The sequence below is a fragment of the Antechinus flavipes genome, chromosome 5, assembly GCF_016432865.1.
Source record: "Antechinus flavipes isolate AdamAnt ecotype Samford, QLD, Australia chromosome 5, AdamAnt_v2, whole genome shotgun sequence".
Classification (NCBI taxonomy): domain Eukaryota; kingdom Metazoa; phylum Chordata; class Mammalia; order Dasyuromorphia; family Dasyuridae; genus Antechinus; species Antechinus flavipes.
This window is the reverse complement of record NC_067402.1, coordinates 53539149-53600683: the sequence shown is the minus strand read 5'-3', so window position 1 is coordinate 53600683 and position 61535 is coordinate 53539149. Positions and strand designations below refer to the sequence as shown.

Here is a 61535-nt window from a genome sequence, read left to right as displayed (position 1 = left end):
CTTGGATCATTATATTGCTGAGAATAGCTAATATTCACAGTTTTTCATTGTACAATATACTATTATGGGTACAGAATTCTATTGCTTCTGTTCATTTCACTTTGCATAAAATCATCTAGATTTTTCTGAAATCATCTTGCTTAAAAAAATTTCTTGTAGCTAAATAATATTCCATTACAAGCATATACTACAGCTTATTTAGCCTTTCTCCAATTGATAGACATGCCTATTTCCAATTCTTAGCCACCACAAAAAGAACTGCTATAAATGTTTTTGTACAAATAGATTCCTCTTCCCTTTTTTAGATGTCTTTGGGATATAAATCTAGCAGTGGTTACTACTGGGTCAAAGGCCATGCACAGTTTGATTGACCTACAATTCCAAATAGTTCTCCCAAATGATTGCAATCCATTTACAACTTTACCAAGAATTCATTAGTGTCTCACTTTTCCAACATCCACCGTTTTCCTTTTTTTGTCCTATTAGCCAAACTGATAGATATAAAGTGGCACTTCAGAATTGTTCCAATTTGTATTTCTCTAATCAACAGTGATTTAGAGTATTTTTTCATATGACTATAGCTAGCTTTGATTGCTTTGTCTAAAAGCTGTTGCTCATATCCTTTGACACATATTGGGGAATGATTTATACTTTTATAAATATGACTTGGTTCACTACATATATGAGAAATGAAGAGAGACTTGTTGCAATCTCCTTCCCCCTGCCCCAGTTTTTGGTTTTCTTTATAATTTTGTTTATGCAAAACCTTTTTAATTTTATGTAATCACAATTATCTATTTTACCTTTTGTTATGTTATCCATATCTTCTTTGGTGCTAAATTTGGTGCTAAAATTTGACAGATAAACTATTCCATGTTCTCTCAATTTACTTATGGTATCACCCTTTAGGTGTTAATAACATCCTCATGTTGACCTTATCTTCATATACACTGAGAAATTTTTATCTATACTTAGTTACTGCTATATTGTTTTCCAGTTTTCCAAGCACTTTTTTTTTTTTTTACCAAATAATGAGTTTTTGTTCCAAAATCTTGGATTTGGAGGTTTATTTTATAGTAAATGAGGACTTCTTAACTTTTTCACTGATGAACCTGAGAAATTTTTATGTGACTTTGGGTATACAGGTTTATAAAATAGGTATACAAATCAACCATTTACTGATAATAAATCATAATTTTATGACCCCCCCCCCCACATTCAGTCATGCAACCCATATAGGCTCTCAACCTACAATTTAAGAAGCTTTGTAATTAGATTACTATGATCATTTACTATAATGTGATTTGTACGTAATCCATTCCACTGATCCTCTGGTCTATTTCTTAGCCAATAAGATTATTTTGTTAATTTGTTCATTATAATATAGTTTGAGATCTGATTTAACTAGATCACTTTCTTTCTATTTTTTTCATTGATTCCTTGATATCCTTGAGCTTTTGTTCTTCCAGATGAATTTTATTATTTTTTCTAGCTCAATAAAATAATTTTTGGTAGTTTGATATGGCATTGAATAAATAAAATAGAATTGTCATTTTTATTATATTGGCTCAGCATACCCATGAGCAATTAATATTTTTCCATTTATTTAGATCTGACTTTATTTGTGTGAAAAGGTTTTTTAATAATTGTGTTCATATAGTTTTGTTTCCTCTTGACTATTCTAATCCCTTTAGTTTCTGTTTCTTCTCTTAATGTTATAACTAACATTTTTTGTACAATATTAAATAACAGAGTGACAATGGGCATTTTTGCTTCACCCATGATTGTATTGGAAAGATTTAGTTAATCCTCATTACCAACAATTCTTGCAGATAGTTTTAGATAAATATTACTTATCATTTTAAGAAAAGCTCCATTTATTCTTATCTTCCTCGTGTTTTTAATAGGAATATATGCTGTCTTTTATCAAAGCTTTTTCTGCATCTTTTGAGATAATTATATAATTTCCATTAGTTTTGTTATTGCTATGGTCAATTATATTGATAGTTTTCCTAATATTGAACTAGCCCTGAATTCCTGGTATAAATAGCACCTGATAGATCCTTGTGATATATTGGGATAATAATCTCTTTGCTAGTATTTTATTTTATTTAAAATTTTGTATCAATATTAATTAAAGAAATTCATCTGTAATTTTCTTTTTCTGTTTTGGCTTCTCTTGAATAGGTATCAACACAATATAAAGAAATTTAGTAGGAATCCAATTTTTTAAAAAAATATTTTACATAATGTTGTTATTGTTCTTTAAATGTCTGACAAATTTTGCTTATGAATCCATTCAGTCCTGGAGATTTTTTCCTTAGGAAGTTCATTAATGTTCAATTCTTTTTTTTTTCTAAGATTGGGTTACTTAAGTAGCTATTCATCCATTTCATTTAGATTGTCAAATTCATTAACAAATAATTGGGCAAAACAGTTCCTAACAATTGTCTCAATTTCTTCTTCATTGGTGTCAAAATCATCCCTTTCATTTTTTATACAAGTATTTTGGTTTTATTCCTTCCTTTTTTTAAATCAAATTAACCAGTGGTTTATCTTTTGGGTTTTTTTTGTTTGTTTGTTTGTTTTTTCATAAAACCAGTTTCTTTATTAGTTCAATAGTTTTCTTACTTTCAAATTTACTAATCTCTCTTTTGATTTTCAGGATTTCTTAATTAGTAGCTTAATTAGGGATTTGTTCTTTTTTTTTAGCTTTTTTAGTTGCATTCCCAATTCAGTGTTTTTGTCTATTTTATCGATGCAAACAATTAGAGATATACAATTCCTCAAGTACATTTAGTATTAACATGACTTCATTGTCTGTGGTATCTTTCAGCAAGATATAGTTCTTTTCTTATCTTTTTTAGTTAGATTTTTTTTTTTGCTTTTGCTTTGTCTGAGATAATTCTTAATCCTGCTTTCTTTGCTTCAGTTGAATCAAAACAATTCTGCTCCAGCTCTTTACCTTTGTAAAGAAGTTTTTCCTGTAAAGTGTTTCCTGTAAAGAACATTTCCATTTTATAAGTGAATTTATCCCATTCACATTTATAGTTGTGATAACTGTACATTTCCCTCCATGCTATTTTCCCCCTCATTTATGCCTCCCATTCTTTTACCATCACCTATCATCTATTCCACTATAGTATCTCTTTCATGCCTCTTTTAAGTGGGATAATTTATCCCTTTCAATCTCTGCCCCCTTTTTCTTCTGGCATAATTTTCTTTCTTACTCCTCTAGTTTGCTTTTTTATGATCATGCCATAAAAGGCACTTTCTGTTTATATATCCTCTTTCTAACTGTTCTTATAGTAATAAAGTTGTTTAGATTTGCAAATATTATCTTGTCACACAGAAATACAAACCATTTAACCTTATTGAATTTCTTATGATTTCTCTTTCTTGTTTTTTTTTTTTGTTTTTTTTTTTACCTTTTTATGTTTCCTTTAAGTCTTGTATGTGGAAGTCAATTTTTTTCTTTTGAGTGCTGGTCTTTTAATTAGGAATTGAAAAATTTTTATTTCATTAAATATCTATTTTTCCCCCTGAAAGATTATATTCAATTGTTCTGGATAGGTGATTCTTTTTTTTAAATAACTTTTTATTGATACAACTCATGCCAGGGTAATTTTTTGCAGATGGCAAGCATTCCTTTACATGTTGAATAGGTTATAGTATATCCTAGATACAATATATGTGTGTAGAAACAAACACTTTTCTTGTTGCACAGGGAGAATTAGATTCAGAAGGTATAAATAACCCAGGAAGAAAAACAAAAATGCAAGTAGTTTATATTCATTTCCCCATGTTCTTTCTTTGGGTGTAGCTGCTTCTGTCCATCTTTGATCAATTGAAACTGAATTACTCTCTTTATCAAAGAGATGCACTTCCATCAGAATACATCCTCAAACAGTATCGTTGTTGAGGTATATAATGATCTCCTGGTTCTGCTCGTTTCACTTAGCATCAGTTCATGTAAGTCTCACCAGTCTCTCTGTATTCATCCTGCTGGTCATTCCTTACAGAACAATAATATTCCATAATGTTCATATACCACAATTTACCCAGCCATTCTCCAATTGATGGGCATCCATTCATTTTCCAGTTTCTAGCCACTACAAACAGGGCTGCCACAAACATTTTGGCACATACAGGTCCCTGCTGGATCAAAGGGTATGCACAGTTTGATAACTTTTTGAGCATAGTTCCAAATTGCTCTCCAGAATGGCTGGATGTGTTCATAATTCCACCAACAATGTATCAGTGTCCCTGTTTTCCCACATCCCCTCCAACATTCCACATTATCTTTCCCTCTCACTCTAGCCAATCTGACAGGTATGTAGTGGTATCTCAGAGTTGTCTTAATTTGCATTTCTCTAATTAAAATGATTTGGAGCATATTTTCATATGTCTATAAATAGTTTCAATTTCATCTGGGAATTGTCTATTCATATCCTTTGACCATTTATCAATTGGAAAATGGTTTGATTTCTTATAAATTAGAGTCAATTCTCTATATATTTTGGAAATGAGGCCTTTATCAGAACCTTTGATTGTAAAAATGTTTTCCCAGTTTATTGTTTCCCTTCTAATCTTGTCTGAATTTGTTTTGTTTGTACAAAAACTTTTCAATTTGATATAATCAAAATTTTCTATTTTGTGGTCAATAGTGATCTCTAGTTCTTCTTTGGTCATAATAGGTGACTCTTGATTGTAGTCCTAACTTCTTTGCTTTCTGGAATATTATATTCCAAGTCCTCCAGTTCTTTAATGTGGAAGCTGCCAAGTCCTGTGTGATCCTGGCTGTGGCTCTATGATATTTAAATTGTTCTCTTTCTGGCTGCTTGCAGTACTTTTTCCTTAATCTGTGAACTCTGAAATTTGACTATTATGTTACTAGAAGTTTTCATTTTGGGATCTCTTTCAGGTAGTAATTGACAGATTCATTCCATTTCTATTTTGCTCTCTGGTTCTACTATATCAGGACAAATTTTTTTGATAAATTTTTGAAAGAGATTGTCAAGCTATTGTAATTTTGGTTTTGGGGAATTTTTTTTTTTTTTATCATGGCTTCTCTTCAGTGACCAAGAAGTGTATAAGAATTATTTCAACTCAGAGAAAGATGACCTTAATGAGCGGCAGTCCATCATCAATGGAAATTATTTTGGCTGAAGAAACTCTTCCTTCAGGCCTAATCTACTGTCCATTACTTCATGGGTCAGGGAATCCAATGATTCCTGCAAGGTTTGACTCCCAACAACAGAATCCAGGAATATTCTGGACTGCAGCTATTACAGCTGACAGTCCTATGCTCACTGTTTATGTAAACTAGACAGCCATTATCTCATCAATTCCATTAAACTAACACCTTGTTTCAAAAGTATACTTCTGAAAAGTTCTGCCCTCTACAAAGTAGTCCAGTAATTCTTCTATTATCTCTTTTCTAGACCTATTTTCTAGGACAGTTGTTTTTTTCAATGAAAAATTCACATTTTCTTCTTTTTTTGCTTTTTATGGTTTTAGTTTTATCATATCTTAATGCCTCATAGAGTCATTAAACTTTGATTTGCTTAATTTTAATTTTTAAGGAATTATTTTCTTCACTTAGTTTTTGTACTTTCTTTCCCACTTGACCAATTCTATTTTTAGGAAGTTATTTTTCTCAGTAAATTTTTGTATGTTTTTCCATGCTCTTGACTGCTTCTTGACTGCATCACTCTGATTTCTTTTTTCTTCTTCTTTTCTAATTTGCTTTTAAAAATCCTCTTTAAAATCTTTCTGGAATTCTTTTTAGGCCTGAGACCAAATTACAATTTGCTTTGGGGCTTTACATTTTGACACTATTGTCTTCCTCTAAGTTTATACCTTGATGCTTCCCATCACTATAGTAACTTTCTATAGCAAGCTCATTTTTGTTTTCTGCTCATTTTTTCTGCCTTGATGGTCCTTCACTGTCCCAAGCTTTTTGTGCTGGGGCTTTCACTTAGCTGCTTGTTTTCTTTGGAGGGGAGACATTCCTTCTGGCTTGTACTGGGGAGGTGGGCACCTCTGTTGGTCTCTTGCAATATGAGGGTTAGTTGATGGCCTGCTCCAGGGTTGGGTCTTGCTGCTGGATTGCTATGGAAACCAGATGTCTCTGGTGGTAGGCCCCGGTGGCCAGCCCAAGTCAGGGCTTCATGGCCAGCCAGCACCGGGGGCAAGGCCTTCTGATGGCTTGTGCTGGGGTAGGGTCACTAGGGTGGGGCACAAATTGCTCACTCACTTACAAGGCTGCTGGCTTGCAGGAGGGCAGAGGGTCAGTAGTGGACTGTCCCAGACTTGGAGCCTTGCTGCAGGCCCTGTGCTGTGAGGCTGGCTCCTGTACCTGGCTCCCCTCCGCCCCGGGGAGACAATCCTGCCTGACTGATAAACTGCTTCTCTGATCCTAGACCAATTCTGAGGTAGTTTTTTAGTTGTTTGCAGGGGAATTTTGGGAGGGCTTCAGAGGGTTCCTTTCTCCCTTTGCCATCTTTGCATCAAAAGTCCAACTCTGGGTATTTTTAATGGCTGTTCCCCATCTTTTGAAATGCTCTCTTTCCTCATCTCTCCCTCTTGGGTGTCTTGACTTCCCTCAAGTCTCAGATGAAGTCCAACCTTCTGTGTGGAGCCTCTCCCAGTTCTCTCTAATCTTAATCACTTCCCTCTGAGATCTTCCCTAACTTTTGCTACATATAAAACTTGTTCATGTATAATTGTTTTCATGTTATCTCTTCCATTGTACTCAGCTCCTCAAGGACAGGGGCTGTGGGATTTTTCTTTCCATTTGTTTCCTTTTTGCCTTTTTTTGTATTCCCAGTGTTTTGTACAGTACCTGACACACAGTAGGCATGTAACAAATGCTTAACTGACTGGCAACAAAAATAATAATATAAAATAGTCTGTTCAAAGAAGACACAAACAGGGCAATTTTGTTGCTACCTTCTTAAATATAGTGGGTAGCTTGTGAAAACAAATTATTCTTAACATACATTTATAGCAATAGTCAATAAACATTTATTAAGCACCTACTCATAGGCCAGGTAGTAAGTGATAGCACTGGGAATAAAAATAGATAGAAAGAAAAAAAGAGAAGGAAAAAGCATTTTTAGATTTCCAAATCATTTGACTTATGTCTTTTATTTTATCCTTGAAAATTAGGTGCCGTTGTTATCCTCATTTTACAAATAAGGAAACTGAGGCAGAGAGTGGCCAAGTGATTCGTCCAAGAGCACACAACTAGTTAGTGTCTGAGAAAGGATTCAAAATGAAGGGAGAAGTCTTACTCAGACATAAACTTCAGATTATGTGACAAAAAAAGTAATCATAAAAATCATTTGGAAATTATTTTTTAAACTATCAAAAAGAAGGGGTATGGAGTAATAAATAGACTGAAGAACTCAGAGTCACAAAAATCTGAGCTCATGTCCCACCTCTGACACATATTGGCTGTGCAATCCTGAGGAAGTGACCTAACCTCTCAGTGACCCAGACAACTCCCTAAAATTGCAGAGTGGGGAACAGGTACCAGTCTGCATTAATAGGAAAAACTGCTCCTGTGAATCTCTCTCCAATGGTCAAAACTAATCCAAAATAGCAAAACAAAACCTATCAAAAAGAAAACCACCAGGAAAAAAGTAGAAAAGGGGAGCAGGCAGAGATAAGTAAACTCAATGTATTTATCACAGTGTCTGGTACATAATAGGCACTTAATAAATATTTACTGATTAATATGAGAATTTAACTACTTGTCAAAGACTTCTCTACTTGACAATTGCTGGAAAACTAGGAAAGTAGCTTCGCAGAAACCAAGTTTTGATCAACATTTTACAGTATAAACCACAATAATTCAAAATGGATAGATAACATGAATACTAAAAATCATACCAATTTTAAAAGTTAAAAGAATCAGAAAATGTATCTTTACCTGCAGAGCTCTTATTTAGGCATTGTTGTTTATCGTTCATTTTTGAAGAAGATTGAAGACATTACTTGCACATGAGCTGTATTTAAGTGAGGCAGACTTGCACAAATCATCTCTTCCAAAGTAATCAAAGTCCAGTGACTAGTATGTGTCTGAGGCTAGATTTAATTCAGGTCCTCCTGACCCCAGGCCCAGCACTCTCGACTACACCACCTAATAGCCCACAGCTCAGGTATCTGTATGTGTATGTATATGTATATATCTTTGTGGATATATACATGAGTGTAGGTATGATCCTTACCCCTCTCTTTGTATCTGTTCTTTTCCCATTTTCTTATTACAGCTAACTCTGTGGCCTTCCATTCTCTTTAGAACTCCTACATGATTGATACAAATGGATTCGATAGAGAAACCATAATAAATGTATTGATCCAAAATGAAATAAGTGAAACATGAAGCAGACACAGTGCAAAATGTTTGCTTAAAAATCCAAATATAATTAAAATATTTTAAGATACAACTTTAACACGTGCATTTTTCCCTAATAATTTTTCATTGAAGTAGCACTTCTAGGTTTCATAATCATACATAAATATAATACATGATAGGGAAAAGAAGTTTACAAACAAGAAAAAGCAGTTGACACATCAATGAAGTAGGATCCTATTTCTAGTTCTGCTATAAAAAACAATTCTATTTTTTTTACACAGAAACTAACTTCGACCTTGGGAAGTTTGACTCCATGAAAAGACCGAATAGTTTGGATTGCTACTGACAAAAAAATGTTATTGAAATTCAGGTTCATTATTCTTAATTGACAATCACTACTATGTCTAAAGAAGATGATCAAGGTTATTTCAATTAACCAATTAGTTAAACTTGACCTTTGAAATATAAGCAGAATCCTAATTGATGATGAATTTGCAAATTGATCTATCTTACAGTTAACATTGGCTGTTTGACCTTTAATCAAGACATTTAGATGGGAACAAAACATACCAAGTACATCATAACCACTAGTCAATATATTATAATTATGTTCATGCTTTTTCATTCTTACATTCACTCTTAACAAATTAGCTTTGCTTTGGTAACTGGAGCAAAAGTTTACACAGAAGCTATAAGTGCAATATAAAGTGAATAATACAGCTTTTCATCTAATCTCGAGTTTAAATCCCAATACTTCACTAATATATTTTCTTACATTAATTCAATACTGTAGGAAATAAAATACTTGTATATCTGAACAACCACTCTCTTTTAAATCAAATGGACAGAGTTGACTTCATATAGAATAGAATTTAGTTAGAAATTGATTCCAATTCAATGTAAATTTATTAATTTTTTTTCTATATTCCAGGTACTGGAATTATAAAAAGGTTAACAAAACATTAACTCCTTTTTAATTTGGTGAATGAGAGTAGAAGACGGAAAGAATGTGAATACTGACCCCATGGGCTTTCATCACCTAAGATGATATTTCAAGGTTGGACCCATCTTTGCTGAAACAATAAAACAAAATAAATTCTAAAGGAACTCTATCATGTATGGATCTGCCATCTACATGTCTAGGTTTTAAGGATAGTCCCATTATCATTGTGTTTTTATTTGCTTTCTTCTGCTTAGTATGACTCCATATATAGTTGCGTGTGTCTGAGTAATTGTGTTCTTTTGTATCTATAGCCAGTTGACTATGCCCATGATTGGAGTATCTTAATCTTTATTACCATACGCATTTGTGTATCTCTTTGTACTGAGAGTGTAAGGGACTCTGCTTTTTGTCTTTTTATCACCATGCTCTACCACAATGCTTTTGTCCACAGAAGGCACTTAGTTAATGTAGGTGGGATTAAATGGAATAAGGATGAGTGCAGGAATATGGTCAGAAATGGTTTGAGAAAATAGATTTTGGAAAAGCAACAATAACAACAAAAAATATGTTTGTGTGTTTGTATATACATATATACATTATATATACAATACATATGTTGCATATATGTGTATATAAGTAGCAAAGTTGGGCCACTGAGTCTCCACTCTAAGTCCAAATCTAACATTCTTTCCACTTATACCACATGGCTTTTCAGAATTCTAGATTATAAAAATTTATTCAACATTTTACTATTGAACCTTGCCTTGCCTTTATGATAAAAAGGCATATTCTTCGTATCACTACATCATTACTTATTCAACATTCAAAAGACATTTATTAAGTATCTATTATGTTCAAAGCAGAGAGACAGCTGGTTTCATGGATAAGGGATTGAACTAAAAGTCATGAAGACCTAAAGTTCAAGCCTTACCTCTAACACATATTGAATCATGTGACCCTGGACAAGTCACTTACACTCAAGGCACCAAGGCAATTTTCTACAAAAGATAATTTCTAATTGATTGTCAATGATTTTGTTAAATACAATAAAACAACAACTTATAATAACTTCATTATAGGACTTGCTGTTGGGAAGATAAGTCCATATTAATGAATAATCACATAGTACATCTGTAACATAATGAGTAGATACTTGAAAATAATAAAGCTCTCTTTTTCTAATCCCAAACTGGTAATAAGACTTTTTGAGTAGGTCCTATGAGTAACTGTTTTAAAGAATAAATAAAGCTCCATTTATAAAAGGTATCCACTAGATAGCAAATAATTGAAAGGTTCACATGTTTAAAAAATGTTTCCCTAAGAAGGTTACATATTTCATCTAAATCCTTGTTTACAATTAATGGTACTAGCAAATCCTTATTTCATTTTTTTTACCCAAGCCCCAGGTCTAGTAGGGAATAGGAATGGGAATAATCAGAATGAGGATTTACTACACTATTATTAAAAGATAAGGAACATTTTCTGTTTAAAGGAAAGATGTTTCATTGGTGGTGAAAAACCTCCATATAGTAAAATAGTTGAAATAAAAATAAGAAAAGGTCACTAGAACATTTTTTATAAGACCTAGGACAGGAGTGATCGTCCCCAAAGCAATAATCAAACTAATTCGAACAAACATAAAAGGAAAATCCTGTAAAAAGACTCCTAAGGAACTCACAAGACTTTTGTGTGGTACGACTATGATTCGAAGCAGAGAGATATAGCTAAATATATAAACCGGATATAACCACCTTGACTTAAACACTGAATGGTGCCCAGAAACTCTCAGCATCTCAATGGTGTCAGACCACATGACGAAGCTATTCAGAAAAATCTCTGCACGCTTGTCTTGCCGGGACATAGTCCTCAAGATTCCTGAGCTGAAGGGTGACTCATCAGTTACGGTGGATACAGGTTGATGGTTCTGGGCGAATGTCCTTGGCTTGGGCACAGGAGTATCATTTGCTCGTTGGGGGACTGGCCTGTTTCCCTCAGTTGCCTCAGTCACCGTTCTCACTTGTTGCAAATTAGTTGTATGGGTATGTGAAACTTCATTTTCTGAAATAAATATTTAATTGAGTCAATTAAAAAGTTATACTACTTTTAAGGAGAATTTTAACATATTCTTTATAGACCTAGGACATAGAGCTAGAAATGATTATTAACATATCAATGACATGATTTCAATATATCAAAATAATCAAACATTTCTCAAGGATCCAGTTTGTACAAAGCACTTGGGGAAATGAAAAAGTTACATAAGACATAGACTTTGAATCTCAAGTTACTAAAACAGGAATGCTGCAGTTAGTTCAACAAGCAGATAAAACTCAAAAAAGAATAATTATAATGTACTGCAAAGGTGAAAACATGAAGATCATGAGCAACAAGAGGCCCATAATACCCTGAAAGTTACCCAAATCAGTTTAAAGTAAAATTGGGAAATATTTCCCAAAATAAATAAAAATACAAGAAAACAGAGATAATGGTAATATGTGGTTTTTCTAAATCAAAATGAAACCTGCAAATATCCTTATATATGTTAGTGCCACCATTTTTATTTCAGTTTGGTATCACCGATAGACAAGATTATATAATAAATGCATTATTGAGGTATCATGGGCAGGGGAGAGACCAAGGAGAAGAGTTGCTATTGTAAGGGTAAAGGAAGAGGGTTAATGGAAGGGATGAAAAAAAAATTCTTATGAAAGAGAGAGCATTTAAATTGAGATACAAAGAAGGAATAGGAATCCCAAAAGCAAAGAATTGGAGAAAAAATATTCCAGGGGATACCATGATTAAAGACATAAAAGTAGGAAAAATAAATTAACAAAAAGAGCATAGTTAGCTTTATATTCATTTTGCATGAAAGAGAGCAATAAGTCTAGCTAGAGATAGATTAGAAAAAGGCTTTGAAGGACAGGCAAAAAAGTTTTGAGTTTTACTCAAGAAACAAGAAGGTACTATTGAAATTTATTGAATAGAAAAGGAGTATTTATTGTATCTAGGTAGAAGTATGGAATGACAAAGTTTATTGCCAGAACATATCTGAAAATTATTTAATTAAAGGATTGAAAGAGAGAGGATTGAAATAGAAGGAAGGCCTCCAAATAGTTTTACTTTTCTATTCATTTGCTCAGGAAAACAAGAAGAATCTATGACTGTTAAAAAAAAAAAGGGGGGGGGGGAGGTACTTCAGACTCAGAGTCTTTAGCAAATAACTGAAAAGGAAGGTCCTAAAAATAATTCCAAAGAGGTATACTTTGGAAATTGAAAATTGCACCAGAGTTAGAAGGAATTTGTAACCCTGATTCAGAAAAAGGCTTAGCCCACAGATTTTGTTCTAAATCATCAAGAAGAAATTAAAAAGACAGGCTTAAGATCTATAGGTATTACTTAGCTAGCTGTCTATTCTGTGTTTTAAAATAGCTAATTCCTTGGAGACAATATTCTTCTTTTGAAAATGAAAAGTTTATAATAGTCAAAGTTCTGAAAATTGACAAAATTCTCAGCAAGAGGAGAAAAAAGTTGCTAAGAGCTTTTTCTTTATCCAGATACTGATATTTTGAAGAGCATCCTTCCCCTATGAGAACTGAAATTTAAGTCTTTGGGACCTAAATTGAAAGAAGGATGGAACAGTACATTATCCCATTTATGGGGGAGAGATAGGACCTCAGCTAGTGACTCCAGCTGAATCAAAAAGCATTGTTCCTGTGCTTAAGGAACTCACATTTGAGTGAAGGTTTATGCAGAGTCCTAGGGAACATCTTTTTGTCAATGACCATGACCTGGATGAAGATTCAGCAAAGAAAACTGAGAAGGAGTAAATAATTGATTTATTTCAGAAAATGAAGACAGGCATATGACTTATTTGAGGAGTATTCAGGCAGGTACAAGGCGAACCAGGAGAGAACAATGTCTTAAAAATCTAGAGTAAGAAAAATAAAAGAGAAGAGGATTGTTGGCAGTATCAAAAACTGCAGAGAGGTCAAGAAGGACGAAAATAGAGAAAAAAGCCATTAAATTCTGCAATTAAGAATGGTTGGTAACTTTGGAGAAAATAGTTTCAGTTGAATGATGAGGTTGAAAGACAGACTACATAGAGTTTAAAAGCTAGGAAGGAGCAAGAAAATGGAAGCAACCATTCGAGATAGCCTTTTCAAGATTAGCCATGAAAGGGAGGAAAGATATAGGAAGATGGCTCATGAGGGGGTTTTGAAGATAGAGAAGATAGAGATATTTTTGTGGGCAGCAGGTCTTTAGAGAGAAAATGAAAATTAGTGAGAGAATAGGGCTGACATAAGGGGGTAAACAACTAGGAAAAACAAGATGGAATGGGATCATTTATGTATGTGAAGGGCAAGCAGACGAGCCAGTTCTTCATGTGATATATGGAGCAAAGGAGGAGTAAATGGAGGAAGGCATCTGAGTAATGTGAAATAAGGAGGAAGAGAGAAGAGGAAGTTCTTGGTAAATGGTCTTGATTTTTTCAGTAAGATGTGAAGCAAGATTTTCAGCTGAATGGGTAATGAGGAAGGGTAACCCTGGAAGGTTTGAGGAGGGATAAAAAGATTTGGAAGAACCACTAAGGTGAATGAAATAGTGACTCGACTGAGGGAGCATAAAAGAATTCCCTTATCACAGTGGGAATTTAGGGAAGACTTGTACATAAATTTGTGATAGACGCAATTGAATTAATTTCATGATTTTCTCTTGTTTTATTCAACAGCATGTGAATAGGAATAAAGACATAAAATGGTAATAGTAAACCAGAATTGGGGCTAGGCAGAAAAAGGATAATAAGACAAAAGGATAAGGGACTTGATAGCATATAGTTGAATTGGTTTATCAAAGGAGAATACAGTCAATGCAGTGGTGATGGGGTGCGAAAGAACTAAAAGGCTGAGGGACTAAAATCATGGTGAAGATGTAGAATGGGATTATGGATCATAAATAAGAGGGAAATGTAGAATAACAAAAGATTATGATCAAAAAATTACTTCCAAAGCTCTCAAACATGGAAGTGAAAAACTTGCAGGTAATTGAAAGTTCAAAGATATCTGTGTATGTGTAATACTCTTCTCTAAAAGACAATAGTCTCTGTTGAGGTTTCCTTAGGGTCTCTGGAGGAAGCCTTAGTTTCAGTTCAGTAATCACAAGTGCAGCCAGATGGTAAAGTCTAAATCCTTTATTGTCTTTTTCCAAGTCTTGTCTCCTTTCCTGGGGCCCAGTTAGCTTTCTTAGAGGGCTATCCCTCTCCTTGGTTCCAAGAGCTTGAGCTCCTGCCACCAATCCTTTTTCTTCTCTGCTTCTGCCAGCTTCTTGAGGTCCTCCTGAATGTGTCTTGGTTTCTGTGGGGGAGGCAGGAGGACCACCACCACGTCTCTGGTCTTCCCTAGTTCTGATATAGTTCTGATTCTGGCTGAGTTTGTCTGAGCTTATATGGTCTCTTATCAAAGGTGTGAATCTTATAGAACTATAGTAAGTACTAAGTATGAGTACTGAACTAGAGAACTGTTAAGCACCCTGATAAACAACCATTGTCTCTATCAATTCCACTGACTTAGCACCTTGTAAAAATCCTTTGTTTCAAGTTCAGAGTTCTGGCCCATAACATCTCTTTTTTTTTCTCAAGGAGGTAAGAATCCCAAAAAAGAGGTGATCACGCCTTCCCTGATGATTTAGGAAGGAAGATGAAAACATCAAAGGAAATGGGAAATCAAATCAGAGTAGTGGGTTTCTGAAGGGGCTCACTTAAAACAGGTATACATAAATCCATCAATATGGGAGGAATTACACATAATTTTATAAAATACATAAGCTCATAGTAACACAGGCTAGTAGTGATGTAACAAATAACATGAATCAATGTGAGGATTTATACATGTCCATAAGTCCTAGAAATAGTCCAAAAGGAATCTATTGTCCATTACTTCATGTGCCAGGAATCCAATAATTCCTGCAAGTTTTGAAATCCCACAATAGTCTCATCTTGTGTTAGGGAATCCAATGATTCCTGCTGGTTTTCAAGTCCTGCAACAGTCTTTATCAGCCATGCTCTTTCAGTGTCAGATGTTTCTTAGGTCTTCTTTGCTTTGAGGTTTTTCTCTTTTTCTGTCTCTCTCCAGGTGCTCATTGCCACCCATCTGTTTCCTTCTCCATCTGTAGGAATACAAGCAAACCCTCTCTCCCAGGAAGTTAACCTATCTAATTCTCTTCTATTTACCACTTTCTAAATCTCTCCTTATCATCTGGCAATTACATTGGAGCTGTTCGCACTGGACACTGCCCTCCTGTTGGGTTAATAAAGCCTATATTCTCTCCAATTGTAATCCCTTTTTGCCATCTGATTGTTATTTTCCTGATTGATCACATCAGAGTCCTGAACTTCTAAAGGTGTAAACTCAGCTGCCATCAGGCCCCACCTGTATTTTGTATGATATCTTGGAGCTGGGCCCCACCTCTCATTTCCCTGGATCAATCTACATTCTGAGGCCCAGAGGAAGCCCTTGTGGCATTTTGGACATAGGGTTTTAGGTCTTCTCTCACCCTGTCCTCTCACTTTATCTCTTTGCCTACACTGGGCTCTCAAATGTCCAACTTTTCCACACTGAAAACATTGATGATTTTCTCTACTAGTCCCTTGCCAAGAGGGACCCTGTCTTCCCATGTTCATCATAGCCTGGGCATAAACGACATTTGTTCCCACTGTGGCACAGAATCTTATGATCTCCTTTAAAGGAGCATCTTTGTGTATTCCCCATAAAATTCTTCTGCAAATCTCATTAGCATTTTCCTTAGCCAGATGTCTGGTCATTATTTCTGTAGCTGCATTTTCTCCAATGGTTCTTGTGACAGCTGTTTGCAGACGTCCCACAAAATCCACAAAGGGTTCATTGGGACCTTGCCCTATTTTTGTGAAGGCTTTACCTTCATCTTTCCCTGGGAGGGAGCCCCAAGCTTTTATAGTGGCAGTAGCAATTTGCTCATACACTGTTAAAGGATAATTAATCTGTGCTGAATTCTTTACATACTAACCTTCATCTGCTAGTTGGTCAAAGGTGATTTGTACATTAACTCCTGTTTGCTTATTGCATTGGGCTTAAATCCTACATAATTCATGATACTCTGAAAGCCACAACAAGTTTTGTCCAGGTTCTAAACATGTCCTAGCTATGAATTTCCAATCACAAGGGGTTAAGTTTTCAAAAGCCAGATTCTCTTGTAACATCTCAACATAAGATGATGTAGCCCCATAAAGAGTACAATCCTTTTTCAAATCCTTAATTTTTTCCAGATCAAAAGGAATGTATCTTCTCCTTTGTTGACCTGAAGAGTCAAGCTCTTCAATCACAGGGTATGCATTTATTAAATTAAATAATCCTGTCCTTCATTTTTTGCTTTAACCAGTGCCTTTTGTAATCTTGTCATAGGCTGCTTCATAGATAGTGCTGATTGTGTCACTGCCTCTCCTCCTCCTCCTTCTTCCTCCACTCATGAAGGGTTAATTGAGGGGAGTAGATCATGAGATGGGGAATGCCCTAATGTTTCCTGCTGTGAAGCATCACACTTAGAATTGTACTTAACTCCTTTCTTATCTGATTCTTCATCCTTTTCACCTAGTTTATTTGGATCCTCCCCCTCCTGCTCTTTCTTCTTTTTCCTAAAACCAGTTGTATTAAATTGTATGTATGAAGTATATCTTTGGAAACTGAGTCAAGTCCATTTTTATTGTAGAATTGACATAGTTGCTCTCTTACTAATTTCCACTCCTCTAGATCCAATTCTTTTTCCTTAGAGAACCAAGGAGATATGTACTGTACAGTTTCTAAAAATTCAGTGATCTGCTCCCAAATTATAATCAAACCTTGGCTTTTCATAAGTCTGACAATGCTCTCTGCACATTTTCCTTGAACTTCCTTGAAAAGAAGGCTGTTTTCTCAACATCTCTCCCATTTTAGCTGAAATACTACTTTAACTCTTAACAAAGTTTCCTTCTCTATTTTTGTACTCACCCTAATTTCTGGGTTGAGGAGACTTTTCCACTGAAATCAGGATCATGTCTGCCCCAATGTAATGTTCTTCTTTAAAATGTAACATTCTCTATTGAAGTTTTCTTCAGGTCTCTGGAGGCAGCCTTAGTTTCAATTCAGTAATCACCACACAAGTACAGCCAGGAGTTAAAGTCCAAATCCTTTATTTTCTCTTTCCAAATCTTGTCTCCTTTCCTGGGACCCAGTTAGCTTTCTTAGAGGTTTATCTCTCTCCTTGGTTCTGAGAGCTTAAGCTCCTACCTATCTTCTCTGGCTTCTGAATTTCCCTGACTGAATCCTGGCTGAGGCTCCAAGTGCTTCTAGTGTGCTTGTCCTTCTGGCCCTGAGAACTTCTTGCTTATATGCTATACACTGAGTATAAGCCAATCATTATATCACTAGGAAATCATTATTTGTTGTAGGATTAATCAATGCTAAACTAGATTTAACTATTGTCTCCTCAATTCCATTTAGTACCTTGTTTCAGATTCTAACCACATCTCCTTGTAGGATTAAATCAATCATACTGAACCATGAATTAGATAACTATTGTCTCTATCAATTCCACTGACTTAGTACCTTGTAAGAATCCTTTGTTTCAAGTTCAGAATTCTGGCCCATAACATGTATGTAACTGGAATGGGAAAAAGGAGTAGATAATAGGAAAATGAGTAAGTTGAAAAACTGGGATGTTAGGACATTTGAAGCAATATTCCAATTTGTTTGTTGAAGATCCTTGAGATAAGAGCACAAGTTGGGAAGTACAGAAAAACCATAAACCAAATACCAAATTCATCAAGTTTCTTTGGAGAATGTCCTGATAGTCTATAGATAGTAGCTACAAGAATTTTGATTTGGTAATAAATATGGATCGATTGAATACCCCCTCAAAAAAAAAAAAAAAAACAACTTCCTGAATGATGGAGAAGGAGGGAGAGTTTGAACATAGGAATGAGGAACAAGGAGTATTCCTACATTACCCACCACTACCAATGAGTCAAGGGTATGAGTGCATACTCTTACGATAATGCAATTAGTGCTAGAAAGAGGGGTCAGAAATTCCATGTCATCTAGAAGGAGTCAGTGAGATCACCAAATCAGTGTTTTATACATTTTTCTTTCATTTATTCATTCATTCAATCAATCATTCATGAGAGTTGTTAACTGAGATCTAAAAAGAAAAGTCTATCCAGGAGGAGGGGCCTGAAAGTACACAGATCATATGACTAGATCATAGATTTGGTGCTGAAATTTTAAGCTGAGAAAATTCTTTCATCTGAGGTAACTGAGGCGTGAGAGAGGTGAAGAATTAGAAAAAAATGTAAGCTGCTTCAAGCCAGACAGTATTTTCATTTTTCTTTGTGCCTCCAGTACCTTGCATATATCAAATTAATAAATTCTCAGTGACCTGAATGGAATGAAGTCCAAAATAAAGTCTTTTGAAAACCGTTGCTGGAATGGATTTGAACTCTAGGTATTTAGGTATGCATTTTCAAACATATATCCAGGTAAGGACCAGTCCTTAACAGTAATATGGTCCACAGAATAAGGTAGTAATTCTCATCTAGGAATCGTTTGGACCAGTTTTTTTTTTTTTTTAAATTTTATAGATAAGAAAACTAAAACCAAGAGAGCAGAATCATCTAGTCTCCAAGAGATCCCCTTTGCCTGACTGCCATACCAGGGCTCTCTACCACATCCTGTAATTTATAAATATTTGAATATGAAATTAAGATGAATTTGGCAACCATATACATGTGTTAGTACTAAGATGAATACCTTGAGGAAAAAGACTCCAAGGTTGTCCTTTCTCTATTAATTATGTGATCAAAGGGCAAAGAGCCCTGTATTTTTCTTCTCAACAGAAATTGCTCCATTTTAGAACCAGCCTCAATATAGTACAGTATAGTATAGTATAGTATATAATATAACATAGTTTACATTAAGTAGATCACATCACTTCCTTATATTAGGATTTACCACCTCATCTCCTACTCTGCTGGCAAAGGTTCAAAATTATACTCATAATAAAATAATTTGAATGAAATATATACTGATCCAATCCCCATCTCCATAATCCAAACCACAGAACTAAGAATTTGATAACATGACATCACCAGCATCCTTTTTTTCCACGGTGAGGGAGTGGGCAATAAAATATTGCAAAACTATATTTGATAATTGCATACTCTTTATCTCACCTTGTTACCATGAACTTAGTAACAGTTTACAAATTGCCATAACACCTACCAATATTCACTTCCTTCTTCAATATCTAATGGCTGAAATTTGTAGGGAGTCCACTTGGTTTATAAAGATTTTCTTTGGGACCCAACTAGGGTCTCTTCCTATTATAGCAAAAAATAACCACAATGCTTTTCTTACCCACAGGTACCCTTTGTGTGTCCTTTTCTCCAGAACATATTCAAGAGAAACTTCTTGCTGTGAGAAAAGATTCTGAGACCAGAAAGAGCATTATCTGACTCCCTTCTCCCTGAGAAGATCCTCATTTAAAGCATTCACTTTTTCTTATCTGAGAGTTTTCTACACCAGGGAAATCAAAGATCTAGTTCCTGTCTTTGCCAAATGCTGGGCTTCATACTGAAAATATGGGGGAAAGTGAAAAAGTCTCTGGGCTTAAGAATCTTATATCTTACTAAGATAAATCACAGGAGGAAGTTTGTCTAATCAGTCAGAGGGACTGTGGATGCCCCCGGGGGACAGTAGATAGTCACACCCTGTAAGAATGGTTAAAGTGATATGAGAATTGTTTGCTGAGTGAGTTGGAAGGGGAGAGGAAGGAGCAAGAGGAGAGGTGCAGATGGCAAGATTCTTATGCTGTCTACGCCCTGTGTGCTCTGAGAACCTGCTAGATAGCTGGAAGGGAATTTTCCTTTGAGCTTAATTAGTTCAAATTTTAGAGCATGGTTTTTAAAGGAGGTCAGAAATACAAGTTTGGTCCTTCTGTATTTATTAGGGTCAAGCAGAGAAAAATTCTGTTCCAAACCAGACAGGTGCGTGAGATCATGGAAGAATATTTGGAGAGTTGGTCTCAATGTAACCCATTGTGCCATGACACGTGCTTAGAAGAAGAAAAAGGGAAGAATACTTATCTTCTCATAAAGAACTGGTGGAGGCAGAGGTTTATGCAAATAAAAAAATACTTTAGTTTTCAAACATATATCCAGGTAAGCATTCAGTTTCATCAATACTGTTGATAAGAAATATCAGGGCACATTCTAAACTGCTGAATTTAAGTAATAAGACACAGTGAGATTGCATCATTAGCCATCACAATTCTGCAGTGACTTACTCAACAATTTCAAATACAATTATTTGTAAGTGGTCTGTTTCCATGATTAATGATTAACAAATTTAGTTTGAGAAATACATTCAACTATGTTTTTTTCTTTTTAAATTTTTCTGGTGTGTGTATGTGTGAGAGAGACAGAGACAGAGAGAGACACACAGAAATAGAGTTAGACAGGGACAGATAGAAACAGAGAGAAAGACAAACTAGCTAACCCCTTTGGCAATTAAATGGAGACTCTGGACTTAAATTCCAGTTAAAATTAGCATAAATCCCTGAAATCCATCCACAGACAAGAACTTAGGTTGAGACTCCCTGTATTACACATATCCTCAATTTTTTTTCTTTATACATTTGATTTCAAAAAAAAAGTTATATTGGTAAATATAACCTACATTGGTAAATGTATTGGCAAAAGAGGAGATTAAGGAAGAGTTTATAGACAGAGAGGATCATAGAAGAGAAAGTGGGCAATTTTTATTACATAAAATCAAAAAATTCTTTCACAAATAAAAGCAATACAGTTAAAATGAGAAAGGAAACAATTTAATTTGGGGGATGAGGTGGCAATTTACAGCAAAATCCAAGGATAATTAATGGAACAAGATTGTAAAAAAAAAAAAAGTTTAAAAGACTCATGGCTATTGATTCTAATCAATTCAATGAGCAAATACAATTCAAGAGGACTGATGAAGAAACAGACTATCTAGCCTGTACCATCCGGACTAGTTCTCTAGAGCTAGTACCAATCCTAGTCCTTGGTCTTAGAAGAGGAGGGATGAGGCAGGGACCCATGTGGATGGTCAAATTATATCACGACAGCACACTGAGCATGTGCGAACTATAAGTGCCTTGCTATTATTAAGTAAATGTCCCTTTACTGCAAGTATCTCTGCTTCAAATGGAATATAGGTTGCCACACCCCTTGACTTCTCAGAAAGGCTGAGACACCCCCAAGGGGAGATGGGAGCTGAACCAGACATAGTCAGCAGGTTCCCTCTGGGCTGAAGAGTCTTATACCTCACAGAGAGTTCCCCTACTGTCTGTGGCCCTCCACACTAGCCCTTAACAGATGGATAATGAATTCAAGATGTTGAATTTTTTGACATGACTGACATTTTGTTACTAGGATTGTGCTTTTTCTTTTCTTTTTTATTTGTGGAATGGGATTTTGGGAAGAGATGACCTAGCAATAGGGTTATCTCCCCTCAATTAATGGCAAATCTCTTTGTTCCTTGTTCTTTGCAACAAAAGTAAAAAGAGTTGCTATAAATATACATTTTATACAAATGGATCCATTTCCTCTTTCTTTGATCTAATTAGGGGATAAACCTGGATGTCTTTTTTGCCAAGATAACAGGTATAAGATACCTCAGAGCTGCTTTAATTTACATTTCTATAATCATTAGTGATTCGAAGCATTAAATATAGTTATATATGGCTTAGATTCCTTTCTTCAATAACTTCTTATTCCTATGTTCCAATTTTGAAGAGTGATTTCCATTCTTGTATAATTGAATGAGTTCCTAATATATGTATTTGCTAGCAGACCTTTATCAGGGAAGCATCTTATAAATATGTTCTCCCAGTTAAGTTGTTTCCCTTCTGATTTTAACTACAGGGATTTTATTTATGAAAGAACTTTTCAAGTTTATGTAATAACAAAAAAAAAGAAAAGAGAATCATGAAAATTTCTCAATGTACAGAAGAGAACAAAGTTCAGAAAGAAATGCTACCCAGAAGGACAATCTTAAAAAGTAATCTATTGAGTTCATTATATATCTTTTAAAAGGTAAGTTGTTTGTAATTAAAAATTATGTTTTTACATGTAATTTTCTTCTGGAAATGAAAACTATCTTTTTTGATGTTTCAAAAATTCAGTATAAAAACTGAAATAAGACAAAAGTGAATTATTGCATATTGTATACACACACACAAACACATACATACACACACACATATATATACACACACACACATACATATGTACTTATTTAACTTGATATAGATTCAATAAATACAAATCTATATGTCTATTTAAACAAACATATGGAAGAAAAAAATTTAACTATATCATTTTTTTTCCTTCTAGAGGAGCTTCTCCATAGACTACATTCCTCCCAGTAAATAATTTTTTTGGCTGATAATCCAAAATTTGAGGCAATTTTAAGAGTGTTTGTTTTTAAGTTGCAATTTTTAAAAAAAATTTTTGCCTTTTTGACCAAACCATTAATTTTCTTGTGACCAATCACAAGCATTCTTCTCCTTCCTGAAACTGACATCCAGAACTATGAGACAGAATGACCTATGAGCAATGGATCTGGCAATCAACACCAGCTGCACTGAGTGCCAGCAAAGGATCCCCTGTAATCTCTTTCTGACCAGTTGTCTGTGACCCCTTTATTGTCACTGAGCTGAGAATTCCTGAAGCTGCTGCTGTTGTTTCAGCTCTCCTTCTTTACCTTTTCATCAAAGGGCCTCTACCACAAAAGAAATGCCTCAAAGATATGAGAATTTCATGAAAATTTGCCTTTCTTCATATCCCTAGCCTTTAGCAATTGGGCCTGGTGTACATAAATAAATGCTTGTTGACTTACTGAAGCAGGGATAGGCATTGAAAAAGGGAAGTCTTTAAGGAGCACATGATAGCTATCTTTAAGCATTTGGAGGGTTTTCCTGTGGAAGAAAGGTTAGATTTTCTTTACTCCTGGGTCCTAATTTCAAAAGTAAAAGAAATGAGACTAAATTTCAGAGAAGCATATTTATAATGCATGTAAGTAAAAATTTGGTCCTATTTGGAGCTTTTTGAAAGTTGAATTTGGGGCCTCAGGAAGTGTTTTGGTTTGGGAAGAACTAGATTGCCTCTGGGTTTCCTTCCAATGTTGAGATTCTGTAATTCAGTGCCACATAAATCAATCAATCAATGAGGATGTATTAAGTGCTGGAACACAAAGACAAAATTCAGTCTCTGCCCTTAAAGAGTTTACAATTTAATGAGAAAAGACTCTTGTCTTTATATAAATATGTATATATACATACATATATACACACACACATATATACACATACATATACAAATGTACACAAAATACATACAAATCCTTGAATTCATTTCTCAGTGATTTTGTATCATACTCTCTATAATAGATGTTGACAATTTGTGGTCTTTCTGAACCACTCATTCCATTCTCAGTTCCTACATATCTTCTTAAATATATCCTCTTTAAAACCAAATTCTTGATGTTTTCATATATATATTTCCATAGTCTCCTTTCCCTCTTCCCCATAAATCCTTCCTTTGTAATAAGTAGAGTCAAGAAAAATAAATCATTCCATTGGCCACTTCTTACTATTTCATTTTCTTCTTATCCCCAGGGTCTAGTAGTACCAAGATAACTTGAGGGAACCAAGAAAGTTTTCACACAGAAGCCACTTTTAGTTGGGTGGGTCTTAAAGGAAGCTGAGAATTCAAGAGATCACCAAGGAAGAAGTACATTCCAGGCATGGAAGCCATCCAACTCACATGGCTGAAAATATAAACCAAGATAGGAAAGAGTTTGAAGGAAAAAAACAAAACTGGTTAATCATGCCAGAAGCTGAAGGAAGTCCAAGGAGAAGAATTTAGAAAACTTTGCTCGATTTGGAAATCTAAAATGTCTTCTAACCTGGAGAAATACTGTTTCTGTAAATTAGCAGCTAAAAGCCACAGTCCAAGAAGATAGAATTAAATGGGTGGTAAAGAACTAGTGTATAGAAGTATAGACTAGAATTTCTTAAAATTTAATAATGAAAGGGAAAGAAGATATTGTATAACACAAATAGTTTAAAGGGATAACAGGATGCAAAACGGATATTTTTAATAAGATCTAAGCAAATTTGTAGGCAGAGAGGAGGAAGTTAATAGAGAGATTGAAAATGAGAAGTAGGAGGAAAGGTTTTAGATGACAGAGGATAGTATAGTATTAGAGAGGGCTTAGCCTTGGCTGGGAAGAGAAGTCCAGTTCAATCTTTTGACACAAGAAGATCTGAAGCTTGAAAGACTTTGAAACTCTGATAAATGCATAATTTCAGAAAGCTGATAGTGAAACTGTCTCCTACCCCTAAACATATAGGTAATGGAATAGAGGTATGAATCAGTTAACAAGCATTTAAGTACCTGCAGTGTGCCAGAAATTATGTTACACAATAGGAATAAAAAGTTAAAAATGAAACCACAAAAATGGCCAAAGGGGTCATTTGTTTTGCTTGACTACACACTTGTTAAAAAAAAAAAAAAAACCATAAGAAAGAAGTAAAATTGAGGGGAAGGTGAGGGATGAGGGAAATGGACAGGAGATATTATAAAAGAAAAGAATATATTTATTTTTAAAGTGAGTGTGTTGCTGTACATCAGGATTGAAAGTGGAGTTGCAGGTTTAGAGAGTCAAAATTAGCAATCAAAAAAGTATAAGGTAGAATTATTGAGAAATGAAAACACAGAACAGAAAAAAAAATAGTGTCTAGCCGAAGTTCAATAGCATGAACTTGGAACAATCCAGCAGTGCAGTTTATGATTTCTTTCAACTATGCTGTTCCTCCCATACATCAGACTTTATATGACTAGGAAGAGAACTCCATCACTCTGGACACTATGTCCCTTAATGAAGTCTACAGCTACAACAACTTTCAGAAAGATGACTCACAGTGCTGAATCACATTGAACTTGCACAGTGAAACCTTCAGGTCTTTTTCATGTGATCTGATGTTTTTGCATTTCATATTTATGAAACTGATTTTTTATGTTTCTCTCTATTTAATTTCATCTTCTAAGATTCTGAACATCTTTTTGAATCCTTTCTTTGGTATCCATTAGGTTTAGCTAGTGATCCCTTCCAGCTTGGAGCCATCTACAAATTTGATAAACATGTGATCTCTGCTATCATATGTTATTGAACAAAGATAAAATAACACATGGAGACAGGCGTAGCCCGGTACCAAGTCCTCTCCAAGTTGACATGAATTTGGTATAACCTGTTTTTCCTTTGATAAACCCAAATCATTCATCGCCAGATTCACCTAAGTGCACTAACATCTGGTCCATATTTCTCCATCTTTCTCACAGAAGAACCTGTGATATTGTCCATTCCTTTACTGAAGCCTACGGGTGGTACCAGTCTACCACTCCTGACTGAAGAGAATGGGGAAGGGAAAGAGAACAAGCATTTATTAAGTGCCTACTAATGCCAGGTTCTGTGCTAAGCATTTTACAAATATTATCTCATTAAAAAAGTAAATCTAGCATATTCTTGATATAACCATGTCCTTCCAGATTAGTTTCATCATCTTTTTAAAAAAAATTATCTATGACACATTTTGCCAGAAAATAAAGTCAAACTCACTTGCAATATAATTTATGCATTTACCTTTGTTTAGATATATTATATTTATTATATTCCCTGTCTCATCTCCATGTCTAGGATGTGTTCTTTATTCTTCCTCTTGGCTCAAAGCCCCATCTTCTATATGGAGCCCTTTCTAATCTTCTCCCCCATATCTACTACAATTGCTAGTACACTCTTTCCAATGCTACCTTGCATTTAACTACTTTGCCATTTGTTTTTATTCACTTCATGTTAAGGCTGTTATATGTACTCATCTCTTCCATTAGAATGTTAGATCATTGCAAATAGGAAATGTTTCATTCCTTGTTTTTGTGGCCTTTGTGTCTAGCCCAGTGCCTGGCATGCAATTACTATATGCTTAATCAATAGTTGCTAAGTGATTGATTGCTGCCTCCCTTTTTCTGTTTTGGGAAACAGGGACAATATTTGTCATTCTTCAGTCCTGCAGTAGCACTAAACCTATTCTCTATAATTCCAAAGATCAACAGTAGCTTTACGGTCATACCTGTCAGGTCTTTCAGTACCTTCTCACAAAATTCATAAAATCTTCATGGTTTGGACTCATAAAAGGGAAGGTAATTATGGTCTTGTTATCACTTACTTATCTTAAGTTTCAATTTCCCATTAGCCATATTCATTCTAGCCTTCCTAGTCCAAAGATCAGTTTCCTTGGCAAAGAATAGAGAAGCAAAATAAAAGTTTATTGAATCCATTTTCTCTTTACTGTCACATCCACCATTCTCCTTCTCCCCTCCCAAAAGCTGTGAAGTCCCTGTTTTAATCCTTTTGGAGTTTATGTTCTAGCTTTCCTCCTTCCTCTCTGAGTGTTTCTTCTCAGACTCTCCTACTGAATCATCACAGAATTATTAATTTAGAGCCTCAGGAGGATTTAGGTCAAGTCCTTTGTTTTACTTATTTGTTTGTTTGTTTTACAGATTGCAACTTACTCATTTGCAGAGGAAACAGAAGACCATGGAGTTTGATTGTATTCTAAAAAGTATCACAGAATGACTTCAGAACCAATGATCTTTCTGCTCTATCAGTCAACTTCACCAAGAAGTCCATCTTTCTCTTCTTGGTCCCTGAGGGTCCCAGATACCTTCTTTTCCTTATATTCTCTCCTTTAGTGATCTCATAGCTTCTTTGGTTTAAAAAAAATCAACTTTACTCAGATGATTGCCATGTCAACGTAACAATCCTTATTCTCACCCTTAAACTCCAGTTCCACCTTCTAATTGCCTGCTAGACACTGACACTGGTTCACTAGCACCTCAAACTCAATCGATGCAGAGCAAAATCCATGATTTTCTTCTTCTAAACTGGCCCCTTCTCCAACTTCCTTATTTCTGTTAATGAAACCACCATTTCCCAATCTACCAAGATCAAATACTTCACACTCATTTACTAGATCTTGCTGATTACATTTTCTCATTGTTTCTTGCATATACCATCCCTCCCTACTGACATGGACAACAGTCTGGTCCCTCATATATTATATCCATTAAGTCCCATACATAGAATTTTTTATCTCTAGCTAGAGAGCTTTATTTAGGTGTGTAGCCACAAAGCTTGATCTAGTTGGATATCGTGACAAAGATTTTTATCTTTCTAAATACATACATGCCTATATATAGTCCCCAAAGACTTAGTGCAGTTTTAAGTTTGTGTAACTTCAGAAGAATAAAGGCTATAAACTTACAAGGAAATATTTGGAAGATTAATTATTTGCAATTTTAATATATTAATATTTTAACTTAAAATTAAATAACATCATTTTGTGCCATTATACAGTTTTTTTCAAAATAATCTTAATGCACATCTTGGATCTTATCATCTTTCCCTCCTCTCCCAGCCCTCAAAATCTTCAAAAATTCCTCATTGACTATTAGGTTTATTAATACATTAATTTCTTTCTTAATGACATGACTAGCCTAAAAGTTTAGAGGAACACTAAAAATATGTCATGTATATGTGTAAACACAGTATTTAATAAGCCTCTGTCCCCAAGAACAAGACCAGGATATGTTGGATCTACAGTAGTATGATTAGGTGTATAGTAACTGGTTGGAAGATCAAATAAAAGGCTGCTACTTTCACATAGCACTTTGTTTTATGTCTAACATTCATTTAAATATAATATATATAGTAATACATGATATCTATACATGATATTTTTACAACTCCTAACAAGATCCTTCAGAGTAAAGACTATCTTCTCTATATATGTAGGTATTGATGAACACCTATCGAATTTAATTGAATATTTTTAAATCTATTCCTCTTTATGTCATATGATGCATTGCAAAAAAGTAAGACTTCATAAATGGCAATGAATGGCTAAATAAGAAATTAAATATATAGAAGCACTCATCAAAATAATGAGAGGATTCAAAATCATGGCTTATTGAGAAAAGTTTTTGGAATAAATATTCTGGAGAACAGAATTCTTAGTAGAGAAGGACTAGCTACTTTCAGATGGCTGAAGGGTTTGTATGGCAGAGAATGGTTTGTTTAATTCTCTGTGCTTCTGGGAGGGCTGAGCTAGGATCAATGGGTGGCAACCACTGAATATAGTGTAAGGAAGAGCTTAGCATTTAGGACTTTCTGCCTCATGATACAACGAATTCTCTGGAAGTATTCAAACAGAGACTAGACCACAACACATCACTGGGTCAGAAGATCTGTGGATGCTATTGAAGAGGGTACCATATTCTGATCAAATAACAATTATGTGTTGAAGAAACAAAGATTTTCCATCTCTAAGAATCTATAATTCTATGACTTTTGACTTCTTCTGAAGGACTATGGTGTAGCAGAGGTAAGCCACAGTGCCCTTAGCCCAAATAGAAATGCTATAAATTTAAAGACAGAATAAAAAAGAATGCTAATTCCATTTCTGAGAAGAGTAAGCTTCCATATTCTTAGTTTTGCTTCCTGCTCTGGAAATTTGTATTTTTTTCTCTACTTATAATTTCAACTATCTAAATCTTTTTAGGAAGTGGAGAGAAGATTTGTTTTGGAAAGAATTTCACTTTAACTTCTGAGATCTCTCAGAACTGAAATTATTTAAATCTGTAATATATAATTATTTGTAGAAGGCCTAAAAAGGAAATAAGCAAAAAAGGCCAATAACTTAATTTCTTAGGAATTTACACTGGTGAGTAAACTACAAAAATAGTCATTTTGTGTGGTTTCTCACATCTGGTATTTGGTGACAATAGATTTATGGTCCCACTGGTATGGATATCTCTGGTGCAGAATAATTGGATTATAAAATTCAAACACATAATTTTAAAAGTTTAATTTTCATAGTACCTGGATAAGATTCAAATATACAACATCAACTGATAAGCATTTATTCAGTTTATTAGATATTACAAGTTTTGTAGAACATTTTACTTATGTGTAAGGAAATAGCGTCTAAAGATATTTTGAAAAATTGTGATATTGGTGAGATTTTTTTTAATAAGGGAGAGGAAGTCTAGAATAATTGACAGAAGTTACCATTAGTACATTATTAATCCCATTCAAATGAAATTTACAATTCAGAGAAGAATGCCTATATTCACGAGATTCAAAAAATAGAACTAACAAATCAAAATCCATTTTCAAATAAAAAAGGGAAATCCTGTCCATGCCTATAGTAAGAGCATATTTGTGATGCTACAGATTAGATCAGAAGTTCCTAAACTGGGATTCATAGATAGATTTCAGGAGATACATGAACTTGGGAAGGGAAAAATTATGTCTTTATTTGAATATATTTAGCTTCTTTCATAATGCAACATATTTTATTTTATGCATTTAAAAATCATGAGAAAAGTAGCACAGATTTCAAAAGACTGCCAAAGAGGGCCAGAACATCAAAAAGGTTAAGAATCTCTAGGTTAGACTATAATATTGGTTTGTTTTTTTTTTTTTAATATGGGTCCAATTCCTATATTTTCCAACTCATGTCACACAAATAAAAATTCCATTCAATAGTTATAGACTTCAATTCTAAATCTAACATCTTATGTTTTTAAAAAATGCTATTTTTCACAAGACAAAGAATAGAAGGTCAATGATTCAACAAAACCTATCACTATTACTGGAAAAAAATTCAAATATGTGCACTCTAAAAGTAGGTTATAGAAAGGGTTTGTTTACCTGACTTGGTATTAACATTCATTCTAAAAGCTCTAAATTCAATTTCATGTCTTTCTCTCACAATATATGTCAGATCAATTACTAGATTATAAAATTTTAGAAATGAAAAAATCATGTGGCATTAAATCAAACCACCTATTTGACAGATGAAGAAATAAAGGACCAGAGTATTCAATGACATACTTGAGATCTTGAAGGCAGTATTTGAACCAAGTTCAATCAACTCTAAACTCACTCTTTCTACTGTACCACTGATACCATCCAGTCCAATACTCTCAATTTACCAATAACAATGGAGAAGAATTTTGTCCAAAAGGATATAGTATTGGGATTCAGGTTTTTCTAATGCCCAGGCCAAGAATTTTTCCCTTTGAAGACCTTTTTAAACAAGAAAATATGATGGAAGGGCTTTAATTTCTTGATTCTTGGAAAGATAAAGTTATAGGATTAATTTAGTTTAAAATAAAGGATAAAATGTTTATGTTTGCAATTCATTTGCATTCCTATCCATTGTTATTCACTCTACAGATGGGTTTTTAGATAAGAAATTTGCAAAACAATCAGATCTAAATTAAACAAATGCAGATTCTAAAGGAAATAACAACCAATATTAATTTTGCCTTAATAAAAATTTGATAATGGAAGAGTAAAGCCAATGTTATATAGAACCAAGGACTTGATCCTTACCTGTAACTTTATCTCTTTAAGAATCAAGAAGTTAAATTTGTGTTATTATTTGAAAAGTTGAGTAAGTGATTTTGATTATCAAAAATAAGGAAAAAGAGTAAAATAGGTTATGTCACCTTCAGAAAAGAAAAGGTTTAAGGATAGCAAAAAAGGAATTACTTTCAAATGGCAAGGGAATGAGATTTTAAACATCACTAAGTGTGTAGTTGCTCCAAATACTCTTGCCCTCAGGAGGGCTCTTGACCCTTTAATTGTGGGATGAGATTTCAGAAATTCAGCTGAGAGATTGTTAATGAAAAGAATCAGTACTATAAATAAACTTCTAACAAAATATAGCTCATTTTAAAGAACATCATACACATAGAAGAAAAAAGCAAATTGAAAAAATCTAATAACATGAGATCAAAACAACATATCTAATTTTTCCAGTGAAAAGACAAAGAAAGGGGGTAGCTAGATGATACAGTGAATAGAGCACAGCTTCTGGACTCAAGAACACCTTAGTTCAATTCAAACCTCAGATATTTATATTAGCTCTGTGAACCTGAAGTAGTCACTTAATCCCAATTGCCTCAAAAAAGAAAAGAAAAAAAAAAAAAGACAAAGAAAGAAGACTGGAATCAGAAGGAAATTTAGAAGGATTTGAGAAATGAAAAATCAAAGATCATGAGGCAGAAAAGCATGCTGGTACAATGCAAAAAGTGTTAGATTTAGAGTTGAGAAAGTTAGTTCAAATATCCTTTCTGTTATGTGTTAACCTCCTTGACTTTGGGCATGGCATTTAGCTTTTCTAAAAACCTCAGTTGTTTTTAAATATGAACTAGTTGGAGTAGATGACCTAATTCATTGTTCATGACATCAAAGCCCACCAATTCCATCTCCACCATTATTAGCACCATCCTTTGTTCTAGTCACTGTGCTATGTGCCTAATGGGAAATAATCTTAGAGAGAAGGGATTAGCATTGAAGGGTGACAAGAAAGCCCTGTTACTATAGGTGGGATTTGAATTGAGTCCTAAAAGAAGCTAAGAGAGCCAGAAGGCAGAGATGAGGAAGAATATTCCAGGCATTGGGGGGGGGGGGGGGGGGAAGGGGGATCAGTGAATAGTTACAGAATCCAGAGGTGGAGTATCACATTGAAGGAACAAGATAGCTAAGATCCTAAAGAAAGTAGAGGAAAGTGAAATGTAAATTAATCTTGGAGAAAGGAAGACTGAGGAAGAATAGGGAGAAGAATGAACATCATAGTGAATATGTGAAGGGCTATTGTAAATTACAAGAATTAGGTTTGTTTTCTATATCTCAAAGGCAGAATCATTCCCAAAGGCAGTAATTAGAAATTATAAAGGAGAAAAGTAAATGTTAATATTAGAAAAACTTTCCAACAGCGAGAGATATCCAGAAATGGAATGGGCCATTTCTGGCTCCTCATTGGACATCTTCAAACAGACTTCATCATCATTTGTTAGATTATTTGTATAGATGATTTTCCAGTTGTGTTTTAGACTAGATGCCTCGATGTTTCCTTCTTACTCTGAGATTTGGCAAATTTTTGGCTTTGGGTATCTATTAGAAAAGTAACTTATTCATTAAACATCTAATTTGGCCAAAAATAATCTCATCAAAGCTTAGCTGTTCACATCCTGACACGGAGTAATTCATAAGAAGCAATGACTAAAACCTCTATGAGGAAGGCAATCTAGACTTATTGCAAATCACTGCATATTTCTGGGGATGCAGAGTGGGAATGGGCAGGGGCTGGGACAAAAATCCTAGAAGTGATGAGCTTTCCCTCCAAACTTCCTTCTTCTCAAAGGGGAGGATATGAAAGGAAACATCCTCCTTCTTAATGTGTTACTTACTGAACATGGTGTTCTCCAAGCAACTCTGTGAACTTTTGGACATGTTGCATAAGATCTAAGTCACAAATCACAGATTGCACGCTCATTTCAATTGTTCAACAAGCTCTTTCTTAAAGATAAAGGAAAGAGGAACTCTATATCAACTGCAATTCACACTCACATAATGCATACTCACTTCAATGGTTCAACAAATTTTTTCTTAAAGAGGAAGGAAAGAGAAATTATATATTAATTATAATTCAATTTGTATATATACCATAGAGTCTACCAAGTGCTGTGTAAATTTAGAGAAATATAATATCTATTTTCAAATTTTTTTGGTATCCTCTAACATTCCTTATATTTACTTAGTTAAGGTTGAAGATAATAATTTCAATAAAACTGTTTTGCCTGATGAAAAATGGCCTATGGGTCACCTTTAAAATTCAAGATATTTTGAACAATCTTTGTGACATATGCTATGCATTAGTAGGTGATTAGTAGGTGATAATCAAAAATAAAATTGCTAAATAGTTCAGAAATGATGTTTTAGTATAAATATCAAAACAAAAATCATTTAAAAATCAAATGACTGGTCACAACAAATTTTCTTTGTTAATTATAAGTGCAGCAACATCGCATCAAGCCATATTTATTAAAATTTAAAAGATATAAAAAAGTAATCAAGCAATCAATTAATAAATATTTATTAAGTTCCTCATATGTTTCAGGTACTGGGGATATAAATAAAGCATCTTTGCTTTTCAAAGAGCTTCCACGACGTTGCAAGTACCCTATACCTCAAGCTCACATCCTTATAATCCCTTATCACTAATTTTCTCTTTCTTCTTTGATAGCAAGTCTTTTGGAGATTATAATTCAAAGATGTCAGTCTCCTTTCATACAGTCCCTGATCCAAGTGACTTCTGGAAAGGTAGAAGACTAACCCCCTTTCCCTCAAGCCTGGAGCAGCCCCATACAAATACCAAGTTTGTCCTAGTTTTCTGTCTGTTTCTGCTACAGCAAGATATTGATGCCAGAGATAGAACACACTTCTGCTTTCCAATATCTTCTCCTTCGTAGAGTTGGGGGGAGTTGTGAGAGAAGGGACAGGCAGACGTGAATTCTGCTGCTTACTGTCACAGGATGGTGGGGTAAGGGCAGGGTCAGAAAATAGTCACAGAGATTACAACAGCAAAAAGAAAATTGTTGAGTGGATTCCCAAGCCTATGCACCCTGCCAGATCATCTTTATCATTGGAGGAGGGAGTGATGACAATAAGAATTAGCTGACAGCCTTCTATACTATTAATTCATCAGGTTGTTACCTCCTAAAACTCCTTGGTATCTGTGAAGACAGCTACAATTACTTTACCTTTTGTGTATAACTCTTACTTGGAAATTTTGAAAGATTATCAAGGTCAGAAAAAATGTCTAGTCCTCTATCTTTTTGGTTAGGTGACCCAGAAGTCACCTAAAATAATGTCTAATTCTGCCAGAGTGATATTAAAATAAGAAGCAAAGTATAGCAATTCCTAGAGCCTGGGACCAGAGGACCCTAATGTGTCTGCAGAGACGTTGCACCATAGATCTGAGTGGCCAAGCGCTGGAAGGCAGAGCAGATGGTTATCCAGGAAGGGATCATCCTCCATTAAGTGGGTACAATCTTGGGAAGCACTAGACTAATTTAAGAGCAAGGGAAGAAGAGGGACTATGGAATGCATGCTCCCTTTCCAACAATAACAACAGCAACAACAAGGCTGATGTACAGCAGCCTCATGTGAAGAAAGCTGAAAGATAAAAGCAACCTAAAGATTCAGAGGATTTGAGAAAGATCTTAAAGGCAGGCAGAGCTCTTCACAAACATTGTTCTGGTACATGCTATGAGACTTGGTGGGTTAAAGAGAGCCTGTGATCTGCCCCCAGTTCTACTCCTAGAGTAGAGTCATCAGGACTTTGTCTAAGGCACCAAAATTTACATCATACTTCGGAGTCTCTTTGCTGTTGCTCACAGATTGACACATTTCTTCAGTTTCCATGTCTTTGCACTTGATTTCACTCATGCCTGGAAGGCTCTGCCCCTTCACTTCTGAATCAAAAATGCCTCTTTCAAAAGTCTGCTCAAAAATCAGTTTATTTGTGAAATCTTCTGTTTCTACAGTCCTATGTGCTCAGATCGATGTCATTAAGACACTGAACAAACATTAAGTGCCTTCTGAATCATAAAAGACATATTAAACTATGTTTGCAGTAATCCAGTACAATTTGAATCAAAAATACATGTTGAATGCCTTCTATTTACACAGCACTGTAGAAGACTCTAGGCAATATACAAAATTTAAAATGCCTCATCATTAAAGATCGAAACCTTGAAGTTACTCCCCTCTACCCCAGGATTTGCGAGAATTAGCAAGTAACTCGTTTTAGTCACATTTTACGCTATATCACAGAGAGTAATATGAATAATGGTAAACAGCCTTCAATACCTAGTTAAACAATATGAAATTTTACACAGTAGAAAATGGGGAGCTATTAAATGGTTTACAGCTGAGAAGTGAGAGGATCACATTCATACCCTGTCACATCCCACATTCTCAATTAGTTGCCAAGTTTTATTGATTCTGCCTCCTAAAAGATCTTCCCATATCAAATCTCTCTCTTTCCTAAAGTGAAACTCTTAAAGAATAGGTGTGGAAGGCTATGTATGACTTAACTTTGGTAACAGCCAACAAATTATAATATTAGAATTAATGGAATAGTACTGAACCATCAGAAATGAAAAATATGGAAGATTCAAAAAAGTGTGGGAAGACTCATAAGAACGAACACACAATTAAATGAGGAAAACAATATAAACAATGATTTTTAAAATGCAAACAGAAAAACAGAAAGATAATAAGACATTGTGTTATAACCATAATGATCAAGTTTGGCTCTGAATAAAAGAATTAAGAAAATGCATCTCTCTCCTTTCATTGGATGAAAGATGGGGGAATGTGGGTATAATATAAATTCATATACTAGTAGATACATCAATAATTTAGTTATTTTTGTAAAAACTGCTTTTTTCTATTTCTCTTAAAATCTATTATGAGGAATGGTTTCTGGATGAGCAGGAAGGAAAGGAATGTGACTTTAAAATAAAAAGTGTCAATATAAATAAATAAATAAATAAATAAGTGTCAATAAAAATAACAAAAATAGGTGCATGATATTATGTAGAACTCTGTTCACTTCCATTTAGCAAGTAACTATTATGTGTTCAGAGCACTGTATTAGACACTGAGAGATTTATAAATTTTAGATTAGATAGTTTCTTCATTCAAAAACTCAATAACTTAATATGGAGACATGACACATAAATAGATAACTATAATACAAAAATATGATGAAAATGCAAAAAACACAGAGCTTGAGTAGAGACATAGTGAACAGTGTCATCAAAGAAATGAAGATAGAAAAGTACATCTACAGGGAATTAGCAAGTAATTCATTTTAGTCACAATTTAGGCTATATCATGGGGTATCCTCAAGGAACTTTCAAATTTGTAAATAGTTTCTTCTAATAAGGTGCCTTCAATGCCTTGTTAAATAATATGAATTTTATTCAATAGAAAATGGAGAGATGTTAAATGATTTAGAGCATACCAAAAGGAAAATAACTCTGTTAGAATATGAAGGACAGAGTCAAGTAGGGAGAAATGTGGGGATAGAATGATCTGTTATGAATCTATAGCAGTATTATAAAGATACATAACTTTGAAAGAGGAACTCTAATCAAGAAATGGCTACTCATAATTTCAGAGAACTCAGGATAAAATATGTTACCTATCTCCTAATAGAGAGATGATGGGTTCCTAGTGTAGATTGAAGAGTTTATTTGGGAAGATACATGGTTAATGTGGGTAATTTGTTTTGCTTGACTATACATATTTTTATTGGTTTTGTTTTTGTTTTTCTTACTTTCTCAATTAGGTGATGAGGAGGAAGTGCAAGGAAAAGAATTCAGAGCTCTTTTTTTTAAAGTAAGAAAAAGGGAATGTGTTGCAAAAGGGGGGGGGGTGTGGAAATGAAAGTTTTGTTAAGATTATGGCAATGGAAATAGACACAGGAAATGAACATGAGAGATCTGGCAAAGTTAAAATGACAGGACTTGAGATGCAAGATATGTTAAAAGATAATCAGTCAGTAATATTTCTTAAGCATCTACCATGTGCCAGACACTGTATAGCACAATGCTGCAAACACAAGATGCTGTATGAATCAACGTTTTACAGAGAAACAGTACAATTATGAAATCAGGAGAAATATGTTTTAGAGGAAAGATTATAAGCTCATTCCTGGATATGTTTTATTTTGGGGCTAGTGGGAAATCTAGGAAATATCCTATAAACAAGTGAATAATATATAATATTCACTTAACCAAAACCCCTCCTATACAGATAAATGAGAATCACTGTGGCTGGTGATAAGAACCCCAGGGCGGAAAATGAAGAAATTTCCATGAAATCTTGACTAAGTGAGAAATCTGTGACCCATGACATGAAGTAAATTTAAATGATCTCTGTAGCAACCTAGAAGGAATTACTAATGCACTACTTATCCCATTCTTTCTCATAACTATAATAAAAAGTACTTAGTTAATTTCTCTCAGAAATATAATTGTAAACCCTGTTATTTAAAAAAAAATACATCATCAAATCTTTGAGAAGTTTAAATGGGATGATGGTATCATATATTACAGATTAAAAAATAATTTATGTTTTTAAGTATTACTTACTTATTAGTCTTCCTCTGAGAGGATATTTTCGCAATTTTTCAATTATATCAACAATAATTAAGGAACCCAGAACCAATGATACTGAAAAGTCAGGTAAGGTTTCACATGCAGTGCTGGAGACATTCATTTTGACCTGTTTTAAGAAAACCAATAAGAAACATTTATATAATTGTCCTTCATTGAAATATCTTTTGCCACTATGGAACAGTGCATCTAAATAACTTTCCTGACATAAAAGGGAATTTCATTCCCCTTCCCCCCAGCTCAATTAATCACAGATGAATTGCCAATTGATTAATAAGAGGCTTCTATCCTGTGATCCTTTTATAAAGTCTAAAGACCTTTCTCTAAGTGAAGTGGAAGTGGGCAATTGTTATGAGACAGAACTTGAACAGGTATTAACTCAATGAAATTGATAGAAACAATGCTTGTTTACACCTTTGAGAGTTCACACATTGGCTCACACATTGGAGTTCTTCTCTGCCTCCATAAAAACTATCTATGGTCAGAGCTTTCTGATTTTTTGCTCATTTTTAAAGATTGAGGTTTGCTTTTAGGACAAAGGGGAGATTCTTTGAATCTATCTTTACAGGCAACAGCGGCTTCACGCTGCTCTGGGGCTGGTGCTGTTGCCTTCCTTCCTATCCTGGGTGAGTGTGGCCAAATCCTATGTTATTCTGGGGTTCAGGCACTCACTGTTTGTCTTGTGTAGCTGAGTTGGAGATATGACAGCTAGTCTGCTGATCCAGCGCCTTCTGAACTAGGACAGAGTCACCAATACTGCTTTATTTTGGCAAAGAGCCTCCCAAAAGATGCTCACAATGTGGAAATCACTTTGCCCTAGATTGTCAGCACTCGGCCACCACCCCCTGCCCAATTAAAATAAACCTTTTTAAAATTCTTCCAAAATATCTTCTGCTGCAAATGTGTTATAATCCAAATATTTGTGGGTTCTGTTACTGCAAAACTCATTCAGAGGCTTAATCTGGCATCGATTCTGAGGGAACCTAGGAAGAGCTCAAAGACCTTTCTCTCTGCCATCTTGACTCTACCAACTTGTATATCTGAAACTGTAATGCTTCAAGGACTTTCTACTTCTCATGATGTCCTCATGCTGCTGCCACTGGCTATAATAGTTCTTAGCTTTCCTGTTAGGATTGCCTTTCAATGGAATAAAATAAGCTTTTAAGGATTATGTGTGTGACCATCTTCCATCAGCTAATAGGATTACCTGTGGGGTTCTCTTCTTTTGTATAATATAATAGTTCTCTGGGAGCAGGTTTCTTGGGGAGGTTTTTGGAGGCAGCCTTCATTTCAATTCAGATCAATAATCACCTCAAATGCAGCCAGCTAATAAAAGTTCAAATCTTTTACTGTCTCTTCCAAAATAGCCCAGTTAGCTTTCTTTGGTTCTAAGAGCTCTCGTTGCTAGTCCTTTGCCTTTAGCTCAACTCCAACTCCTAGTTTCTCAATCTCCCAACTGACCCTCACCGAGATTGACAGTTTCTTATATATGATCTCTTAAAGGTGTGAACCCGAAGGTTGACTCCTCCTCTGATAGAGTGAGATTGTGGGAGGTGTAAACTTGGATATCTCCCCTTTGTCCTAAAAGCAAACCTCAATCTTTAAAAGTGAGCAAAAAATCAGAAAGCTCTGACCATAGATAGTTTTTATGGAGGCAGGGAAGAACAGATCTCAAACCCTAAGGACACCTAAAGCCTAAATATCTCCAGATGAAGTCCCCAAAACTGGTCTCCATCTTACAAGGTTCTTTTGGAAGAATTCAAAATGGATCTTAAAAGAGAGTTTGAAGAAAAATGGGGAAAGGAAATGAGAACTTTGCAGGAGAGTTTGAAAAAGGAAACACAGATATCATCTGAAGAAAATTCTTTTAAAAATAGATGTAGAGAAATGGAAAAAGCATATAACTCCTAACAAAATAGATTTGACAATGTGGGAAAAGAAAACAACTTCTTGAAAAACAGAATTTGTGAAATGGAAAAAAAAATCCAATGAACAAAATAACTCCTTTAAAAGTTCAATTGACCAATGTAAAAGAAGATAAAACAGCTAACTTAAGAAAATAATTCAGTGAAAATTAGAATTGAACAAATGGCTCAATGAGACATCAAGCATCAGTCAAACAAAACCAAAAAAAAAAAAAAAAAAGAAAGAAAGAAAGAAAGAAAGAAAGAAAGAAAGAAAGAAAAGAAAAGAAAAAAAATGAAGAAAATATAAAATACCTCATTAGAAAAACAACTGACCTGTAAATAGATCCAGGAGATATAATCTAAGAATTATTGGAAAATCTGAAACTATGATTTAAAAAAGCCTAGAAAACATCTTTAAGACAACATTAAGGAAAACTGCCCTAATATTCTAAAATAGCCATTGAAAGAATTTACTGAATACCTCCTGAAAGAGACCCCCAAATGAAAACCCCAAGGAATATTGTAGCTAAATTTCTGAATTATCAGATTAAGGAGAAAATATTGCAAGCAGCCAGAAAGAAATAATTCAAATATCGAGGAGCCACAAGGATTACCCAAGACTTAGCAGCTTCCAAGGGACTGGAAAATGAGATTCTGAAGGACAAAGGAGCTTGGATTGTAGCGAAGAATCAGATATCCAGAAAAATTAAGCTTTCTCTTTCAGGGAAAAGATGGGCATTCAATGAAATAGGAATTTTCACTTATTTTTTATGACAAGACTAGAGCTGAATAGAAAAGTTTTCAAAAACAAAAGAAAAGAAAAAAAAGGTAAAAATGGGGGAAAAAACTTAGTTTCTTTTAAAAATTAAAAAAGTTTATGTTTCTATATGGGAAAATGATATGTTTAACTCTTGAAAACTGTATCTCTGTTAAAGATATAGTTAGAAGATATGGGTATACTTTGATTTTATCATGATGATATAAAAAATAACAATGAAAAAGGGATTGTTACTGGAAGAAGAGGAAAGAGAATATAAAATGGAATATAAATCACATCACATGAAGAGGCAAAAAAAAAAGGAAATAAGGGAGGGGAATGAGCATTGTGTGAACCTTAATCTCATTGGATTTGGCTCAAAGAGAGACTATCAGACATATTTAGCTTCAAAGAGAAACTTGTTTCACCCTATAGGGAAGTAGGAGAGGAAAGGGGAAAAAAAGAGGGAGGCTAATAGAAAAGAGAACAGAAGTAGAAGGGGAAAGAAATAGGAAAAGGGAAGATGATGTAAAAGGAGAGGGCTGTTTGAGGGAAGTGGTGGTCGGAAGCAAAACAATGGAGAGGAGGGAAAGGGGGAAAGGAAAGAGAAAAGTATAACTTAGAGAAAATAAAACAGTGGGAGATACAGAGTTAGTAATTTTAACTGTAAATGTGAATGGGATGAATTCTACCATAAAATAGAAGAGGATAACAGACTGGATTAAAAGCCAGAATCCTACAATAAGATGTTTATAAGAAATACATTTAAAGCAGAATGATACATAAAAAGTAAAGATAAAAGACTGGAGCAGAATCTATTATGTTTCAATTGAAATAAAAAAAGAGGAGTCCTGATCTCAGATCATGCAAAAGCAAAAACAGATATAATTAAAAGAGATAAGGAAGGAAACTACATTTTATTAAAGGGTACCATAGATAATGAAATAATATCAATACTACATATATATGCACCAAGTGGTATAGTATCCGAACTACAAGAAGAATTAGACAGCAAAATATACTAGTGAGGGATCTCAACCTTGTTCTAGTAGAACTAGATAACTGAAACCACAAAATAAATAAGAAAGAAATTAAGGAGGTAAATAAAATTTTAGAAAAGTTTGGTATGATAGCCTTTTGGAGAAAATTAAATGGAGACAGAAAGGAATATATTTTTTTTTCAACAGCACATGGAACCTACACAAAAATTGACCATATATTAGGATGTAAAAACCTAAAAATCAAACACAGAAAGGCTGAAATAGTAAATGCATCTTTTCCAGATCATGATACAACACATATTAAAAGGTTAGGGGAAAATATACCAAAAGTAATTGGAAATGAAATAATTTGATCCTAAAGAATGAATCCATGAAACAACAAATCATAGATACAATCAATCATTTTATTCAAGAGAATGACAATAAAAAGACAACATACCAAAATTTATGGGATTCAGCAAAAGCTTAGGGGAAGTTTTATATCTCTAGATGCTTACTTACATAAAACAGAGAAAGAGAAGATCAGATATACAAGTTACTTTGGTTATACAGGGTTCCTATGCTTATGACTCTTACAGTATACACTAAATTTGTATCAGCTCTTCTCACAAGTTCTGAGTATATCACAGTTTTCTAAGAGGAAATATTTTGTACCTACTGCCCTTTTACAATGCCCTTTTAGTAAATGAGTTCTGCTAAGGGAAGATTTTATCTACTAATCAACTATTAATGTACAAGACACCAGGGGAGGCTCAGCAGTTATGAATAAGAGGAGGAGAAGGTGCAATACTAAAATGAAGAACAGGATAAGGAGAAGAAAAAGAAGGAGAAGAAAGGAAAAAGGAAGAATAGAAAAAAGAGAAGTCGTGACAGGAGAAATAGTAATACCTGGAGAAAGAGTAATCTGACCTTAGACGTACTGACTGTATGATCCTTGGCAAGCCACTTGATTTCTGCCTCAGTTACCTCAACTATAAAATGAGGATAGTAACAGCACCTTCCTCATGGGACCGTAGCGAGGATCAAATAAGATATCAGTAAAGTATATAGCAAAGTGTTTGATACAATTTTATTGTTATTCAGTCAATTCTCAGTCATGTCTAACTCCTCATGATCCTATTTGGGGTTTTCTTGGCAGAGATACTGGAATTATTTGCCTTTTCCTTTACCAGATCATTTTAAGATGGGGAAACTGAGGCAAATAAGATTAAGTGACTTGACCAGGATCACACAGTTCATAAGTATTTGGGGACAGATTTGAACTCAGGAAGTCTTCCTAATCCAAAGATCATTTTCCTTGGTAAATAATAGTGTTCTGTATATTATGATGCCACCAAACTGTCCTCACATAAAAGTTACTTAATAAGAGGTTGTTTATCTCTTTGTTACAAAGGATGCTTCAATAGGAAGGTTACAATTAACTGTAGGTTTAAAGACAAAAGACATCAAGAGCTTTTTCAAAGAAAAAGTGTCAAGGCAAAAGGAAAGAATGAAAAAATAAATATAAGGAGAAGCTAAAGACTCCCTCTCCATTTAATGTCATCAAATTAAAAATATTTCTATTTAAGGCAAATGACAAACATCCTAAAGCATATCTAAAAGTTCTAAATTCTGTCAAAGTATTTAATATCTAGAACAAGTTCAATATAAAGAAATGTTTTTAGCAGCTACATGGTACAATGGATAAAACACTAGGTGTGAGTCAGGGAGAGCTAAGTTCAAAATTGGCCTCAGACAGTATCTAGTTGTTTGATAGTGGGCAAATCAGTTAGCCTCTATTTCCTGCTTCAATCTCCTCCCCTGTAAAGCAGGGATAATAACAACACCTTCCTTCCAGGATTATTATGAGGACCAAACGAGATAAATATTTGTAAAGTGGTTAGTACAAAGTCTAACACATAAAATAAATGCTTTATAAATGCTAGCCATGATGATGGTGATGGAGGTGATGGTAGTGTGGTACAATGGAACTAAGAGCAATTCTCAGTCAGAAAATGCAAATATATGAAGTTAAATGAAGTAAGTAGAACATTACACTCAACAACAAGATTATATGATAATCAACTCTGATGGTCTTGGCTCTTTTCAGCAGTGAGGTGATTCAAGTCAATTCCAATAGACTTGTAATGGAGAGAACTATTTGCATCCAGAAAGAGAAGTGTTGGGACTAAATGTAGATCACAATATAATATTTTCACATTTTGTGTTGTCGTTTGCTTGCTTTTTGTCTTCTTTCTCATTTTTCCCCTTTTTTTCTTGTGCAGCATGATAATTGTGGAAATATGTATAGAAGAATTTCACATGTTTAACATATAATGGATTACTTGCCATCTAGGGGAAGGAATGGGGGGAAGGGAGGGAGAAAAATCTGGAACACAAGGTTTGTCAAGGATGAATGTTGAAAACTACATTTTGAAAATAAAAAGCTATTACTCTAAAAATAAATAAATTTAAAAGGCTAAGAAAAAAATCAGTCTCAAATTTCATTCCTAACACTTAACTTCCTGTGTGGTTTTCAGCACATCCTTTAACTTCCTGTGACTTCAATTTCCTCAACTAAAAAAATGAAGAATTCAACTAGAGAACTTCCTATATTAATTCCCTTCCAGCTTTAGACCAGTGGCTTCCTAATCACAGGGAACAATTTCCATCAGTCTTGCTATAAAGTCCCTCTCCAGCCCTCTGTTTCTATATGGTAGCAATGAAAATATAAAGAAAGTGATGAACATGAGTCTTTAGACCCATGCCTTTAACATGCTCCTTCCATATCACTACCCATTGAAATACTTTTCTTCCTTCCAGGCCTAAATCAGATGCCAACTTTCTGGAGAAGCTTTCAGGCATCTACCTCCTTTTAATACCAAAAGCAATCCCTTGGTCTCCCCTTTTCTTTTTTTTTTTTTTTATAAAATAGGTGACCATTTATTGTTTAAGGAAGATGCACTGCTTTCCAAAGTACCTCCACACCTATCAGAAGTACTCTTTTCTTTTTCTTTTTTTTTTTTTAATTTTTTATTTAATAATTACATTATATTGACACTCGTTTCTGTTCCGATTTTTTTCCCCCTCCCTCCCTCCACCCCCTCCCCTAGATGGCAAGCAGTCCTTTATATGTTGGATATGTTGCAGTATATCCTAGATACAATATATGTTTGCAGAACCGAACAGTTCTCTTGTTGCGTAGGGAGAATTGGATTCAGAAGGTATAAATAATCCGGGAAGAAAAACAAAAATGCAGATAGTTTACATTCGTTTCCCAGTGTTCTTTCTTTGGGTGTAGCTGCTTTTGTCCATCATTTATCAATTGAAACTCAGGTCTCTTTGTCAAAGAAATCCACTTCCATCAAAATATGTCCTCATACAATATCGTTGTCGAAGTGTATAATGATCTCCTGGTTCTGCTCATTTCACTTAGCATCAGTTCGTGTAAGTCTCGCCAGTCCTCTCTGTATTCATCCTGCTGGTCATTTCTTACAGAACAATAATATTCCATAACATTCATATACCACAATTTACCCAGCCATTCTCCAATTGATGGGCATCCATTCATTTTCCAGTTTCTAGCCACTACAAACAGGGCTGCTACAAACATTTTGGCACATACAGGTCCCTTTCCCTTCTTTAGTATTTCTTTGGGATATAAGCCCAATAGAAACACTGCTGGATCAAAGGGTATGCACAATTTGATAATTTTTTGGGCATAATTCCAGATTGCTCTCCAGAATGGTTGGATTCGTTCACAACTCCACCAACAATGCATTAGTGTCCCAGTTTTCCCGCATCCCCTCCAACATTCATCATCATTTTTTCCTGTCATCTTGGCCAATCTGACAGGTGTGTAGTGGTATCTCAGAGTTGTCTTAATTTGCATTTCTCTGATCAATAATGATTTGGAACACTCTTTCATATGAGTGGTAATAGTTTCAATCTCATCCTCTGAAAATTGTCTGTTCATATCCTTTGACCATTTATCAATTGGAGAATGGCTTGATTTCTTATAAATTTGAGTCAGTTCTCTATATATTTTGGAAATGAGGCCTTTATCAGAACCTTTAACTGTGAAAATGTTTTCCCAGTTTGTTGCTTCCCTTCTAATCTTGTTTGCATTAGTTTTATTTGTACAAAAGCTTTTTAATTTGATGTAATCGAAATTTTCTATTCTGTGATCAGTAATGGTCTCTAGTTCATCTTTGGTCACAAATTTCTTTCTCCTCCACAAGTCTGAGAGATAAACTATTCTATGTTCCTCTAATTTATTTATAGTCTTGTTCTTTATGCCTAGGTCATAGACCCATTTTGATCTTATCTTGGTATATGGTGTTAAGTGTGGGTCCATGCCTAATTTCTACCATACTAATTTCCAATTATCCCAGCAGTTTTTATCAAATAATGAATTCTTTTCCCAGAAGTTAGGGGCTTTGGGTTTGTCAAACACTAGATTGCTATAATTGACTATTCTGTCTTGTGAGCCTAGCCTTTTCCACTGATCCACTAATCTATTTCTTAGCCAATACCAAATGGTTTTGGTGACTGCTGCTTTATAATATAATTTTAGATCAGGTACAGCTAGGCCACCTTCATTTGATTTTTTTTTCATTAATTCCCTTGAGATTCTCGACTTTTTATTGTTCCATATGAATTTTGTTGTTATTTTTTCTAGATCAATAAAATATTTTCTTGGAAGTCTGATTGGTATAGCACTAAGGTCTCCCCTTTTCTATTGTGGTGATACTTCATTAGTTCTATCCTATGTCAACTCCACAGCTTTTCATCACTATTAGATTTTAAGTTCTTCAAAGGATTGCAGCAGTTTTATTCATCTTTACATCTTCAATGCTCAGCAGATGCTTAATAAGCATATGTTGAATGACATTTTTAGACAATTCTGACAATTCACACACTACTTAATGATTGTCCATATATGTTTTTCAGTTTCAATGTTGATTTTTGATAACTACAAGACCTCCCCATAGTAAACATTCAATAAATTAAAGTTGATTTTTATGCATGGTTCAGAGAAAGTACTCTTAAGTTTTCCAGAGAACATCTATCCAGTAATCTTGTGAATTTGCCTGGTTTACTTTTTGGAAAGGGAAACAATCTTTCCCATCGTTTGTTGCTAACTTACTTATATCTTTGTTCGAATGTGTCCAAATAGACAAGAATACTAGGATTCTGTTACTTCATCAATGCAAGAAACTCCCATCGGTGCAGATTGCAACTCATATGACTTAGCAGACTTAGTAGACAGTTAGACATCAATGCAAATAAAGATGTCTTTTTTTCCAAATAAGTTCACAGACTCCCCAAACTGTATCAACAAAACTCTCGGGAAAGGGGTTCTTAACCTGTAATACATGAACTTAGATAGAATTTTGGTACTTGTATTTTATTATAATTGATTTTCTTTGTAATTATATGTACTGTATTTCAAGTATTTCAAAACATTATTTTAAAAAGGACCCTCAAAAGACTTTCAAAGGATTTCATGACAAAAAAATGTTGTGGTCTCTGCCTTAGAATGTTTCTTTTTCATCCTGAATTACCTTAAATATTAAAGGTTTTTAGAAATAAATGCTAATGAGTAAACATTTTATATACCTTCGTATAGCATATTCTTCCAACACAGAATTAATGGTTATGCAGTGAATTATTCCTATTGCAACTCCAATTGGGAAGTTTGGTCTTTAAAAAAGTATTTCAAGAAGACAAAATCTGAAGAAGAATCTTTTTCCTTTCTGGTTTCTCTCTTCCTTCTTTTTGGTGTTACTCTTCAAGCAGTACTTCACAGTATCTTCTTTAATTACCTGTTTCTCCAAGTCCCACATAGAAGCCCTGCCCTTTCCCATCAGTGTCCCCAACCTCTCCCTCAATTCCTCTGCTAATCAGAACTTATTATTTTCATGTTCTCATCCTCTATCTCCAACTTCAGTGTAAAAGGAGAAAGAGTAGTCTTTATTTTGTCATCTCAGGGTCTGACATTTACTGTTAACCAGGACAGTGTGCAGATTAGACAGTCCCCGAAGCTCTTCCTTCCTTTCCTCAGTAACATAACTCTGACTCTCTGCTGGTAATCTTGCAGCATGAGGAAATCTGGATTCAAAATCAGGATCTGCTCTTGAGCATTGGCTCTATTTTCTACTGTGCAGCTTTAAGTATAACAATTGATCCCTCTAACAGTCATCAAAAAAAATGAAGAGATTCATAATCTGGGATTCATCAACTTTAAAATTATATACATATATGTATGTATGTGTGTGTCTTATGAGTGTGAGAGAGAGAGAAAGAGACAGAGACAGAGAGAATGTAACTCTTGTTTTTCATTCATTTCAATTACATCCAACTCTTCATGATCCCATGTAGAGCTTTCTTGGCAAAGATATTGGACTCTTTTACCATTTCCTTCTTCAGCTTATTTGACAGATGAGGAAACTGAAGCAAATAGGGTTAAGTGACTTGCCCAGAGTTGGACAGCCAGGAAATACTGGAGGCCAAATTTGACCTTGAGCTTTCTTGACTCTAGATCTGGCGCTTTACACTGAGCCACCTAGCTGCTTCTTTGAAATTCTGAGTTTTTTTCATTTTATATATACCTATATGTATAACCTTATTAGCTTAAAATTGAATTAAGACTTTTAGGACACTTTGCATAAAAATATTATTCTAAGAAGGGACCCAGAGGTTTCACCGAACAGCCATAGTGATTTGTGACACATAAAAGTTAAGAGTTCCTGATCATAATATACTTCAACAACAATACTACATGATGATCAATTCTGATGTACCTGGCCATCCTCAGCAATGAGATGAACCAAATCAGTTCCAATGGAGCAATAATGAACTGAACCAGCTACACCCAACGAAAGAACTCTGGGAGATGATTAAGAACTATTACTTGAATTCCCAATTCCTATATTTTTGCCTGCCTGCATTTTTGATGTCCTTCACAGGCTAATTGTACAATATTTCAGAGTCCGATTCTTTTTGTACAGCAAAATAGCAGTTTGGACATGTATACTTATTTTGTATTTAATTTATACTTTAATATATTTAACATGTAGTGGTCATCCTTCCATCTAGGGGAGGGAGTGGGGGGAAGGAGGGGAAAAATTGGAACAAAAGGTTTGGCAATTGTCAATGCTGTAAAATTACCCATGCATATAAAATAAAATAAATAAATAAAATTTATAAAAATAAATAAATAAAAAATAAATAAAAAGCTATTAAAAATTAAAAAAAAAAGTTAAGAGCTCCTGGACAAGATGATCTCTGATGTCATTTCCAAATCCAGATTCTATGATCCTATCATCTTGTCGCATAAGAATAATCCTATAGGTAGGATTATTATTATTATTATTATTATTATTATTATTGCAAGGCAATAGAAGTTAAGTGATTTGCCCAGGGTCACACAGTTAGTGCCTGAATCCACATTTGAACTCAGGTCATCCTGACTCCAGGATTAGTGCTCTACTCACCAAACCACTATTTGATTCTATTGGTAGGAATTTTGAAAGGAATTTTAAAGTAATGAGACACATATTTAACCTACACTAGACTACTTCCTATCAGAAGGAGGGAGAAGATAAGGAGAGAAGGGAGAAAAATTTGAGAACACAAAGTTTTGCAAAAATGAATGTTGAAAACTAAAAAAAAAAAAAAAAAATGGATCCAACTCACATTATAATAGTTATTCTTATCATCATTAACCAATCAGAGTTGATCGCCAAGTTCAGGAACACCCACTCTTCTGAGGACAAATAAGTCCTGAGTGAGTTCCAAGAGGAGTCTTTGCCATTCAAGAGTGCCATGGACCCCATATACTAATTATCTACTAGCACAATCAATAAAAACGGGAAAAAAAGAAGTAGCGTGGCACAGTGAGAAAGAGCATTGAATTTGGAGTGGAAGAATCTGGGTTCAACTTCATGGGTTGGCAAATCCTGGCAAATCACCCAATCTCTACCCTGAGTTTTTTCTTCTGTAAAGAACCAGTTGGGTTGAATGCAAGAAAGCTCTACAAAACTCCCTAATGCAGGGCAATAAGATTAAAATGTAATTGGGAAATTTTAACAAAATAAATAAAACTGCAAGGTGATAATGAGAATTTCTAGATCAATATCTGATCCTTTTGTTTCTATCTGAGTTTGATACCATTGGACTAAATGACCTCTAAGGTCCAGTTTTAAACATTTAAACATAATTCAATGGATTTGAGGTCAGATAAGGAAAGATAATAGGTGAAAAAGATATTAGGGGGGACAGTCAGAGCCTTGAAGCATCCCCCAGTATTCTCAAAGTTAATCTAGTCTAGAAATCATTCTTACTTACCTCTGCAGCTGCTATAGAAAATCCAAAGGATGGAAGTGTTGTGAATATCATACATATCATCAAAGGAGGTCTCCTAGCAAAGAAAAAAATAAGCAAGTAAACAAAAGCAATAATTTACAGGATTACCACTTCCTGTTATATTTTGCAAATTCAAGGACAGTTTTTTTTCTAAGAAGTTCCTCCTTCCCTATTTCCATTTCCGAAATGATTCAAAGTGGGAACACACATGCATGCACACACATAAACACACACACACACCTCAAATTATTCACCTAAAAGAGTAAGAGATTTTGAAATAATGCTCAAAAAAAAACATATGCATATTAACCATTGGAATTTTTAGCTTACAGTAGAATGTAAAGTGACATTTGCTGTTATCATGTTTAATTGACAAGAATCTTGGGTAAGACTTAAGGATCTCAGACCAGTGCAAATAAAGATGACTCTGGCAAGCTCACAAGATTTTGCATCTGGCTCAAAAACTAATCTTTGGAGAAAATGTGTCAATAATAAAATAGTAGACTTTTGTTATTTTTTTTTTTTTTACAATTATGTATAAGTCTTTGTGACCCTATTTGGAGTTTTCTTTCTTTTTTCTTTTTTCTTTTTTTTTGCTGCAGCAGTTGGGGTTAAGTGACTTGCCCAGGTTCACACAGCTAGGAAGTGTTAAGCATCTGCAGTCATATTTGAACTCAGGTCCTCCTGACTTCAGCACTGGTGCTCTATGTACTGCGCCACCTAACTGCCCCCATATGGGATTTTCTTAACAAAGATACTAGAGTGGTTTGCCATTTCCACCTCCAGCCCATTTTACAGATGAGAAAACTTAGGCAATCAGGGTTAAGTAACTTGCCCAGAGTGACACAACTGGTTAGTGTCTAAGGCCAGATCTGAACTGAAGAAGATGAGGTCTGACCCTTGTCTTCATTGGGGCACCTAATAATTGGCTAACCTAACAGCTGGCAGCTTAGGAACTATTTTTTAAATGATGTGGGGGGAAAAAAACACATTAGATTTGCGATCAGCAAATGTGGGTTCCAGTACCAAACCTGGATTTGTTTCTTTTAGTAGATTATCTTGAAAAAAATCATCTATTCCTCTAATCCTAGATCCTTCATCTGGAAAATGAACTTAATGATAATTACACAGCTTATTTCATAGGGTTGTCGTGAGGGGGAAAAGTTTGGAATGTATAATTCAACAAACCTTTGTTAATTAATCAATAAACAAATATTTATTAAAGAACCTGCTCTGTATCAGGCACTGTGCTGGATCCTGAATTTATGAAGATGAATATATACTATTAGATTTATAGTTAGAAAGATCATCTAGTCCAACACTCTGTGTTTTATAAATCAAACATTAAAGAAATCTAGAGAAAGGAAGTGATTTTACCAAGATCATTCTAGTAGTATACAGTCAATAAATCAGGTCAACTATTATCATTTATTAAGCATCTACTATGTGCCAGACACTCTAGGAATATAAATAAAGGTTAAAAAAAAAAGTTCCTATTCTCAAGGAGTTCACAATCTTATGGGGAAGACATTATGCAATGACCTATGTGTAAATAAGTTATATACAGCATAAATAAAAAATAAAACAAATAATATTATAAGTAAAATAAGTTTTAAAATAGACAAAACAAGCTATATATGGGATAAATTGAAGATAATCAACAGAGGGAAAACATCAGAATTAAGGGGAAATAGGGAAAAGCTTCTTGTAGAAAGTGGAGTTTTAGGTGAGATTTGAGAGAATCAAGGAGGCTGAAATGAGAAAACAGAATTCCAGATATGGGAGACAACCAGAAAAAAAATGCCTGAACCTAAAAGATGGATTGCCTTATTCAAGGAACAAGAAGACCAATGTCACTCAATCACAAAATACTTTGTGGAGGAGTGTAAGACGTAAGAAACCTGAAAGTGTAGGGGAAAATGGGGAACTAGTTATGAAAGGATTTGAATGACAAAGTATTTAAGTTTGATCCTGGAAGGGATAGAGAGCCACTGGAACTTACTGAGTAAGGGGAAGGGGATGACATAGGTCACTTTCTGAAGATCACTTTGACAAAAGGATAGAGGATGGAGGACTGGAATGGGGAGAGATTTGTGTCAGGGAGATCAATCAGTAGTCTATTGCAAAGCATAGAGATGAAGCCCTGTACCAGGGCTTTGGATGAAAGATTGTCACAGGAGAGAAGGGCACATGTAAGAGATGTTATGAAGGTAAAGTTGATAGATTTGGCAATAGATATGTGCAGGTGAAAGAAAGTAAGGAGGCAAGGATGACATCTATCTTTCCAGTCTAATGACTGGGAGGATGTTCATAGCCCCTACAATAATAGGAAAATTCAGAAAGGACAAAGGCTGGGACTAGGGGTGGAAAAAATAATGAGTTCAGTTTTGGACATGTCAAGTTTAATATCTCTACAAGAAATCCAATTTGAAATGTCCAACAGACAGTTGGAAATGTGAGAATGGAGGTCCAGAGAGGTTAGGGGCTACATAGAGAAGATAATTGAACCTATGAGAGCTTATGAGATTACAAAGCAAAGGAGATCACTATTTTCACCCCTCCACACTTCCTTCCCCAACCTTTACCCTTTCTGAATTTCACTATTACTGGAGAAGAAGAAATAGAGGCACTTATTGCATACACTTTCCCAAGAAGTTTAGCCACAAAAGGAAAAAGTGGTGTGGAGGACAACTAGAGGGCACAGACGATCATGTGAGTGTTTTCAGGATGGGAGGAAATGTGGTCAGTATGGAAGCAGCACATTTACAGTAAAGACTAAATGTCCAAAACAGTGTAGAATTGGAAACTTCTTCCTCTGATCCCAAATCAATAGCCCTTTGTATTTCCAACTAGGCTTGCTCTCAAATCCTCAACCTATAAAACACTATGCAAATATGAGTTCTCATTAATGTTCTTGCTTGTTTTTGCAACAAAGCCTTGTTTAAATTTTAGACAAGAGCATTTGCTTAAATAGGGCATAAAAACAATTAATTTATTGAGTAACTATTGGAGTATTGGGTTTTCTAGTTTTGTCAGTCTTCCCCTTTACAAGGGAAACCAAAGTGGTTGATTTGATCATGATTTTCAGTTCCCAAAATTTGGCAGTCTATCTCTGACCTCTTCATGTTTGCACAAGCTATTCCATATATCTGGAATGCATTCCCTCTTCATTCCTACAGCAAGAATTCCTCACTTCCTGGATCTCTTCGATAAAGAGAGCTAATTCAGTTTCAATTGATCAAGGATAGACAGAAGCAGCTACACCCAGAGAAAGAACACTGGGAAATGAATATAAACTGCTTGCATTTTTGTTTTTCTTCCCGGGTTATTTATACCTTCTGAATCCAATTCTCCCTGTGCAACAAGAGAACTGTTCGGTTCTGCAAACATATATTATATCTAGGATATACTGTAACCTATTTAACATGTAAAGGATTGCTTGCCATCTTGGGGAGGGGGTGGAGGGAGAGAGAGGAAAAATCGGAACAGAAGTGAGTGCAAGGGATAATGCTGTAAAAAATTACCTTAGCATGGGTTCTGTCAATAAAAAGTTATTTTAAAAAATTCCTCACTTCCTACAAGATTCAATACAGAAATCACCTTCTTTTCTCCATATCCTTAATTGTTAGTGTTTCATCAAATTATTTCATTCTTACTTATCTGTATAAATGCCTTATTTTACTTGTCTACAGGATATAAACTCCTTACCTTGCTTATAGTGGATGTTGGATAAATGCTTCTTAAATTGAATATATTTCATAGTGCTTTTTTTTTTCTTGCAAAGCTCTTTACATTTAGTTCTCATTTGATCTTCACAACCACCATGTAAGATAGATGCTATTATTAACCCCATTTTTCAGTCAAGGAAACTCTGGCCAAGAGAAATAAGTGACTTGCCTAAAGTCACACAAACAATAAGTGTCTGACTTGTGGAGGAGAAAGAAATTTGTGACCAAAGATGAACTAGAGACCATTACTGATCACAAAATAGAAAATTTTGATTACATCAAATTAAAAAGCCTTTTTACAAACAAAACTAATGCAAACAAGATTAGAAGGGAAGCAACAAACTGGGAAAACATCTTCACAGTTAAAGGTTCTGATAAAGGCCTCATTTCTAAAATATATAGAGAACTGACTCAAATTTATAAGAAATCAAGCCATTCTCCAATTGATAAATGGTCAAAGGATATGAACAGACAATTTTCAGAGGATGAGATTGAAACTATTACCACTCATATGAAAGAGTGTTCCAAATCATTATTGATCAGAGAAATGCAAATTAAGACAACTCTGAGATACCACTACATACCTGTCAGATTGGCTAAGATGACAGGAAAAAATAATGATGAATGTTGGAGGGGATGCGGGAAAACGGGGACACTGATGCATTGTTGGTGGAGTTGTGAATGAATCCAACCATTCTGGAGAGCAATCTGGAATTATGCCCCCAAAATTATCAAATTGTGCATACCCTTTGATCCAGCAGTGTTTCTATTGGGCTTATATCCCAAAGAAATACTAAAGAAGGGAAAGGGACCTGTATGTGCCAAAATGTTTGTAGCAGCCCCGTTTGTAGTGGCTAGAAACTGGAAAATGAATGGATGCCCATCAATTGGAGAATGGCTGGGTAAATTGTGGTATATGAATGTTATGGAATATTATTGTTCTGTAAGAAATGACCAGCAGGATGAATACAGAGAGGACTGGCGAGACTTACATGAACTGATGCTAAGTGAAATGAGCAGAACCAGGAGATCATTATACACTTCGACAACGATATTGTATGAGGACATATTTTGATGGAAGTGGATTTCTTTGACAAAGAGACTAACTGAGTTTCAATTGATAAATGATGGATAAAAGCAGCTACACCCAAAGAAAGAACACTGGGAAACGAATGTGAACTATCTGCATTTTTGTTTTTCTTCCCGGGTTATTTATACCTTCTGAATCCAATTCTCCCTATGCAACAAGAGAACTGTTCAATTCTGCAAACATATATTGTATCTAGGATATACTGCAACATATCCAACATATAAAGGACTGCTTGCCATCTAGGAGAGGAGGTGGAGGGAGGGAGGGGAAAAAAATCGGAAAAGAAACGAGTGCAAGGGATAATGTTGTCAATATAATCATTAAATAAAAAATGAAAAAAAAAGAATCTATTAAGTACAAGGTGTATGTCAAATACTTCAAAATATCTTATTTACTCTACATAACAACTCTGTAGTGTAGGTGTTATTATTATTTCCATTTTATAGAGGAATAAACTGATATTAATTCAAAAAAAAAAAACAATAAGTGTCTGAGGTAGGACTGAATGAGTTTTTCTGACTCACAAATGTAGGGCTCAAATATAAGCATTACCTACCTGTGAATTAGCACTTTCAGTCTACAAATGGGAGTCAGAATCCTCAATGGGATGAGGATAGTTAAAACACTATTAAAGTAATTTTACTTTCAACATGGCTCATCTCCCTTGGCAGCTGTTATTTCTGTATCACTCTCATTTATACAACAAGGGCGTCAATTTTCAGACATCTGGCTTCCTGTTTATTGCTCCAAGTTCATGATCATATATAAAAGTACTCAAACGATTCAAGGCAATTTTAACCATTGTGCAAGAGCAATCCTTTTCCTGATATATATCTGGCTTTTCTGGTCATAGAAGGTGAGAGTCCAGGAGGTTATAGAATGGCAGTGATGGTCAAAAGTCAAAAGAAACTAGCTTTGGTGCTTTACTGAGCTTATAAATATGAAACTTTCTTTCCAGGTAGAAAGTGTCCAAACACTCATACCTAGCAAGAACAATTTGAAACTTGAAACTACAAGTGTACTTCCTGGAATAGTCTGGGGAAATAAAGGCTTTATTTATAATGTTGGCTTATACCACATTCAAAAGAGGCTCTTTCATCAGAGGGAAAAAAAAAAAAAAAAAAAGCAAAAGTTACAGGAACCCTAGCATCTAACTTGTTGCTTCCTGATTCTCTGCTAAAAGGGAATGGTGGCCTAAAATACTACTGTGATTCTGAGTTTTTTCCAAGAATTTGAGTCAAGCTAAGGTTAAATCCTAGGAGTTTCCCTATCAGATCCTTCCTAAGCCAAGAGAACTTTTAAATTGGTAATCATTTCTGTATACTGGGACCTCAAAACTTCCTTATTTAAATATAGCCTCTCTGTATTTGGGGGCCTACCTATATAGTTCAGAGAAAAAATTTTCTTTTTTTTTTTCATGAATTTAACAAAGAGAGGGTTGCATGTGAAACTGTGAACTCTTATCACATATACTTTTAAAAATTACATTAAATGTAATATTTCTGTATCTGGGCCCTCAAAACTCCCTTATTCAAATACAGCCTCTCTGGATTTGGGGGGACTACCTACATAGTTCAGAGAAAAATTTTTTCTTTTTTTTTCATGAATTTAACAAAGAGAGGGTTGCATGTGAAACTGTGAACTCGTATCACATATACTTTTAAAATTTTATATTAAATGTAATATGGCAGTAACAAACTGACCTCATTTATCTGTGTCCCCTTCTGCTCAGAGAATTCTTAGGATAATGAAAATGTGAGTCCCCAAATAATCAATAGATACTTTTGGGAATCTATGGATATAAGTGAAACTTCCCAAAAGTCTAAATGTCTAGTGACATGATAACTCCAAGATTTGTGGGATTTGCTTCTGAAAAATATTGAGCAATAAAAATGTATTGGGAGCTAAGTATGAGTAGTGAAATTACATTCATTATCTACTGATATTTTGAGAGCACTTCACCTTTCACTTTAGTCCTTCTCTCTCTCTCTCTCTCTCTCTCTCTCTCTCTCTCTCTCTCTCTCTCTCTCTCTCTCTCTCTCTCTCTTTCTTTCTCTCTTCCTCCCTTCCAATAGGAAGAACTTTCCCTTCCTATTTTTAATCATTTTTTTAAAATTTTATATTCAAATCCATGTATATATTGAATTTCTGAATATATATAATCTCTTACACATTCAGTATAGTTCAATTTCAAAATTAAAATGACAATCACAATGGAAAATATTCATTTTCCCCAGAGGACATAAATAATGCATTAGAAAAGATTAGATCATTTATTTAAGTATGTAACTATATTTAAAATAGGGAAACTTGTTCCTATATGCTTTTTCCCCTCCCTCAGGTATGCTTATAGATATTTAAATGTGACCTCTCTACAAGTATAACTAACTGTAACTTGTCTTTAATTACATCAAATCTTGCCATTTTATTTTAAAATGTATCCAACTAAAGATTCAAAATGAAGCACATTTTTGGACATGGTCAGTGTAGGAATTATACTGGTTTGCTTTTTTTTTCTGGCATAAAGACTGGGGGAAGGGGAAAGGAATGGGATGGAAAGAAAAAAAGTTTGTTTATTGAAAATTATAAAATTTAAGAAAGGAGTTAAAAGTATTGTCCAGGATGTGCCTATAATAAAGCAAACAATTTCAAGTGAAAAAGACTTTATCAATATATCAAAGTAGTTATGAGTAAGAATTTATGAACTGGACAATTAAAAATCACATACAGATAGACTGTCAAAATTCAAGATAGAATTTGAAAACACAAAGTTAGCTTTACTGTTGTGTAAGAATAAAATTCAACTTCTAGTTTCTTGCATCTAAGATTTTATAGGCAGAAGAAGTAGGTCTAATGTTTAACTCTCTTAATAAAGCATTTAAATTTTGTTATCATCTAAGACCTGTAGTGTCTTTGGTTTAGAGAAAGCCTTGTGAATAAGCTCCTTACCCAATCTATATTGGTACCTCAGCAGCAACTTCTAGAATCAGAGAATCAATTGGGCTATTGAGGTAAAGCAGTTTGTCTATGTTCCAGGGCCAAAATATGTGAGAGGAAATACTTGAAGAGGGATCTTCCTGAATCCAAAATCTCCCTTCTATCCATTGTACTGGACAGCCTCTCATCATTTAAATACTATTGGTTAGTGTAATCTACTCAGTTCTCAAATCCAATAACAATTGTGAATTCATGTTAATTTTATTCACATCAAGAAGACTCATCATGAGTTCAAACCTGGACTCAGATACATACTAGTTATGTGATCGCAGCAAATCACTTAACGCTGTTTGCCTCAGTTTCCTCATATGTAAAATGAACTGGAGAAGGAAATAGCAAATCACTGTAGTATCTTTACCAAGACAACCCTAAATGAGGTCATGGAGAGTCAGACACAATTGCAAGAACAACAATTTGTAATGTGTACTTTCTCAGGAAAATTATACTCTCATACTGCATACCATTTCTTAGTTATCAATATATCTGGGTAATGTGAATGATGCAAAATTTAAAAAGAAAAGAGCATCACTGAAACATTTAAAAACTCACAGAAAGAACAAAAGGAAGTTTATAAGAGACTGATAGAAAGTGTTACTGCTGTTATTTTAACTTTAATAAATACCAATGTACCTAAGTTCAGTTTCACATACAATCTTTTTTTGCATATTCTTTCTACATCAAAATGTCCATATTTGTTGATGTTTAATATTAAAAAGTAATAGAAGCAACTTGCTATTTTTCCAACATAGAAAACCTTTTCTAAAATTTCAGGAGAATGTTTTATTTTCCGATTAGTAGTCAACATTAAGCACTTACTACCTACCAAGCATTGAGGTAAGCCCAAAGGATGAAAGGAAAAAGAACCAGAGAAACACTATACATAATGAGTCTCAGCTTGCAACTTAGAGAAGTATCATAGAAGTTTTTTACCCAACCTCCGATTCCCTGGCTAGATGTCTTACCAAGATTCACTTACCATTGTTTTATTTTGGAGCAGAGATGATGCTTTTTGTATAAGAGAACTTTTACAGGAACCCAAACTATCAATGCCACCAAGGCCACATAAGCAATGGAAACGGACACAATAAGCCAATAAGATGTCTTCTCCGAACTGTTCTTCGTCTCGTTGTATGCTGAGGCAAACTGTTCTGCCACCACAAGCGTTGGGATAAAAAAAGCAGCAAATTCTAGGATCTCATAAACCAGGAATTTGATTAATTTTCTGGAGATCATTCTGAAACAGCCCCTCTTAGGAGAAAAAGCTTTCCCTCTCGATAATCAGTAATAAATATAAAGATACCGTTCTGAACTATGTTCAAGCTCTTTGCAGGAGCACACACACATGCACACATTAACCACTGACTTTTTTATTCTTTTATGGACTCTTATAGGGTTCAAACCTCACTACTTAATGACCACAACATATCTGGGAAAGTGATTTCCTAGATTAGCTGCATATGGATCATGAGTCATGAGTTTTACACCTCATTTTTTTGTACTGGTCAAAAATATTATTACTATTAAACTCTGTGATATCAATTAATATTTACATACCACCTTATACTTACAAAGTTCTTAGGACAATACAGCTATCTCACACATAAATTCCTCTTGACACAAATAAATTCTGTTATCCCCATTTTACCCATCAAGAAACTGGGATACAGACATATTTTAACAATGGTTCAACAGTCAACTTTAATGGAATTACCATGCCTTGTCTAGGACAAAAAATAAACATATCTCAGTATTTTAAAGTAGCCCAAAATCTCTAAGTTGTGAAATGTTGATCTAAACCTAACTTCTCCACTGCTGTCTAATTTTCCCAGTAGTTCCTGTCAAGTAGTGAGTTCTTTTTGTAATATCTGGGGGAGTTTGTATCTATTGAATACTGCTATTAGATACAATTTCTTCTGAATTTTCTGGACCTCATCTCTTGCATTGATTGATCTCAATACTTTTAAATGAGTATCAAATTGTTTTTAATAATTATTGCTTTGTAGTATCATTTAAGCTGTGGCACTACTAGGCCCTTTTCATTTTTATTTCTTCTCATTATTTCCCTTTAGATTTTTGATCTTTTCTCTCCTCCATATAAATTTCATTTTCTAGTTCTTTTTTCAATATCGTTTTTTTTTTTCTTTTGTGAGGCAATTAGGAGTAAGTGACTTGTCTAGGGTCACATAGTTGGGGGGTGTGAGGAAGAATTTGAATTCAGGTCTTCCTGACTCTATGGCTGGTACTCTATCTACTGTACCACTTAGCACCCACTTTTCTAGTTCTATAAAATAATCCTATACTACTTTGATTGGTATGACATTAAATGAGTTTATTAATTTAAGTAGTCTTATCTTTTAAAAATTATTTTGTCTTTATTTCTGCAAACAATTGTTTGTAATACCATTTATACATTTTTTTGGTGCATCTTGGAGAGTAAGCACCTAAATACTTTATATATTTTCCAATAATCTCTTCCTGGAAACTAAGGGAATGCCCATGAATTGAGGAAGGATTGAATAAGTTGGGGTATCTGAAGGTGATGGAATACTGTTGTGGCATAAGAAATAAGCAAATAGATTATTACCAAAAAATATTAAAAACTCATAGGAATTAATGCAGAACAATTTATCAATTGTTACCAACATTATAAAAACAAGCAATTTTGGGGACTTTTATAAAATGATAGAGAATGAAATGAAGAGGAAAAAACAATTTATACAATAGCACTGTTAAAACAAACACTTTTAAAAGCTCTAAGGACTATGATCCATATAATGACTATTCATGATGCTTAAATGATACTTGATAATGGTAATGAGGCAGGATTTAACTGAGTTCTTCTGATGTCAACTCCAGCACACTGCCATACTGTTTCTGAAGAGATAAAAGGGTCCCTTTCAAATTTTTGCAACATATTTCCAGAAGAAAAAAAAAAAGGGGGGGGGGGGAATGGGTTCTATGAGATTCCACAAACTCCAAGTTTAACCTCAGGGTTCCATTCTTGGAGATTTAATTTGTGGTGAAAAAAATCTGATAGATCTGATCAGAATCTGTTCATGCAATCATCATTTCCCCCAATTTTGCAATAATGCAAGGGGGATACCTGTTTTTTCACATTTCCAACTTCTATTTCCTTCCTGCATGCAGAAGCTAGGAAATTGAAAGTCTCTTATATGATTAGTCAAATCATCTATGTTCCTAAATTTGTTCATTGTTTTCAGCAAGTCCTTTGAAACAAAATGTATAAACAGCCAGGAATGTCCTGGTGCATCTGTACTTTATTTCCTGTGATAATTGTTGATGGGCCAAAGAATGATAGCTAAAATCCCTGCAAAACTGAGGGGAGAATTTAGGAGGGTAAATTTATGCAAAGGCCTATTTTATCATCTTCTAGTGCCAGTTTTCTCACATTTGTGGTTACATAATGCCAGATAACCCCACTGAATCCAATTCAATATCCACATGGAAAATACCTTTGTTTCCTGTTCATTTGTGAAATATAATTGAAGAACAAGAATAATGAAGGCTCAATTCGAATTATCATTTCTTACTATAATTTAATTATTTCCTCAAGAGAGAAGCCTTGCTCATTTTTGTATTCTCCTTCAGTATCAATTATGTACTAATACTATAGTGATTTCTATATAACAGGCACTTTAGTAAACATTTCATCTCCTTTAAAACAAATTCTTCTATTATTGCTTCTACTTCGCTTTAAAAATAGAATTGTATTGCTTGCTATCTTAGTGAGGGGGAGGTTAAAGGAGGGAAAAAGAAAATCTAGAACTCAAAAATCTTACAAAACTGAATGTTGAAAACTATTTTCACCTTAGTTGGAAAAGTAAGATTCTATTGAATTAAAAAAAAAAAAAAACCCAGAATTGTAGTCCACTATACGCTATCACCAGCACCCTTCAAAGTTCATCTAGAGCTGATTGTCATTGTAAGCATTCATACCTTAGAAATCTATAAACACTATAAAATCAGGCTTCATCTGTTTTGTTGATTGTTTGGACTTAATGTGAAGAAAATAATATAAATTCAAATGTGGATTGAACTTAAAAGTGTTTCCTGTATATAGTTTGAAGTTTTTGGAAAGCCGATTGTTAAACATTTAACAGCAGACTTTGATCACATCTGACCAGCTCATCTGACTGACACACACACATACACACACACACACACACATTAAGG

General features: G+C 34.5%; 1 protein-coding gene across 1 annotated transcript; it reads right to left on the bottom strand.

Moving 5' to 3' along the window:
- Window positions 1-8412: 8412 nt before the first annotated feature.
- TMEM236 (transmembrane protein 236) lies at window positions 8413-60286 on the bottom strand. Its single transcript, XM_052001232.1, has 4 exons — window positions 58318-60286; window positions 49509-49581; window positions 37489-37621; window positions 8413-11366 (listed from the first exon to the last, which is right to left on the bottom strand). The coding sequence occupies exons 1-4, from the start codon at window positions 58572-58574 to the stop codon at window positions 10795-10797; spliced, it is 1035 nt and encodes a 344-aa protein (XP_051857192.1). The 5' UTR covers window positions 58575-60286; the 3' UTR covers window positions 8413-10794.
- Between the last annotated feature and the right edge of the window lie 1249 nt (window positions 60287-61535).

What these genes read in the sequence shown, in the direction of transcription:
- TMEM236 (XM_052001232.1), bottom strand. Translation starts at nt 58,574, where the DNA reads ATGATCTCCAGAAAATTAATCAAATTCCTGGTTTATGAGATCCTAGAA. An exon ending in TGCTCCAAAATAAAACAATG is followed by an intron (nt 49,582 to 58,317) that starts GTAAGTGAATCT and finishes TTTCTTTGCTAG; the next exon opens with GAGACCTCCTTTGATGATAT. An exon ending in TCTCAGAGGAAGACTAATAA is followed by an intron (nt 11,367 to 37,488) that starts GTAAGTAATACT and finishes TATTTATTTCAG; the next exon opens with AAAATGAAGTTTCACATACC.